The sequence below is a fragment of the Enhydra lutris genome, unplaced genomic scaffold, assembly GCF_002288905.1.
Source record: "Enhydra lutris kenyoni isolate GAN:26980312 unplaced genomic scaffold, ASM228890v2 scaffoldscaffold60, whole genome shotgun sequence".
NCBI classification, from domain to species: domain Eukaryota; kingdom Metazoa; phylum Chordata; class Mammalia; order Carnivora; family Mustelidae; genus Enhydra; species Enhydra lutris.
Genome location: NW_019154144.1, coordinates 5,205,204 through 5,277,292, shown reverse-complemented (window position 1 = coordinate 5,277,292; position 72,089 = coordinate 5,205,204). Strand labels below are relative to the sequence as shown.

The 72,089-nt window shown below is 41.4% G+C and overlaps 1 protein-coding gene across 1 annotated transcript; it reads right to left on the bottom strand.

Moving 5' to 3' along the window:
• Window positions 1–19,225: 19,225 nt before the first annotated feature.
• LOC111158578 (klotho) lies at window positions 19,226–60,305 on the bottom strand. The gene is given in 6 exon segments (XM_022520700.1): window positions 19,226–19,765; window positions 20,306–21,407; window positions 26,514–26,782; window positions 27,735–28,245; window positions 59,489–60,019; window positions 60,021–60,305. Coding segments are annotated over 6 exon segments (3,036 nt in total). The 3' UTR covers window positions 19,226–19,427.
• Between the last annotated feature and the right edge of the window lie 11,784 nt (window positions 60,306–72,089).

Genomic DNA, 72,089 nt, shown 5'->3' with positions numbered 1-72,089 from the left:
GATCATGCTGGCTTTTTAAATAGTTCAGGTCCCTCCTTCCCTTTCTCCCTCCCTCCCTGCCTCCCTCTCTCCTCCCTCCTGCCTCCCTAAACCACACTAATTGTTATGTGTTAACAAGCTAGCATTGCAAACAAATACACACATTCACTAACATATACTTAGAAATGACATACTCTGGTCATTGCTTATTAGTATTATTTACAGAAATGCAGTGTTATACATTTCTGCAGCTAGATTTTCTCACACGATAATTATTCATAGAAATCTTAACCAAGTCAGCTGATTTTGCTACAATGCATTCTTTTTAATGGCTGCATAATGTTTTACGACATTTAAAATCTTTTTATTTTAAAGATTTATTCAGCCATTCCTCTGCTTATGGGGATGCACGTTGTTTCAGGATATTAACTGTATGAATAATGCTATAATAAACATGATACATCTATTCTTATAAAATCATATTATTGTAGTAATGTATTTTTATTTCTTTGGAATAGTTTCCCAGGAATGAGACTGGTGGATCAAAGTATATGTGAATTTTTGTTTTTAGAAGATAGTGCCATACTGCAGTTAAAAAGGACTGCGACAATTCATATTTCACTTGCAAAGTAGAATAGAACCTTTTCCTCTAAAGAGAATAAGGGCGTTGTCATTCTATTGTTTTTGTTAATTACATGGTTATAAAGGGATATTGCATTGTTATTTGAATTTGCATTTCTTTGTTTACAGATGACTTTAAATATCTATATTTTATGGCCATTATGCCATATTGGGGTAAATGCCAATTGGGGTAAATTATCATGGGGTAAATTATTGGGGTAAATTATCCATTTCATACCTATTTTTATTTTCTCTTGCCCATTAGTGAGGACTCTTGGTATTTTAAAGATACTGACTGTGTATCTATTGTCTGTGATGCAAATGTATTTTTACCTCTGTAATTCCTCAGTGACCCTGTTTAAATCTTCTGTTGCTGTTGGTTTCTTGTCTTGGGTGAGAACGGTCTCTGCAAATCCTAAATTGTATGTAAAGGCTCTTAGATTTTCTCATATTATATAGATAATTCATTTATCTACTCATTGATTATCTTTATAACTAATTCTTTAGTTTGGAGTCTTCAGTTATCTGAAATTTATTTATATAAATGCTGAAAGAAAATGTACATTTCTATTTTCTTCTAGACAGATAGCCAATTGAGCCTGCACCTTCCTTCTCGCACTGAATTGAAATGTCAACTTCACAATTTAGATTAAAATAGCATGTATTTTGGAGTCTAGATTTCCATTCAATTCCTCTACCATATTTATTTATTTATTTATTTATTTATTTATTTTAAAAAACAATGTCCTATTTATTTAATTATAGTGGCTACATACTATGTTTTAAGATCCGAACTCACTAGTTTTTGTTTTATACATTTTATTCTTGGGCTTTTTTTTTTCCCCCCAAATAAGCTTTAGGAACATTTTGTATTATTTTTAAGTGTTATAATTCTAATTGGAATTGTAACATGTATCATTATTGATGTATGTGTAAATATTATATATACATGTGTATAGTGAATTTGGGGAGAGCTAGCATTTTAATTACCTTCAGTTTATACATCTAAGAACTCAGTATATATATAGGAACTTAGTATGATTTTCCATTTGTCTGAGTCTTGTTTTTAGGATTTTATACTTTTCTTCACATAGTATTGCTTGGCATTTTATTGTAACCACAAATTAAATTTTCCCATTTTCATATTTAGGTGATGTGTGATATTCATTGTTATATGTATTTTCCTATCTCTCTTATCAATTCAAGTGCTTTTTTCTTAAGTCTCTTGGGTTTTCCAAGAATATAATATTATTGACAAGAAGAGAAAGTTTTATCCTTTCTTTTCTAACGATGATGCAAATTATTTTACTGTCGTTTCTTACTACATTGGTTAGAACCTCTAAGACAATGTTGAATAATAATAACAAAAGCAAGCAGTCTTATCTAGTCCCTGATCATAACTAAAGTGCTCTTAGTGTTTTGCTAGTTAGGATAATGTTTACTAATGTTTTGTAGTCTCTATCATACTTAAAAACTTTCCTCACATACATATATTCTTAAACTTACTATTAAGGATAGCTGCTGAATGTTTATCAAAATGGCTTTTCAGCATCTATTAGCATGTTCACTTTTTTCTCAACTTTAATACGTTGATGTCATGAATTACATTGCTTGATCTCCTGATACCTACACAACTTTGTATTCTTGTAATACACTCTACTTGGCCATAGTTTCTTAGTCTATTGACACATTGTTGGATTATTGTAGCTACTATCACATTTAAAATGTTTTGAGTCCAATATGACATCATTCTTTTTGCAGTATCTTTATCAGGTTACAGTAACAGGATTTCTTTCATAAAGACAATGATGATTTGTTCTCAGCTATAGTCTTAATATACATCAGAAGTGCTTGCCCTTTACAGTTAGTGTTCAGCTATGAAATCATCAAATTCTGTTAGCTTTTTCAATAACACGTTTTTAATCACTTTTATCATTTCTTCTATGTTGCTCAGTCTAGTCCAGGTTTCTACTTCTTCGTTCAATTTTAATAATTTACATTTTCCTAGGGTATCATCAGCGGTTTTTAGGTTTCCGAATTTACTTCCTGAGATTAAGGTTTTCTGTGTGGTCAAGTACATGATCAACTATGTTTGTAAATATTGCATGGATGTTACAAAAACCGCATGCCCTTTAGGAGTCAGTGAATAAATAGATTTATATTGAATAAAAAGAAAAATTTTGAATGCACCTCATAGTAGACCCTAGCAATAGGCTTAGGATAAATAGGTCCACTTTCCACCTTTCTCCCCTTGCCCATCTCCAGACATTTCTGTAGTGGTTTTCACCACACCCGTCCCCAGTGGCTAGGGAACTCTTATCTACACTTAGGTCTCAGCCTCATGTCACTTCCCCCAGGAAGCCCTCCTTCATACCTTAAACTAAGTTGGGGAAACAGTCAACAATACACAGAACTTTTTCTCCTTTGCACTTGCCTCATCTGTAAGTATAGGGTGATTTGTATAAATAATAGAATAATGTCTTTCTCTCCTACTATCTATCAAGCTCCATGAGGATGAAATAACATCTGCTTTATCTGATCCTCAAAGCATAGTTGAACATGCTAGAGCACTGGGCACAGAGTAGGCAGGTAAGGTAGTATTTCTTAGACGAATGAATGAATGAAAGATCTATCCCTCAGAGGAGGTATGAATTCTGGAAGTGTCACAGGCACTTCCATTACGTGGTTGGAAACCCAGGCTGCCGCGTCAAAGGATGATGAAGCAGAATGCAAGACAAACAGCTGAGTTGAAAGACTGAGGGAAAAAGAAGTGTCCTGGCTCCCAAGAGCCAATGAGTCTGTGTGCAAAGTTACAGTCAGATGCCCAACTGCAATCCCAGTCTGTGGCTTTGCCAGATGTGTGGTGGCCTGGAATTCCTCTTTTTCCTGACGCTAAAAAAGGCGATTTTCTTGGTTTTTACAGAATGTCTCTTTTCTGTTCAGGATATCATGTTTCATGTAGTTGTCCTGTCCCTCAGGCTTCTCCTGCTGTGAGTGTTTCTCTTGTTTTGTATGACCTCGAGGTGCTTTTTGTGGTTCTTTTATTCCTTCCATTTTATGCTTTCTCTGTATTCCATTTGGTTTACTTTGTTGTGTCTTTTTCCTTTTGTTATTTTTTTTTTTTTTTTTGCTGGTTTGCATAAGTTTCTTCTCATTGTCTTTTTCATTTTGTTGTTAAATTGTTGTCCTTCTGTAACTTTTTATTTCATAAGTGTTTGCTTCCCCTCTCTAGGAGCTCATAACAAAACACATTTCTGTCATTTTCTTTATTAAAAAAAAATACAAGCTATAATTTATCCTTTCACCATGATAGTCTATTGAATAGGATTAGTCTTCTCAAACGTGATCACTAGATCTCAACTCTGCCCTCATGCAGACCAAGATAAAATCTTCCTAATGCTCTGCCTCATTGCTTTTCTCTTCTTTCACCCCTACCTCCTAGATTTCCCTGAAATAGTTCAGCACTTTTAGTTCCAGATTATTCTTAGAATTACCCTTACATAATTCCTTTCTATTTTAAGACTTCTTATCTGGGGTTGCTAGTATACAGCCCTGGTCTCTTTTTGTCCATTTGGATCACATTATGTGTGCATTGCTGATGGTGGCTTCTCTTCCCCCTCATGTTCTTGTACCTGCAGGGGTGGCAAGGGTAGTGGGTGGAGGTTTGCCTGCTATGTCCCTCTCTAGTGGTTCCTTCTAGAGTCCCAAGTACACAAGTGATACACTTTCTGGATCACAGGACACCTGCCTGTGCCTCCATCCTAAAAGGTGATTGACACATTCAGTGAGGAAGGTGGCAGTTCTCTCTCTCACTGGGCAGAGATGGCCCACTATTTTCTAGTTAAGGTGTTGCAGATGAAATATCGAATGGCATTGATTCTTTAAGCAACCAGTTATTTCTGTCTGGAAGTTTGTAATGGTTTCTCTCCATTCTTGGAGTTTAAGAATTTTCCAGACTAGCTTTGGTGACCTTTTTTTTTTCCCCCCTCATCCCTTCTGCTTGGAACTCTGAATAATTTCAGTCTGCACATTCAGGTCTCTCTTAATCTTGAGGACATTTTCTTCTTTCATTAGTTTAATTATTGCCTCTTCTCCATCTGTTCCTTTTCTCCTTTCTAAATCTTCTTTTACTCACATGTTAGTTCTTCCAGATACATTCGCCAAATATCTATTTTTTTTCCCTCTTGTGATTATCTTGTCCCTGTTCTTTTGCTCTGTCTTTTAAGATTTTACTTCCCAGTTGAATTTCCAGGTCAGTAAGGGTCTCAACAGTGACCACTACTCTCCTCCAATTCATTTGCTAGCATTTTTAGTTCAAAAGTCTTTACAAAGCATAATTGACTATTCTGACTTATTTCTATATTTTGGTTCAAGGCTTAATCTTTCATTTTAGGACTTGTCCTGTGTGTTTTTCTTGTTTTTCCTCTCTTGGGCTCCTGGGTCCTCTCTGAACACAGGAGCCTGGGTCCAACTATTGGTGTTTTCAAATGATTCCACATAACAGTGGTTCTCAAAGTGTGGTCTGCAGACCTCTGCAGGTCCCCAAGACTCGTTCAGGGCATCTACATGATCAAAACATTTTTGTAATAATCCTACCATATTATTTGCCCTTTTCCCTATGTTGACATTTGCTCTCATGACACTAAAGCAATGAATCAAAACAGTATCACCAAAATGCAACAGTTGTCATTGTATCCTTCACCACCATGTACAAGAAAATGAAGAATTAAAGACTTGAATCGTTTCTAAAGGTCTCACTGCAACAAAAGGCAAAGCTGGGCCCGCATCCAGCTCTCTGGCCCAGCGTCATGGACACCAGACTGCTCTGCAATCTCTCTCTCTCCTTGGAACCAGCTCAGATTGTGGGGAGAGGAAAATTAAGATGAGAATAAAAATAGATATAAAACATACAGTGCTTTTAACAAGAGTAGTGACTAAGGAAAGAAAACAATCCATTCTCCTCCGGTTGTCTTTGTCTGTAATGCTGTCCAACACCTAACGTGCAGCTTTGGCAACCAGAAGCCTGAGGGCTCCTAAGGTGGCGGGGGTTGGGGGTAGGGGGCTGAGTCAACACTCACTCAACCCCAACCCTGAACCAACCACTCCCTCTGCATCAGGGTTATATTTTTCATCAGGATAAAAATGAAACTTGAACTCTTGGTTAAAGCGCCTTATCCTCCTTGTTTCTTCTATAGTATCATTTCCTTCTTCTGGGAGCAGGGCTGGATACCTAACTTAAAGGACCCAATGCCAAATGAAAATGAAAGCCCCTGTTGAAAGAGCAGGGAAAAGTGCTATTAAAGGTGCTAAAATAGGGGCACCTGGGTGACTCAGTGGGTTAAAGCCACTGCCTTCGGCTCAGGTCATGATCCCAGGGTGCTGGGATCAAGCCCCGCATCGGGCTCTCTGCTCAGTGGGGAGCCTGCTTCCTCTTCTCTCTCTCTTCCTACTTGTGGTCTGTCAAATAAATAAATAAAAATCTTAAAAAAAAGGGGGGGGCTAAAATATAAACATTTTTCCCCTGAAAACTTTTTGTTACTTATGAAAGAACAAAAGAAATAATGGCAATAGAAGAACAACATAAACTTGCATAATTTGCAAAATTTGTTTTGGTGTCATCATTTTATATAACATGATAATGATTGTACTTTATTAGTGTGATACCTTGATTGACCCTATGATTTTTTCTGGCTTTTCTGCAAATTTACTGGATCATCAAAATCTATAATTCTAGCAACTTTATTTTTAATAACTATTGATTTAAAGCAATATTGGTCGCTCTTGCAAGGTTACAAAATATTCTTGATCATATTTAATTTTGAGAAGGCTCTTTCTGCATATGCATCTATTATTAGAGCTTTTGAGAGTATTTTACAGGCTGTGACAACATTGTTGGGATTATTTAGGAATATTATATTGGCATAAATTTCTAATAAGTGATATCAAAATATAAATTTCATTACATCTGGAGCTGATAATTGTCACAGAATAATTTTTTCCTAAAAGATTTAGCTCTTGGGATGCCTGGGTGGCTCAGTCAGTTAATCGTCTGCTTTTGGCTCAGGTCATGATCCCAGAGTCCTGGGAACTGGTCCTACATTGGTCTCCCTGCTCAGTGGGAAGCCTGCTTCTCCCTCTGCCTGCAGCTTCCCCCTGCTTGTGCTCTCTCTCTCTCTGACAAATAAAGAAATAAAATCTTTAATTAAAAAAAGAAAGAAAAAGAGAAAGAAAGAAAGAGTTCGTTCTTTGCACAAACAGCTTTCATGTAAGTCTGAAGTTAACTTCACAAGCAAATGTATACAATGCTATTTCAATGCTTCCTCTGACATTTCCTTGAACTTGAGGAGTTGCACTTGTCACTTCCCCTGCCACTGTTGCTATCACAACATCTGGACCCAGGTATTGTCCTGGCCACCCCCTCAGGAATCTCCAACTGCCCAGAGGCAGGCACGGGAGGTCTGGGCCAACTGCTGTGTGCCCCTGGGTTGCGCTGGACCACAGCCCTCCAGGTGCATGGGCTCCTCTAACCAACATGCAGACCACATTGACCCATCAGCATCATCACAAAATGCAGATTCAAAGATAAACATAGATTAAGAAACTCAAGGTGATGGGGCGCCTGGGTGGCTCAGTGGGTTAAAGCCTCTGCCTTCGGCTCAGGTCATGATCCCAAGGTCCTTGGATCAAGCCCCGCATCGGGCTCTCTGCTCAGCAGGGAGCCTGCTCCCTCTTCTCTCTCTGTTTGCCTCTCTGGATACTTGAGATCTCTCTCTCTCTCTCTCTCTCTCTCTCTCTCTTTCTCTGTCAAATAAATAAATAAAATCTTAAAAAAAAAAAAGAAACTCAAGACGATCACAGAAGAATGTTAAACTAAGCATGGGGTCCTTCTCAACATGGGCCCTGTGTAACTGCAGGCGCACATAGCAACTGAATTTCTGGTTTTCCACCCACTAGTGGTTTAGACCTGGGTGTTTAATGCACTTTTTATTGCCCATCTAGTAAGTAATTTGTCTTATAAATCTGCCATTTACAATCTCTCCTTCTAGAGGCTTTCTGCAGCTCCCCTGGCCAACAATTGTCTCTCTCCTCCTTGTAAATCAGTTGGCTACCTTTTTGAGGAAACCAATGTGAACCTAACTTCAAATAGTCACTAATGACTTAAATTAGTTGCTCGGTCTTTCTGAGCCTCTAATTTCCCCAGGACTGATTAGCTCAGGCATAGAGAAGCTTTGCATTTATCCAACCACTTAAAACATGATGGACATAAATTCAGAGTGCAAGTTCTGGAGCAACCCTGCCTGCTCTGATCCCACTCTTAACCTCTACCTTCCTGCTCTGAGCCGCTAGCAAGTTATTAACCTCCATAAGCCTCAGTTTACTCATCTGTGAAATGGGGATAGTAGCACATATTTAAAGAAGGGGCTTGACAAATGTTTGTTGTTACTATTCATTTCTAGGTCAGTGAGATTCAGTCTCATAGCTTATAGCAATGATGTCCCTAAGAAAACAAAAATGCTAGTTTTGCCTAACAATTATTTGATATAAAATGTAGTTGTTCACTACTTACTGCTTTCTCAAGGCATCTATAAAGGAGCAGAAAAAAAGTCCAATTCAGTAAGTCCATTCGGAAATCACAGTTGGGTGAGAGCTGCTGCAGGATCATCTGGGGGTGTGGGGGTTATGTGTGAGTGTGTACAAGTGTGTATGTGTGTGTATGTGTGTGTGTGTGTGAAGAAAAGGCTCTGGGTCTGCATATGATCAGCCTTGAACCTCCTTCAAAGTAAGCCTTGAATGTTCATGTTTACAACCAAGAGACACAAGTGGTTTTCATTTGATCACTGGAATTGCTTCCTCTTGTTTCCATGGCCGCCATCAGCAGAGCTCAAATGGGACAAGATGGTTAAGTAAGATAGAACAGAGCATCTCCTCCTACTTACATAAAACAAAGAACAGGCATTTTTTGAGGTTGATTTTTTTTTTTTTTTAACTGGGATGAGGTTTTCCAAACCTACCATATGGTTGGTCATGAATTTGAAGCAAAAGCCAATCCCAGGGTTTTGTAAAAGTGTATCACAAATTTAAAAAGAAATTCGCATTTAGGTTTCTTCAGCTTTACTAGTATGGACTTAAAGGTTAGAGTTAATTAACCATACATACCAATAGATAGGTACCATGTAAAAAATGCATGTCTTCCCTATAGACTTTACAAATAAAAGTGTGACCCATGACAAGAACACTGTATCAACAAAAAATGATGAAATTAGAACATTTTATGAAATTCTCCCATGAGATTTGTGTTATAGAATATGTGCAAGGTGTCTGTGCTGCTAAATGAATGACCTCTGGAAATGGTCACCAAACTTCTGTCCTTCCCACTCCCCCATCGCCACTTGCCTGAGCCTCTTCTGCTCCCTAGGCAGGATTAGAGTTGGCTGCCCATGGTTGCTCCAGTCTATGCTTAATTAGCTTTTTACTATCTTAACTGCCAGCTGTCTTGGCCAAGTTCCAATGAGAACCAGAACAAGGAAAAGAAGAACTACTTTGAGATTTTACAACAGAGAGAATGTTATGCAGACAGTTGGTTACAGGCATGATGGAAGAGCTGAGAAGCCAACATGGATGGAGAGGAAGTCAGGGAGTAGCAACAGCAGGAAGATGCTACCTCACCTGAGCTACACCGTGAAGGAAGAGGTGGTCCTGGGGTCTAGGGCTAGGGTCACCTGGGAGACTTGACAAGCCTGTCCAGTGGGCCCTGGAGCCATTAAAGAGACACAGAGCCACAGCTCAGACCAATTAAGCTAAAATCCCTGCAACTGGGACCAGGCATCAGTGGTTTTAAAACTCCCAAGGTGTTCCAGCATGCAACCAGGCTTGAGAACCACTGCTTAAAGCACCCAATCCCAACCTGCATCCCTAGTATTGCATCTACTCCAGACAAGGCAGACACAGGGAGAGGAGCTACCGACACAGCATGGCTCAAAGTCCAGAATCGTGACCAGTTAGAAAGGCAGCCAACCTGCTCTAAGGTACCTTTGAAGATCTATCAAAGAACTGGATTTGATTTATAGAATTTTGCTTCATAGGTAACCTTTTAGTAGTTGCTCTACAAAATACACTATTTTAAAGAGCCATATTTTGCTTAATGTCTACTGAAAAAATTGATTAAATATTGTACTGTATGCCAATTACAATAAAGTGTTGACTGGCACAATTGATGCACAAGGCATTTCAAATATACATAAATTGACAAGAGTAGAATATTCCTGCATAGTAACGCTATTAACTTGCATATATTAAGTGTATGCTAATTATTCGTTGAATGAACTGATCATCAAAGGAAAAGTAATGTTGAGTGTGATGTTACCAAATTTTTTATTGTATTTTAATTCTTTTAAAATGGGTAATCCACGATGATATAAATAATGAATCTGTTAACTAGAAGCAACCATCTGAATATCATCTTCTCTTAAATGACTGAGAAGACAGTTCAAGATTTTGTACAGCCCTGGGGTAATCACTATGAACACCAATTAGCATCATAAATATTGTTGACTGGAAGTCTAACTATCAGAACTCAATTGAGCCTCAGTAACTGGAAAAAAAACAGTTAACTCCTCTTGAAGAACCACATGTAATACGTTTCAGCCCCTACCCCTTTTCATTAAGCATTTATTCATATAAGAAATGTTTATCCAGCAATTCATATTCATTCCAGAGAATAACAAGACAAATAAGCTAAGGTGCCTGCCCCAGAGGAACTTTATAATCCAATGGCAGAGATTAGACAGTCACACAAGTCCTGGAAGGAGGTAGTCGGTGCTGATCTTGATGTTCAGCCCATTTGAGGATGACCAGTCCAGAGCACATGCAGAGGGAGATTGATTGAGTGATTGATTTTAAAGATTTTATTTATTTATTTGACAGAGAGAGAGCACAAGCAGGGGGAGCAGGAGGCAGAGGGAGACCGAGAAGCAGGATCCCGCTGAGCAGGGTCCAATGTGGGGCTCGACCCCAGGACCCTGGGATCACGACCTGAGCTGAAGGCAGATGCTTAACTGACAGAGCCACTGGGTGTCCGGAGAGAGAGATTTAGAGCAAATATCAGCTGATAGTGAGGAGTAAGGACATGTACTGTAAACACTTGCAGGGAGAAGTGAGTGGAATCAAAATGGCATTTATTGCTCAGAACAGACACAACCACAAAACCATTTAGGGAGCATGGGAAACATCTAAGCAAGGAGTTTAAAGGAGACACCCTCAGCAGGCTCCCAAATGCTGGGTGGATACTACACACATCAGAGTGAAAACAATCCACAGAATTTCCTTCTGAATATCTCCCAGGGATGACTGGGGGTAAATGAAGGAAACAGAGAGAAGATCTAGTTTGAAGGGGGAAAAAAATGAGTATTCATTCCTCTTTAGATATATCTGGTTGAAGGCTAGAGAGACATCCAAGAGGAGACACCCACCCTGACTGTACTGAACACACTCACTGTTTGCCAAATTGTGTTCCTTATGAGATTGTCCTTGTGCAACTGTAGCCAGGAGAGAAAACACTCATCATTTGTTTTCCAAAATATTGTGAATAAAAATACAAATTCCTGTGTTAGCAAAATAGTCTTAAAGGCATTCAAAAATAGCTGTGCCAGTCATCTTCCCATGCATCACACATGATGTGCCTCCACTTTTCTCCAGCAAAGTCATGGTGGTGATAACCAAGTCATCCAGGCTTTTAGGCTGTTGTTGGAGAACACTAGATTCAAATCTTTCCATGTCCATCATAGGACCAGCAGTGATCCTTGGTGCCTTTGTTTGTGTCTTACTGGCCAAGGCTAGAGAGCCACTGAGACAATAGAGACTATATTTTCCAATTACATCACAATTGGTTTAACAATAACCTCCCCTCACCCTGCCCCCCCACCCACAGTTTGCTTTGTAAACATGGCAGACCTTCCTTGACTCTTCCTTTTTTTCCCCTCTATCTCTTTAGAGGTTATGGGAGGGAAATCACCACTCTATCCTAGCAAGTGAAAATCGAAAGAGACTGAAAAATCAGCAACTCTTCTTGGACCTGTCAGAGAAGCGGAGACACACAGCAAATTCCTGCCCCCCAAACTGGAGAGACAGACAAATACAGGAAGTATGTGGGGTATCCAAGTGGAGATTGGCAAGTGGAAACCACCTCAGGAGCCAGTGCTGGGGTAGGAAAACCTGAACTGTAATTCATGAATTGCCAGAGGCTCAGTGTTGTCAATTCCAAGAGTTACAAACTCTAAGGAGATCCAGTCATGGCAGAGGTGGGGCGGGGCGGGGTAGGGGGGACACAATCTGTGGGATTTACTCCAGGAGCTCTACCAGGTTCTCACAGTATGTTGGAGATTGTATTTTGCATTGTGTAATATCAGAGAAAAGTCTCCTTGTGTTTCTGATGGGGCCAGAGGAGAAGGGGCCATCTTGGAATATGCCAGTACACTCTGTTTGCTTTAAATAAATTTAGTGTGGGGCTGGAACCCACAACCCAGAGATCAAGAGTCACATGTTCTACCAACTGAGCCAGCTAGAACCCCAGAGCACTTTGTTCTTAATGAGGCCTCCCCTTAGGAGAAACTAGCTAACCAGAGCTTAGCCTGTGGTCTTGTCAGAGCCTAAGTGACATGGGAGAAGGGAAGTACCCAACCCTAGTCCACTCTAGTCTTCCATGTGGAAAAATTCTGTCATTGTTGCAGACATTTCTTTCATGGGCTCTCCCCAGTCCTGCAAGCCTTCTCCACACCCTACCCCCTCAAGTATTCTGGCTTCCCTTGTCTCCTTCCTTCCTGCCTAGATGAGCACTGCTGGAATCTTCCTGCTCTGCTATTGTCAGGCTGATGGACGAGCAACCCCCACTGCGTTTGTTTTGGTGGGTAATTAGGGCCATGACAGGTACAGATAGAATAAGGACATTTTAGAACGGTACCAGTTTGGAATAAAATCATGTTCATTTTTCATCTGTCATCTTTCACTAATGGAATATTTTCACCTGACCCGTCAATCTTTTTCTAATTTTATCTGTTTTTGCTGCTCTGTGGCTTACCACTCCTGCCCCTGTGGATTGAAATGTTTTATTTTGAAGCCTTTGGGCTACTTACTGGAGATTCATAATAACCATAATTTAAGATGAAAAAAATAGTTATAAAACCTTCATGTCTTAACTGTAACAGCATGGCCTTGAAACACTGTTGAAAACTTGAAACACTCACAGTCTGATAACCTGGAGCTAAATTAGCCAAAGCTTTGAGTCACATGATCGAAACTGGCTGAAAAGTCTTAGGCAACATTTATGCTTAAGGCCATAATTAGACAGTAACTGCTATAATAGTGAAAGAAAACCAAATTTTACAAATTAATCAATTGAGATTTTAAACAGGAAAAAAAACACAAAACCATTCAGCCTATTCTAGCAATTTATTAAGGGCAGGGTTTCAGTTGCCAATAATTGATAAAAAATAAACAAGCTCATTAAAAGTTAATTCGTTTATACCATAAAAGAAGCATATGGAAAGATTACTACCAAAATTAGAAACTCAACCCAAGAGTTTTGAATCACACAAAAATTTAGTTAATGAGTCTGCAATTATTTACCAATTCAGCAACAAATATATAAATTTCAGTGTTTTGTCTGTGTCATTAGATTGTTTCAAAAGAACAGATGGTGCAAACATACCACTATAGGAACGTCTTCTGCCAAATGATCTTCAGGATGCTCTCCATTCAACATTCACAAAATTCGGATCCAAGAAAATAATCCGGTATTACTAAATCACTGTGGGGATCGATTTTTTTAGTTTGGTTTTACCAAGGGCATTCCGTGACGATGTATATTCAAAGTCACAAATAAAATAACAAGTGCTTCTGGAGGAGTCGTATTGACTGCCGCAGTCCCCGGTTTTATGTTACTGAGCTCTGAATGTCTGATAAACAATAAATCCTATACATATTAAAAGAAAGTGGAATGAGTCCAGGAAAAAATGGGTCTAGGGGAGGTGCTTTATTTACTGGATACTTAGTATGTTCAGCACTGTGCTCTGGTTGACATTACTCCCATTTCAAAGATAAGGAAAATGAGACCCAGTGGCATTTACAAGGTGGGCCCACCAACTCCCATTCCTCTGCCTTTCTGACTCAGTGAATAGGTAGGTTGAAATTGTTTTCTTCTCTAACCTATTGGGTTAAAACAAAGGCTGGTCTATCAGTTACTAAGCTTTTTCTGTTGTGTAATAATTATGTCACAGTACAGATTTCACCTTCTTGTGTCCTGTCATAGACATAATGGTATTTCCACCCTTTACTCAAGGTTCCTTGTTTTGCTTGACCCCTTTCTCCTTGATATCAAACAACGGGTGTTTACCACAAAGGTATGAAACAAAGATGGCCCAGGAAATGTACTGGAACAAACAAAACTCTAACAATATTTAATGGTTATAAAAAATGGAAAAGCAAAATGGATCTGAGAAGAAAAAAGCTACATATTCTTAGAAACTGTAAGCATTTTAAGATAACATAAAGGAATTCCTTCTAGAAGATGAGTCCCCTGGTTTTTATTTGCACAGAAAGAACTTAACCCGATATAGAACAATTCTTGCAAATAGTATGAATACTGACTGGTTGAGGACAGTGTGAATAGGAAGAAAGAAGTTACAATCCTCTCCCTTTGTGATTGTTCTGGGGGTGATGATTTAGGACAGCAGTGCTACTGCATTGTTACTCAGGAAGACAGGTTATCAAAGGTGATCACATGGAAGCTCGTGTTCCTTCCTCTGAATACATAGAATCGAGCCATTGTAGCATCTAACACACAGTAGTATCTGATTCTTGACCGTCAGTCTTTATTAAAATGCTCTCTGGACAGAGGTGATGTCAGGGAGCTAATTCTGTTAATTCATGTATTCCGTCATTCAGCCATAATTTATTCAACTCATCAACATTTGTTGAAGAGTATTTTGTATAAGACAGCGGGCTAAATACTGAAAATCAAAACAAAACAAAAAGACATAGCCTCTGCTTTCCTTCTAGAACCCAGGCTCTCTGTCAAGGTTGGTCCATGTCATCTAAATTAACGTTCTCCTTCCCAGACAGAAATTTTGAGCAACATTGTTCAATATTAAATATTAAATGGAGATGCTATAGGACAATATAATTGCTCTATTCACTCAGAAGAAAGGCATTTTGAGAGAAAAAATGGGATAGATTATGTAAAAACAAAAACAGTTTAATTTTACCACTTGAATTTGATATTCAAAACTAGTTCCAGAATTCTCCATTCCACATAGAATTATTTTTTGCATTTAAATTCAAGTTAGTTAACATATAGTTTATTAGTTTTGGGGTAAAGTTTGCGATTCATCAGTTGTATATAACACTCAGTGCTCATTACCTCAAGTGCCTGTCTTAATGCCCATCACCCAGTTAGCCAATTCCCTACCCACCTCCCTTCCGGCAACCCTTCATTTGTTCCCTAGAGTTAAGAGTCTCTGTTTTTATCTTATTTTATTTTCCCTCTCTTCCCCTATGTTCTCTGTCTTGTTTCTTAAATTCCATATATCAATGAAATCATCTGGCTTACTTATTTCACTTAGTATAATTCCCTCTAGTTCCATGTCATTGCTAATGGCAAGATTTCATTCTTTTGATGGCTGTGTAATATTCCATATATATATAGATATATATGGAATATTACACACATATATGTATATATGACCTCTTTATCCATTCATCTGTCAATGGACATCTGGGCTCTTTCCATAGTTTGGCTATTGTGGACATTGCTGCTATAAACACTGTGGTACATGTGCGCCTTCGAATCTCTACTTTTGTGTCCTTTGCATTAATACCTAGTAGTGCAATTGCTGGGTCTACAGTAGTTCTATTTTTAATTTCTTGAGAAACCTCCATACTGTTTAACAGAGTGGCTGCACCAGCTTGCATTTCCACCAACAGGGTAGGAGGATTCCCCTTTCTGAGCATCCTTGCCAACATCTCTTGTTTCCTGACTTGTTAATTTTAGCCATTCTGACTGGTGTGAGGTGGTATCTCATTATGATTTTGATTTGTGTTTCCCTTATGATAAGTGATGTTGAGCATTTTTGCATGTGTCTATTAGCCATCTGTATGTCTTCGTTAGAGAAATGTCTTCTAGTGTCTTCTGCCCATTTCTTGACTGCATTTTTTGTTTTTTGGTTGCTGAGTTTGAGAAGTTCTTTATAGATTTGGATACTAGTCCTTTATGTTTTGTCATTGCAAATATGTTCTCCCATTCCATAGGTTGCCTTTTAATTTTATTGTTTCCTTTGCTGTGCAAAAACTTTTTATACTGATGAAGTCCCAATAGTTCACTTTTGCTTTTATTTCCCTTGCCTCTGGAGATGTGTCTAACTAGCAAGGAATTGATATGGCCAAGGTCCAAGAGGTTGCTGCCTGTGTTCTCCTCTAGGATTTTCACCCATTTTGAATTTATTTTTATTATCCTACATAGATGTTTTAAAATATTTGTTTTAAGCAATGGTTTAGCTTAATTATAAATTTCCTTGTCAGTTATTTCCATGGACTATAGAGCTCTTTTAAGAAGTTCATTTTTCTAACTTATTAAATATTTTGGGTATCTTATTATGCTATTAATTAACTTAGCAGAGCAAGGCTTTCTTTATAGACCTGCCCTGTTCAATGGAGCAGCCATTAAGCCACATGTGACTATTGAGCCCTTACAATCTGGCTAATCCAAATTGAGCACCAGATGTACCACACAGGTAAAACACACACCAGACTCCTAAGACTTAGTATAAAAAAAAAGTATGTAAAAATCTTAATCATTTTTATATTGATTACATTGAAGTTATGGTATTTTGATTATGTTGGGAAAATAATATATAGCATTAAACTTTATTTCTCCTGCGCTTTTTAATTTTTTTAATGGGACCACAGAAAATTTAAAATATGCAGCTTGCACTCCCTTTCTATTGGACAGCATTGTTATAAATAGTATAAAGATAAAGCTTCCAAGGCATTAATAGATTCTAATTACTGTCTGTGGAAGACCAAAAATAAAATGAAAAATGTCTTTAATGAATCTGAAAAACCATCCTTCCAAACCCAGGCAAAAGGAACAAGACATAAGCACAAGGGGTACACCTGGATCCAAAGCAGGGGCTGTGAAGGTAGGGCAAATACAAGTGTGGCAGAAATTAAGCCAAGAGGCCTCAGGAAACCACAGTTTACCACCTAATGTCCCTTTACACTTGACCGCACAACCTAATAAGAGATGCAGGAGTTCCAGGGGAACAGTCTCTATATTAAAAAAAAAAAAAAAAAAGAAAGAAAGAAAGAAAAGAAAAGAAAAGAAAAAAGTAAAGTGGTGAAATACCCAGGACTCGTGAGGGGAATATTACAAGGACTGATATGGAAGGAGGGCGGTGTTCTGACAGGAAGTCCCGCCTCCTGCCCCACCTCCCTCCTCCTTCCAGGGGTCTGGACAGACCCAAGGGGTGCCACCCCTCCTTTCCTGCGGTGGGAGCCACCGACCTCCTCCTAAAGTCCAAGAGTGCTCTACGTTAGCATACTGCTTGCACTATAACTGGGTTGGATGGTTTTAAGATGTCATTTCTCTTTGACGCTTTGGTGTCTGTTTTGTCTTTTTCAGCTCTTCCTCTATTTTGCTTTCTCTGTGTCTGAAAGTCTCAGCTCAACCACAGGGATGGGCCTGGGGCACCCTCCATCCCTCCCATTTTCCAGCCTCGCTGTCAGACCCACCACTCATATTCTGTATAGTTAAGTCAACTCAAAAAAATTGTTTTTAAGGAAACGTATCTGGAAGCCAGTTATATGATTATGAAAGAGGCAAAGTTGCAGGCAGATTTATTACAATACTTCATCAAAAGACCGAATTACTTCTGTCCACACTCAAGGAAATGAAAATGATGTAGCAAGAAAAATTTTAAACATTTACAGTAATTAACAATAAATTAATCCAACCAATAGGAATGGTTAAATAAGTTGCAATAAATTCATAGAGTGGGATCACTTTATAACTAGAAATCATGCTTTTGAAGACTAATGACAAAAGAAACATACATGATAAAAATTAATAAAGATACATGATTATTTACAATATGATCCAACTCCATGCAAAATAAGATACATAGGCTATACTATTGGTGGTGAGACTACAGGTCATTTTTTCTCTTTACATATACTTTCTATGCTTTTAAATTTTTTACAATGAACATATATTACTCTTAGAATTAGAAAAATATATATACATAGAAGAATCTATTATTCTCTAGTTTCTATTTGTAATAAGTCTAATTTTTAAAAGAATACCAACAAAAGCTTATCTTTCATGGAAAAAAGATCATACCACCTCTGAAGATGATACATAACACAGTACAGCATTTTATTATACACCATAACTCTGTGTCAGCAAGATTAGTTATGCTTGATATGATACTGGTTTACCTTGCCTGATATGATACTGGCTTATCTATAAAACAAACACTGGGATCATGCACAGCACTAGTGAAACAGAAAGACCCTTGTCTGAAAATCAGCAAAACTTGTTTAAGGGGCATTAAAGGATAAGACCTCATTAGCCCTTTCTAGAAATCAGTAGCATGTTTCAGTGTGAAAGGTCAAAGAAAACTAGTTCAGAGTTAGTTCCACAGAAGTTGCAGCGAAAATATTAAATAAACCTCAGCAATCATAGAGACAAATCTTCCAGTGTTATCAGACCAAATGCTTTGGAGCCTATGAAGAACTACAAAAAAAAAAAAAAAAAAATCCAATTCAAAGAAATCTTGCCACATTCTAAAGAACAGCAAGTGAAGTCACTCTTCACAGGATGAGTTATTATTTCATTCTTATTTGCTCAGGAAAGGTCACATCATTCATTGCAAGGAGTGCTCTAAAATCAAAGGGTTATAATCAAATTAATCATAATGTTGCTCATAAGTACTTTTTTCTCCTTTCCTCTTCCTAGAGCCATACAGTATAATGCATTTCACGATCGGTTTATGCTTCCTGAAGAGCCCAACATCTCATGATTCATGTTTATTTTTCTACAAACATTCAAAGTCCTCTATGCGCAGGCCCTTGACAAGGCTCCAGTAACCCAAAGCCCGCATGGACCAAAGGGCCTGGAGTGGGCCTTGAACGTCACATAAAATAAAGTTCTATCATTTGCTCTGCTAAACATATCATTAACCAGATACGTAAATTAATATTAGCAGCATTTGCTAGAAACACTGCTTTTAAAAGGAATGTTGCAGCGTAGGGCCTTTGTCATCTCACCTCTATTCTGCCATTTCTTTTTCAAGGGAAACTTGGTTCAACAGAGACCATTAAGCGTATCATGGTAGTTGGTTACTTGAGTATGGTTACTTGGGACTTAACTTTTATTCCAAAGTCTGCAATTATTACTTCAAGATAAACACTACATTAAGGAATGGGCACTGATAAGGTCATTCAATTCCTATTAAAAAAAAAATTACAGAATGGTTCCCACTTCACATACATTCGTTAGAGGATGCTGCAGAAATCATGGCCCCTGACACTCACTGATCATCCTCCAAACCAAAAAAAAAAAAAAACAACAACCAAATCCAGGCACTATTCACATTATTCAATATTTTACAATCACTTACGCTCATTTCCAAACGTCTGTCCTATGCCATATAAAATTTTCCTGAAAGTCGGATAAATGAAATCTATAGTTTTACAACACTGAGAAGTACAAATGGTTAAAAGCTGATGTATGTGCATAATTATTTCAAAATAAAAGAATAGGAAAATGTCCAGGACTATTTATAACTTCTTCTGCCTTTCTTAGAGTAGTAGAAAATCAGAGAAAGAGAAATAATAAAAGCAAAAAGTAGGAAAGTGATGAAAGCCAGTAAAGACTTTCGGGTATGAAAAAAGCTGCATTCGGAGCACAGGGTGAATTCCTCTGGACAAAATCTTGCCAGAGTCTCGGGACCTGGGAAGCCATTGTTGTCAATAATTTTCCTGTAATGTTTCACGGACGGTTTGGGCTCAAACTGATTTGCTGCATAATGATAGAGGCCAAACTTCGGAGCTGAGCGATCATGAAATGAATAAGCAAAGTATCCACAAAGATTGATACCATCCAGTATGTAGGCTAGAAACACAAAAGGACAGAATGGTTGTTAAAATATTTTTGCACACAACACTTCACTCTTACACAGCATTAGGGAGTGCATCATGGAAACTTTCAATACCATTTAATAAAACTAAATTAGGTTTAACCATAAAAGGCTTCTTTCATGAGAGGACAAATATTGAGCTACAGTCAGCATAGTAGGTTTTATATAATTCAACCTCCTATGATGAACTTGGGTTCAATCTTTATGCACACGAAGGAGGCAAGAGTGTTGTAAACCCATCTGAGATGGGGGACAAAGGACTCCACGCTTTTACAGGCCCAGAACAGGTGTTAGGGAATTTTCCACTCTTTTTCTAGGGTCTCCCACTTTTAGCTAAACTCCATTACCCCTGGGGGAGAATATAGGTCTATCTTGGACTTGTTCAGCATGGCGGGGAACGGACAACACTTTTCCTCCGAGAGCGACAGTAGGCGTATATGGTTGAGCGCCTATCGGGCATCACACCCTCGGGGGGCCATAGGCTTCAAGGGGCGGCTGTTTCTAGGACCCCTTACCTTTCAGAGCTTCGTTGACATAATTCTGCATGTAATACACCCTCAGCCTGTCTTGGGCTGCGAGCGGATCGTCGTCTATGCCGTTGGCTATTATATACATGGGGAGGTCTCCGTACTTCAGCTTCAGCCAGTTGAGAACTTTGCGCAAGCCCCAGGGCACCACGGCCACCTGACCTGGAGAGTTGAGCCAGGTGATGTCGGTCATTTCCTGCACTTCCAGGTAATCGTTGTATTTCACTGGGTCTTCTTTTTCCCAGTCGACAAGGATGGTGGTGTAATGGCTTACAGCCAGAAAGTCAAAGGAGCCCCGGATTAGCCTTTTTTCTTCCTCCGTGAAATACGGGAGAAGGAAATTGTTTCTTCGGTCGAGCCAGTCCCTCATCACACGTGGGTAGTCCCCAGAGCCGAAAATGGGCTCGGCCAGCCAGCCGATGTCAAATTCCAAAACTCTCTCGGCCACTTCTTTGTCCTTTGGGGAGAAAGGGCAGGCGGGTTCGATCCAATCGGCCTGCAGGGCTATGGATATTTTCCCCTTCTGAGAGGCCCTGAACTTCTCATCGTACACGCGCCAAGCCAACGCGTGCGCCTTCAGCAGGTTGTGCCCGGCGCTGTAGGTCATGTTGCGCGTGTAAGGCTCGCCCATCGTGATCCAGAACTTGACGTGGCGGCCGAGATCCCGAAAGCACAGGCGGGCGTACTCGGCGAATGCCAGGGCGGTGCGCGGGTTCTCCCAGGCGCCGTGCCTGGCCAGGGGCGGCGGCAGGCCGTGGTGCGGGGCAGTGGGCCGCCAGAGCGCCACCACCGGGGTGATGTTGGCGCGCACCAGCTCGCTGACCACGCAGCGGTAGTAGTGCAGCGCCGTGTGGTTCACCTGCGACTCGTTGCCCAGCGGCTGGATCAGGGCCCAGTCCAGCGAGAAGTGAAAATGCGAGACGTGCATCTCCTGGAGTAAGGCTATCTGCGGCCGGATGGCGGCGAAGTCCACGCAGTAGGACTTCCGCCTCTTGGTCACCACCCCGTCCACCTTAATCAGCCGCTTACTGTGGTGGACATCCCACAGGTAAACGTTCGGGTCGGTGAACTGAGACAGGGTGGTGTCCACCTGCCGGGAGAGGAGGAGGCGTTAGCTTCACCCGACCGCCCCGGAAGAGGAGTTCCGCGCGGTCCCTTCCGCGAAGCTAGCCAAGCAGGAGGAGCAGAAAGGGAGCCTCTCCAGCAGGAGGTTTAAACCATTTTTCCTCAATTGTTCAGCTCGTGAAGAAAAAAAAAAAAAAAAAAAATTCCACTTTTTAATGCGTATTTGCTTTACCTATAGTTCTAATTCTTGCACTGCTGCTTTAATGTTTCTTTTTATTAAATCTGGGGGGTGATGGGTAAGGAGGGCACCTGGGGTGAGGATCACTGCACGTTATAAGCAACTTATCAGTCCTCGAACACTACATCAAAAACTACTGATGTTCTGTATGCTGGCTAATTGAACGTAATAATGATAATAAATAAAATAATTAAATAATTTTGAAAAGGAAAAATACAAAAAAAAAAACCAAAATCTGATTTTTTTAAAAAACCATTTCATATGACAAACCTTAATGATTCTCACACACCTCTGGTCTGTGTTAAGCAAGCAAAGTGCTTTTGAACGTTTGTATTTTAATATAAGAAATCACCAATAATATGAGATTCCTAAATTTTTAAAAAATGGATAAAAAGATGAAGCATAGAATCTGAGCGAGTTAGAGTCAGAAAACGCAATGATATTTAAAATTAAATCACGCATCTTAAAATCACGTTCTAAATTGAAGTTTGCTTTAGGCAAAGAACATGCTAGATATGTGGAACTGTTACTTTTTATCGGCGTTAGTGTCAAAAACAGAACTTAAATTCGATCTGATGGAAAAAGTGTTAGAGAATGTGGAAATGAGGAACAATATTGTCATTTACACATACTGGGCTATTTGAGCATAATTTTAAAATGTTATTTTCCTGTGATGCTCATGAGGCCAGTGGTTTTCAATCATCTGATGAATTAGCCTCCAAAATGAAAATGGGTATTTAGGAAAAGCAGATAGATTGTAAAACTGAACCACAAAATGCTCCCTCCACGTGTTAACCGTGGAGGAAAAGGCACACTCTAAGTTCATTCTAAGGACCCACTGACCAAACCAGTGCTCTCCTCTGAAACAGTCCTGTTAGAATAGGTGCCTGGGTTTGCCTGACCCTCGGAATACAAGCAGGGGTCAAACTCTGGTTTGGAATCTCTAGCAGAGGTTTCTTTGCAAGTTGTGGCCTGAGCTGCTTTGCTGCTTCTCTGGAGGGCTCAGTGCTGTGTTTATAAAGGAAAGTAATAAAACACCAGCATGTCACAGGGAAATTGCTTTCTCTGGAGAACTGTCCCTTGTAGATCACCCACACGTGCATTTCCCCTAGTACTGTGGGAATGCTGTGAGAAGTACTTTTCCACTGTGATGCACCCACAAATCTTGTTTCCTCAGCTTTGCAAGAGAAAATATTTGCATGCTCTTTTGAAGTGAAAGTGTTCATAGCTTGAAGGAATTGTTTGGATTATTCTCACAGAGCTCTGAGTTAACTAAATTTGTAACTTTTCTACCACAATTTTCCCAAAACAGCAGCTTTTATTCAGCTCATCTGCAAACAAATATGAGAGACTAAGGTATAATATCTGGGGGCAGGAGGCATTTATTTTTTGAAAATACAGGACACTTAGAAATGAGCACTTGGGCATAATTCTATCTAGCCATCATTAATTGGTTGACTTTTCTTAATAAAAAAAATGAAAAATCAAGTGGAGTCTTTCAGAAGAAATGGGCATAAAGTATGTATTTAGCATATTATGGAAGAAATCTTTTCCTGATGGTGGCCAAGGTTAAAGAAGCTCTACGTCCCCAATGCGTAGCAGTTAAGTACCTGTGTTTTCTATGAGCATTAGTGGTTATGGGAAAACAAACCTGTCATCCGGGAAATTAGGTCCAGTGACAGTGACAGTCCACATGAACAAGCCGGAGGTCAGACTTCAGACAGGTGGTCCCTTACTGGGATATTCTTTTTAAAGTTTTTTTTTTATTATTAATATTAGGAATTTATTTGTATTAGGAGTTTGAGATGCTAGCCAGGAGGGAAGAAATTAATTTCCAAATTTTTCCAATTGAAAAATTACTTCTCAGGGCTTTAATATAATGTGTTAAGAGTATAGAGAAAAGCTTGTAAATTAAAATATATGCACACCCTCCTTGGGCCCGCCCTACAACAACCTTGGTTTTACTTTGCCAGGTAGGAAGTTCACTTAGGAAGGGCACTGCCAAAATAAAGCAAGGCTCAAGGGGAAAAGCAAAGAGAACAAAAGAGCAGTTGCAAGTTTTTCCCACTAGAGAGCTTCTGGAGAAGTTCATCCACCGTGGGTTTGAGAGGGAATTAGTTTGTGTGTGGTTGGTTGTGTGCAGGAGAGACTGGGGAGTAGGGGGAGGGGGGAGGCTTCGCTACATGAAGAAGTAGGAACCCACACAACTGATGAGATAAAAGGGCAGAGCAACCTCAGAGGAAGGGTCCAGAGCTGATGCACGGCTGGCATCAGATCAAATTCTAACACAACCGCCCTTAAGGAGAAGAAGAAGCAATCCTCTCCCCTTCCTCCTCACTGCCAGACTTGTTGCTTCTGACCAGAGTTTCTCTGCTCTCTCTCAAGGAAACAGGTCGCACCCTTAAAACTTTCTCACTACTTACCAGTTCCCAAGGCAAACACAGTCCAGGGATGGGGAACAGAGCAGGAATGAAGGGGCCCCCCACAATATCCCACAACGACCACTGTCTGTACAGAGATGTTGGCAGAAAATTCCCTCCATGTAAAACTGAACTGCGAATTACCTGCCCAGGCTCAGGCTGCTGTCAGAAAACAGGACAGAGCATGAATCCTCAGGGACAAGGGATACAGAGCCCGGCTGGGAGTGGCACCTGGCAGGTCAGGAGAGAGAACGAAGACCAGGGACCAACCAACCCCCAGCAGGGGAGTAAAGAGGGATGGGGAGCTCATCTCCCTCCCTTTGTCCCCTTCCCCCGACCAGCACCCTATTTGAACCCCACCGTGGATCCCACTTCTAGGAGAGAAATTAGGAAAGGCAGGTTCTGGGAACAGAGGCTGAGGAAGAAGAGAGAAGAGGAGGGAGGAAACCCCCAAACCCAACAAACAGGGCAGAGCTAGACTTCTTCCTCCTGTGCTCAGACAACTTTGCTAACAGTGTCCCAAAGTTGTCTTTTAAATTTAAGAAGGGACTTAAGTCTGACACTGCCCTTTAAACCAACTGAGGTCTGCAAAAGACCTAAGAATAATATAACCCAGCAAAAAAAAACATGTTAAGGATAGTATTGATTTATTTCCTTATAGGTAAAGGATTTCCTTTTGATACTTAGAAGAAAACAGCAACCCATTTCAACCAAAAGACCTCTCCTCAGATCCAAGCATTCTTCTAAATACTTCTTTTGACGTGAAGGGTCACAGAATATGCCACCCCAAAATGTGACTGTAGGAGTTCAGGGCCTGCTACCCCAAAGTATGTTCTGCTGGTGTACTGATAATTTTAAGCTTCAAGCACTCCAAAAATAACAAACGCAGGGAAAGGCTTTCTCAGAACTTCCCTTACCTGTCTAAAGACAGGTGCTCCAAAAGGAACTTCGCTGTCATCAGTTCCCTCCCGGGAGTTTCATCCCCCCAGGGAAGATGGAGTCTTGTCTCAAAAGAGGAGACCAGAGGTCACCACCACACCCAGACACTTTGTCGAAAGCTATTGTGGTTCTCTTCTACTCTTCTAAGGGCCCATTCGTCTTTCCTAAAAATTGTTTGTTCTTCCCTAAGAGACCTATGTCCCACCCTCACTTCTAGCTTTTTCTATTGAGATGGTATTTAAGCCTGAATTCTAAGTCACCTCAAGGAGTTACACATTTTTCTCTGAGTATCTCTCATGTATATGGAAGCTATACATGTTAATAAACTTCTATTTGTTTTTCTGTTGTTAATCTGTCTTTAATTATAGGGGATCTCAGCTAAGAACTCAGAAGGGTAGAGGGAAGCACCCAGCATGCTAAATGCCATTGCTTGTTTATGAATACCAACCTTTGTCTCTGTCTTGATCTTTTTTTTTTCTTTTCAGCATAACAGAATTCATTGTTTTTGCACCACACCCAGTGCTCCATGCACTACGTGCCCTCCTTAATACCCACCACCTGGCTCCCCCAACCTCCCACCCCCCGCCCCTTCAAAATCCTCAGATTGTTTTTCAGAGTCCATAGTCTCATGGTTCACCTCTCCTTCCAATTTCCCTCAACTCCCATCTTTGTTCTCACACTGTTTAGCAGGACCCAACCATCACCCTGCTCACTTAGCACCCTACTCTGTGCACTCTGTTCTATTATTTGTGTATCCAGCATTTTCCCTCAGTAGACCTCTTTGAAAGCAGGAGTCAACCTTACTCATCTCAGTGTGTACTCCCCTCAACCAAACACCCCCAGCGATTAACAGAGGGCTTTGTACACTAAGCATCCAATAAGTGCCTACTAAAATATTCCATCAAACTCTAGAAAACAAATCCCTTTAAGATTGGAAAGTTAAAAATAATATTGAGGATTGCCTAAATTGTAAGTGTTCAATAAATATTGGTTGACCATTTTGAAGAACTTTCTTACCATTTTGATGACTAGTTCTAGAAATGAAATTTGGGACAGTGAATCTTTGGAGCAAGGGTTTTCATTGCGGAGGGGCTTCTGCAACAGCATGCAGCTCTGCCTCGGGAGAGCTCTGCCTGGTGTTCCTGCCTCTGGCTCAGCTGCTCCGCTGAGATCTCAGAAAATTTGAAGTTCTGTGTTACTTCTTATTTATGGAAGAACTCAACTGCTTTAAAAAGCATTGAAAACCACCAAATTAAAAGGGAGTATTTTATCTTTTTAACTATCTTTTCAGATCTTAAATATTCATGTATTTTTAATTTGTTCCTCTTTGGGGGCTGATTTAAAGTGCAAGATGAAGCTAGGAAGATTTTTGGAGAGAAGTGTGCCATGTTCCAAAATGCCTTTAATGTGCTCACTCAGGAACCACGTCTGGCCTGAAGAATGGACAATGAGCCATGACAACCTAATAAGGAAGCACTACTTACTAGTGATAGGGCTTGGTGACACTGCTGATTGGTTTTGTCAGCTGACTTACTTGAATGTAGTTGTCAACAATTCCCCAAGCAAAGTCACAGGGAAATGTCCCTTCTAGGGGTTGATTTTCAGGTAAAGGAGGGAAGCCATTTTTCTCTATCAGCTTTTGGTAGAACAAGGCTGATGATTTTGGCAACAGTTTCTTATCCTGGCTTAGAAAGTCGACATAGAAGAGCCCACGTCTGATGCTGTAGCCTCTGTGCCACTCGAAGCCATCCATAAGGGACCACGCTGTGTAGCCAATGACGTCTACCCCATCCAGCTTGATGGCTGCAAAGAGAAGAGAGGATGAGAACAACTTGACCAACCCTTACCTGGGTACTGGCCTCATGACTCAAGAATACTTAAAGGGTTTACTACTTAGGGAAATAAGTTACATATAATGCTTATTGTTTGGTAAACCAATGACCTTTCTTACTAATAGAAGGCTATCACACCTGGACAATTCTACAAATAAAAGTCTTCACAAATAAGATGATCTCCAATACGTTTTTACTTGGAATATTTTTATTTCCAGTAGGCGGTCTTAGGGCCTGAGAAGTTGTTTTGTTCCATTTTCTATCCTAGCATTGTGGCTGCTGCAATAAATGAATTAAAATCTTTAAAAGCATGAACAATGCAATTTATTCTTCAGGCAGTGTTAGTATTCTTTAAAAATTGTTCTATTCAGGGGTGCCTGGGTGGCTCAGTGAGTTAAAGCCTCTGCCTTCGGCTCAGGTCATGATCCCAGGGTCCTGGGCTCGAGCCCCGAATTGGGCTCTCTGCTCAGCGGGGAGCCTGCTTCCCTTCCTCTCTCTCTCTGCCTGCCTCTCTGCCTACTTGTGATCTCTGCCTGTCAAATAAATAAATAAAATCTTTTAAAAAATTATTCTATTCAATACGAATAATAAGAACTCAAAACATGTACAGAGATCTAGATACCCTGAGATTTACTTAACTCTTAATATAATCTAAAAATTTAGAGAAGCATCTCTGAAAATCAAATTATTTCACACATTATAACCCAGTTTCTCATTTCCAAAATGAGTTTTAAAAAATGAATTTAAGTTCCTCAAAGCCCCAAATGAGAAAGGTGTTACATAAATGCCTTCCTGCTGTTGCCAAAATGATTTTCTGCATTACTATTAAAACTATAAATTCACACAGTTTATTACAGATCATTTGAAAGATTGTTTTTCCTGTGGATTTTGGCAAGAAATTAGAATTTTATCCCCAATCCTACCTTTTAAGGTTTCCATTATGAATTTTTTGAGGTAATACATATATTTAGCATCATCTCTCTTGGTGGTCCCTGAGACAAACCAGCCATTTTCCACAATAAATATTTGAGGGTGGTTATATTCAAGGTCAATCCAAGAAAGGAGTTGCCTCAGGCTGGGAGATTCCAATTGGCGGAACTTCATGTGTGGGTCCAATAATTGAAAACTCAAGGTTGGTCCAAAAGAAAGAGCAAAAAAGTCAGCTGTTCCCTTGATGAACTTTTTCTCGGATTCAGTAAAATCAGGCAAAAGAGATGAAATATTATTCTTCATGCTGTCAGGATAGTCACCATCAATGAATATGGGTTTGGCAAACCAGCCTAGGACAAAGTCAAGAGATTTTTGACATTCTTTGATGCTATGGTCGGTCATTCTTCGAGGATTGATCCAGTGGGAGCTTAGTGCAATGGATACCTGGCCTCCCTGAGTTGGACGGAAAGAAGTATTGTAGAGATGCCAGATTTTGGCATGAGCCTATAAAAGAGAAAAACCATGGTGAATCTATCTCTGATTGGGAGAAGAAATACAAAACATTTTTGAATCTGTAGCTCTGTTGGTATCTGTTTCTCATCAAGTCTAACCTAATGAATAACCCCACAGTGTAAAAGTCACCTGGAAACAATAAATTATTGTCGAGGTGGGTCAGCCCACAGAGAGCTGCTACCATGATGGAATTGTTTCTATTATTTTTCAGTAGCCAATGGAAAATATGAATTTCTTATCTGGAATGCAAAGTGATTATTCATCCTTCAAAAAGTTAACGAAATAAGAATTTGTTATATCCTACCCTACTATTTAATCGACTTTAGATTATGTAATTTTCCATTAATAGGCTTCATGAGAAGAACCAGTCCTGCATTATGATCATACCAGGAATTTCTAAATAGGATTATATTTTTTTTTTATCCTAAGAGACTGGGAGTTTTCAAGTTGACTCAAGTTGTTGGAGTCAATTTAATATTTTGTGTTCATGCCTCACAGCTAAAATTCTAACACATGTTCCCACAATCTTTATTCTTCCCTAAGAAGAATTAGCACAATAAATTAAGGACCAACTCCAACATCTAACCTTGGCCCACCCTCTGGAACTCTGGGACAGTGCTGGTTTCCCATAGGACCTAGAGTGCAAGGTACAAGCCAAGAACAAGAATCACCAAATGCAGCTTCAAGGAGATCAGATGTCCATTGTTAGTCAGTGTTCATCTGGAGTTTCTTACATCAACGAAATGGGCTTTGCTTGCTTAAGATTAGCTTCATACTCCCATAATATCTTACTGACTTCTGATAGCTTATTTTCACTTGTTTTCCTTCTATTTAGAAAGACTAATGAGGACTACAGGGTTTTTCCTCTCTTACTTGAATTAAGTTTCTCTTCACTTTCGCATTCCTTGATTTACTCCCCCTATTTTTCTACAAATGCAAATGCTATTTATCAGCCTTTTACTCCCCTAATATATCCTCCCTGAAAAACCCATTCCAGTTCTCTGTTTGACTCATATTCTCCAAAATGATCATGCCAATTTCTTCCCACTCCCTGGGCCTGAAGAAGCTCGTTCGCTCAGAATGCCAAATATCCTCTTCATCTTTCCTAAATATTCTTCTCGTGGTTCATTTCGGTGCAGGTGTCCAAGAATGATCTCATCACTGTTCTTATGAGTTCAGCCAAATAGTTCAATGGAATAAAACAGTTTATGTCTAACTTTCATTTTTAGTTTCTTGGTAAATATCTACGATGTTTCATTCCACTGAATAAATTTTTTCATGACCTGAGGCAGCTACCCATATGCTACAAAGGAAATGGAGAATAAAAACCGAATCAGAAGAATAGTGGCCTTTGCCCAAGGGGTTCAAGAAACTGAGGCTCAGTCGTGCTGGGCTGCTGGCTTTGTGACATCTCCCACCTTTATCTTCCTCATCTCAGCCACTTGACCTCTGTCTTCCCCATTGTCAGGAAATCTCATCAGGTCATTTAACAGTTAATCAGAAAAGAAAGGGAGGAGCTCAGGCTAGTCCTCAGGATGGAAGACCAGGGCACTTTCCTAACTTGGCCCAGTTGAGGCCCACAGACCCTCATGTCCTAAATCTAGCAGACATACCTTTATAGAACAAACACTGCAGTGGACAGCATAAGGGTCCAGGTAAGAGTGAAAGCAACCCAAGAACTTTCTGATCTGGGTCAGTTTTGCAGGTGGCCAAAGGAAGAGTCATACAACAGAAAAGCCTACGCTAATGGGCCACTCCTCTAAACCTGGCTACTTTGACACAGCACAGAGGTTTGGTGAGGCAATGAATGCCCTGGGCCACATGGAGGTATACACATGGTCTTTAATGTCAGATACAATTCCTGCTCCATTACTTTTTTTGCGTGCCTTTAACCATGTTACCTAATGCGGGCAGGTGAAACTAACTTTCTTGTGTCTCTCATAGGGTAGTTATGAGGATTAAATAATCTACATAGAACATCTAACGCAGAGTTCACATATGGTAAAATCTCCATGAATGCTTACTCCTTCTCTACCTAAAGGATGAGCAGCCAAAAAAGATAAGTCCAGCCCATAAAGCCTGAACACCACCTGCTAAGGAACTCCGTCAAAGAACAGCCAAGTGACGTAGTGATACCACCTGGGCTTTGGATGAGAAAAGACTTGGGTTTGGATCCCAACTCCCCCATCCATTACCAGGGTGAGCCTCAGTTACTCTGAATAGATAGGAATAGAGGGTATTCTCCTGCAGGGACACGATGAGGATGAAAGGATAGGAGGTAAGTAAAACTGTCTAGTAAGTAGTTGATGATTTTAGAGAAATATAAATTTGCAGCATTGGGAAGTTGATGATTAATTTTATGTGTCCACTTGCCTGGACTAAGGGACACCCTGCCCCCCCGATAGCTGGTAAAACATTTGTCAAGGGTTTAGCTAAGCTGTGCCATGGTATTGCTGCCTCAGCATCTGGTTTTTTTGGCCAAGTGGCCTTCAGGGACCTTAAGTAACACCAGGTTCTCCTGCAAGTGTGTGCCCCAGTCAGCAGCTTGCAGGGTCACAAGCAAATGTAATTTCGTGACGTGACCTCCTGATCCGCCCTTGTGATCACCAGGCTCTCCTTCCTCCCAGCACCTGGATGGCTTAGGGGCCCTTTAGATAGAAATACCCCCTCCCGGGGCTTACCAAAATCCTTTTTTTGTTGTTTGCATTGACCCGTCTGGTTTTAGCCTAGGAACCTTAATAAAGGCATGACTTTAGGTCCTGACTCTCTCTTTGTCTACGCTCTCCTGACGGGGCCCCTTAAGGCCCTGTACTTCCTCTAGGACCTATGAGTCACAAACTCTCTATTTCAAGTTCTCTTGTGGTCAGTTGTTGAATCCAGGCTCACCATACAGAGGAGATTCCACTTGTGTTCCACTTAACAAATGTTAATTTAACAAACCATTACAGCATTATTTCTGGGTGTGTCTACGCGGGTATTTCTGGATGAGATTAGCATTTGAATTGGGAGGCTGAGCAAATAAGATCAGCCTTATCAATGTGGTCTGGCATCATCCAATGCACTAAGGAGCTGAAGAGAACAAAAAGGGAAGGACAAATGAATGGTTTCTCTGGAGAAGGCAAACTAATAGAGAAAGCATCTTGGATGTCACTTGTCTTAACCACTCACCCCACCCCCCAAACCCTTCTTCATCTCTTATTTGACTGCTCTCCACAGCAGCCCAACTTGGAGGTCATCATGCATGGCAACTTCTCCAGGAAGTCCCCCACCCCCACCAACCTGCCACACCCGGCTGCATGTCTCTCCTCTGGGTGCCCTCCTAGTCTTAGGCATACCTCTCTTGCATCACCTATCACAGGTGATGATGCCTTCCTGCCCAGACTCCCTGGGTGTTCCCTCATCCCCTCCTGACACGTGGAGGTCCCAGTGTCTGTTGAACTGAACTGAAGCTTGCTTTATTCACCTCCAATCCATGTTCAGATGGTGGGTTTGAGTAATCGACTACTGTAAGGCAAAGTGTAGGAAGGTCACTGCTTAAGGTGTGGCAACAGTGAGGGATGATTAAGAGGGACATGGCTGTGTTTGTTTTTGCATTGCTTCCTAATTATTCCATGTATGTTCACCTTACAAGTTTGTTATTTCAAGATTGAGATTTAATAAAGCTATTTGACAAGGACTCAAGGAAGTAATTAAGGGTATGCCTAAGAATGTTCACCTACACACTATTTCTAAGAGCCAAATATTGAAAACAATTGAAATGTCTAATATTCAAAAATATTCATACCATATATGCATGTTTTAACACATTATGGTATGACTAAAGATATACTACTATTCAGACATTATAAATAATACAAAAGAACGTCCATTAACATGTCAAAACTGTATCCAAAATACTAACTGAACAGAAAAGCAGGTTACAAAACAGTAAGGAGAGTTTAACAATATTTTTTTTATCAAAGAAAAACACGTACATAAAAACCTGGAATGATTTATAAATTGTCAAATGAGGTTTTGTAGCAGGATTGCGGGTGGTATAATTCTCAATTTGCTTATCTGTATTTTTACATTTCCTACCATACGCATGTATTGCTTTAGAAGTATGAAAAAAATCTTAAAATTTAAGGAAGGAAAATAGCTCAGAGAAGCCGGATGGCCAGTCCTGCTGAAATGTCCATGATGGTTATTTGAAAGCCATGATCTAAATAACCCTTGCCTAATTGTTCTCTGTTCTGCCCTACAGTCTCTGCCTCTCAGCTCCTGAGTCCCAGACACAATGCATGCTGTGCGAAGGTCTGAAGTCACCTGGGTTTTTACGCCTTCATAGGTGCATCTCTCCCAAGTTTTCCAATCCCCAGTCCCTCCAGCTTCACCCCACTTCAAAACCCAGCTCAGCCATCACCCCTCCGGGAAGTTTTCCCTGACATCTTCCTTCTCTCTGCCCTTAAGTGTCCACTCCATGTGTCTCCACAGCTGACCTCTCTCAAAGACCTTCACCCTATTGTGTTGGATTCATTGAAGTGTCTAGATTATAGGGGTTTCCAAGACATTGACTGGGTCTTTCAGTTCTCTCTTCTCAGATTATAGCAAAGTGTCTGGGGCAGAATATGTATAATGAACAGATATGGAGGAATGAAGGCTGGCAGTAAGAACCAGATCAAAGACTTTGGGACAGAAGCAAACATTTTTCTGATCCAGAATGGGAAAACTTTCTCCTAAGATAACCTGGGTTGTATTTTATTTCTGAGACCTTGAAAGACAGAGAGCTTTCAGGCACACCCCATTAAGAAAATAAATTAGAAGGAATTTGGCTTGGTAGGCCACTGAGAATAATACAGCATTGTCTCAAAATGCACTAATGACCCAATGTGGGGCATAAGACTCTGGTGTGTAATATCCTCTTCACTTCCTTCCCAGCCTCAGTGTTGATTTTGAAATCTACATTTTGAAAAATCTATATTTCCTGGAATATATATGCAGAAATCCTTGAAATGACTGGAGATCAAACACAACAATATTATTTAAATACACCAAAAAAGAGACCAGGTGGCAATACTAATAGAAGACAAATATACTTTTAGGTCAAAAATTGTTGCAAGAAACAAAGAAGAACATCACTTATGGATAAGGGGGTCAATCTATCAAGAATATATGACAATTATAAACACATGCACATCAACAAGAGAACCAAGTTAATGAAGCAAAAATTGATACAACTGAAGGGAGAAATACAAACTTGATAATAATCATTGGAGACTTTAATACTCCACTTTCAATAATGGATGGAGAATCTAGACAGCAGGGTGCCTGGGTGGCTCAGTCAGTTAAGTGTCTGCCTTCAGCTCAGGTCATGATCCCAGGGTCCTGGGATCCAGTCCCACATCTGTCTCCCTGCTTAGCTGGAAGTCTGCTTCTCCCTCTGCCTCTGCCTGCTGTTCCCTCTGCTTGTGCTCTCTCTCTGTCAAATAAATAAATAAAATCTTAAAAAAAAAAAGGAAAGAAAGAAAACTAGACAGCAGATCAACAAGAAAACAGAGGCCTTGGACATTATTATAAATCAACCAAAGCTAACAGACATATAAAACAACCTGCCCAACAAGATCAGATACACATTTTTCTCAAGTGCACATGAGACATTCCCCAGAATTGACCATATGTGAGGACACAGAACAATTCTTAATAAGTTTTAAAAGATTGAGATCATACAAAATATCTTCTCTAACCACCATGAAGGGAAATGAGAAATCAACAGCATTCACAAATATGTGGAAATTAATGAACACATTCTTACAAATCAATGGGTCAAAGAAGGAATCACAAGGAACGTTAGAAAATATTTGGAGATGAATAAAAATCAAAACACAACATGCCAAGACTCATGGGATGCAGCAAAAGTGGTGCTCTGAGGAGATTTTACACCTGTAAGCAACCACATTAAAGAAAGAACTTAATCTTCAAATCAAGAACTTAACCTTCCACCTAAAGGAAACAGAAAAAGAAGAGCAAACTAAACCTACAGTTGGCAGAAAAAAGGAAATAATAAAGATTAGAGTGGATTTAAACAAGGTAAAGTATCCAGACAACCATCTGACAAATTATCTAGACTAAGAAAAAGAGAGAAGACTCAAATATTAGAATCAGAAACAAATGTGGGGACATTACTACTGATCTTTTCTGTATATCTACCTCCATAATAAAATGATTATAAGGGAATACAATGAACAATTGTATGCCAACAAATAAGATAACCTAGGTGAAATGAACAAATTCCTAGAAATACACAAGTTACTAAAAGTAGCTCAAGAAGAAATAGAAAAAGGAGAAAGATACCACTTTTTAATTTTTAATTCTGCCTTTCATTGTATGATTTCCTTATTGTTTAAGCTAAGACCTCTGGTGCGAGGTTGGATGGGAGAGATAACATGTTTATGGATTGGAAAATTCAACACTGGAAGTTACCCAACCTCCCCAGTTGATCTCTAGATTCCATACTATCCCATACAAAACCCCAACACATTTTTTTATAGACATTGATGAGTTGTTTCTAAAATGTATATGATTATTCAAAGGACACGGATCAGTGCAAATAAATTGCAAAAGGAAGAACAAAGTCGAAGCCCTCACTCATTCATTTGTCTAACAAATGTTGTCCTGGGCACCATTCTAAGTTTCTAGAAATCAAAAGGATTCAAAATAAGATTCTGATCTCATGGAGCTTACATTCCAGGGAGCAAGAGAGATCTTCAAAATACAGCTGAGGAAGACACTAGGAGGTGGCAGGGATTGGAATGGAGAGGCACAATACAAAAGGTTTCTTTGGGCAGGGATGTTTGAGGAAGGATCTATCAATAACAGCATAAATGAAGGATGTTAAATAAGACCTGGAGAGAAAAAGCATTCTGGGTAGAGGACTGGGCAAGTGTAAAGAAAGATCTGAGGGTCTGGTGAGAATGTGGCAGTTTGGAGGAAAACCATGTAGAAAGTAAACAGGGCACCTCCTAAAAAAATCAGACATAGATATTTAGCCCCCACTCCCACCTCCGAACCCAGAGGGGCCATTGCCAATGACTGTGTGGGAGTTCAGAAGTCCAGCTGGAAGGCAACTCTGGGATATACCTTACAGTCCAGAGGTCCCGCAGGGGATCAAGCTGAAATGGCAGCGTCCCTTGCTTTTACTCCTTCCCTAGCTCTGCTCTCATGCCCTCACTGACTTCTCTTCAAGCACTTCTTCCCCCAAGATCTGCTTCTTGGGGAGCTGAGCCTGCATCAGGCTGGGACCAGGTTGGCCCAGCCTTGTGGAGCTCAATGAAGAGTTTGGATTTCAGTCCAAATAAGGCAAAATTCACTAGATGGTTAAGCATAATGTTTAAGAACATGGGCTAAGTCAGACTGTTCTAATTCTGTGCCCTTATTAGCTGTGTGACCTTGGACACCTCATCTAACTCTTGGTGCCTCTGTTTCCCCAACTGTAAAATAAGGACAAGAACAGCACCTTATGTTCTTATTCTTACAGGAATTAAGTAAGTTAGTATATAAAAAACACTTATAATTGTGACTGGTCGGGTCAGTTTATTATTCAAGTGTGGTAGTAATGTGATTTATGATTATTAAAAGATCACTGGCTTCAACGTGGTACACAGTCTCTGGGAGGGCAAGATAGGAGCAAGGAAACCAGTTAGGTAGCTGTTGCCATGGACCAGACAAGAGATGATGCTGTTTTGAACCAAAGGAGATAATGAAAAGTGGCCAGATTTAGGCCATTACTGAACTTGCGGATGAATCATACATGACTTGCAAGGCAGGGAAAGAATCAAGGACAACAGACAAAGCAACAAGTAAGGGACTGGGGAAGGAAAGTGATAAAGTTCTGTTTGGGTCATGGGTCTGACATCTCAGTGAAGATGCCTGCTTGTGGCTGGGTGGATAAGTCAAAAGTTGGAGAAGACATGGGTGGATGGTATTAACAATCATTCAGATACATTTCAGAGGCAATACTGAAAAGGTCACTTTTGGCTATCATTCCTTAGAATTTTTTAAAAAAATGAAATGGAATAATTCTTAAAGGATTAATTTAATCCTACAAATAATCTTAATTAAATTGAGACCAACGGTTAAAGAACTGAAATGCAGCCCATAAGCAAAAAATAACTCAAACAGCTAGTTTGTGGCTACTCTCTACCCAAGAAGAGACCTTGAGGTGTTGTCTGATTCTAAATTAGAAGTATATTCTTTTAAGAAAGGTTAAGGGATTAAACAAATTTTAAATCACCATTACATGTCCAAGGACTTTCTTCAAAGGCACTGCCACCCTTTGTTGTTACCCAAGTATGCCAACTACCCAATGTTATTATTTGTAGACCAAACCCTCTTCTATCAGCACAGCTCTGCAGATTATGAACTGCAAATCCCTCAGAAAGGATTTTTAAAAAAATCCTTCACAAAGGATTTCAAGCAGCCTTCACAAAACCATCATCTAAAAGAACACAAAAATAATTTCCAAAACAGAGCCACCTATAATTTTATACACAAAGATGCTGTAACCAATAGTCTCTGTGTGTACTTCCCCAAACGTTGCCCAGGACCTGCCTCAGTCATCTGGGCCCCAACCTATGCTCGAGGCCTCACATCCACCTTCCCTGACACACAGTCAGACAGATGTATGGAAACAGGCGGTAGCTGACCTTATGTGCCTTCGCTTTGGACTTCTTAGCAAATTAAATATGTAGAATTTTTACTCTGAGCACCAAGTCTTATCGCCTCTCACTAGAGTTAGAACTAGTACAGTTCCATACCCATGTGTGTTTCATATCTCATCACTTCCCAACCCAACTCTTTTGCCACAGGCAAGTCAATTTCTTGATACCCCTCACGCAGGGCTGTAGCTTGGATGACAACCTATCAATCCTGAAATGACTATTCTACTTTTCCTTTATTATCTAGAGCTTTCCCTGCCTTCTGTTTTAGATTCGTTTCTTCTAAGAAGTGTCCATAATTAACCCTGCTTACTCTTGGTGCTATTTTCCCCAGTTATTCACTGTAAATGTCTACTCCTTCCAAATTCGGCTCCATTCTCAACGCCTCTGTGAAGATTTGTTTGGCTTCCTGCATGCATTTAGACATTCCTTTCCCACCACATCCTGAACACATGAACTTGGAGTAGATTCCATGCCTCTTCATAGCCCTTCATAAATTAGTGGCTCTTCACCAAAACCGTACACTCCTCATCAACGAGAGTTGTATCGAAACAACCTGAACACCTCACAATGTGAGATTATTTATTTATTCTTTTAGTCAAATATTTTTTGAGTAGCTACTATGTGCCAGACATAGTTCTTAGATTAGGTTAAACAATCTAAAGGGACAAAAGAAAGGATCAGTTGAAATAATCCAGGACTAAGGGATTAAATGGAACATTATTTGTTAGTTACAAAGGATCATCAATTATTTTAATAAACTATAGTTAGCTAAAGATAACGTGTGTGCAATATTACCTAATTTATGGATTTTACGTGCATATATACAATAAATAGACATAAGACAGGAATAATTTTCAACTTTCAGTTGAATGACCCAAGGCAGACCAATGAGAGATCCTCACTGACATTTTTCGGCTATATAGAGGCAAGGGTCTCTCCTCCCTCTGGAGTAAATCTGGACTTGTTGGCATGGGAAGAGACCCTCTGTGGTGGGGTGTAAAGAAGCCAGCCAGACCCAAGCATGTGAGCATGAGAGAGAGAAAGGAAGGGAGAAAAACGGAAAGAGAGAGAGAGAGATTGTCCCCCCTCGCCATGGTAATAATTATCTCCAAGTCTAATCCCTAAGTGTCTGACGCTCTTCTCCAATTCTGTGAGTTATCCCCCCATCCTTTGAATAAAGATCCTTTTTCTTCCTTAACCTAGTTATAGTTGGGGTTGCTCATTAGCCAATATAGAATTCCTAAATACACATATAACCAAATTTGAGATTCTATAAGACCTCACTGAAGTAAGGGTATGCTTAGGGACAAACATAGGCAAGACACCTAGGCAAGACAAAGGCCAGGGTACTTTTTTTTTTTTTTTTAAAGATTTTATTTATTTCTTTGACAGATAGAGATCACAAGTAGGCAGAGAGGCAGGCAGAGAGAGAGGAGGAGGCAGGCTCCCTGCTGAGCAGAGAGCCAGATGCAGGGTTTGATCCCAGGACCCGGGGATCATGACCTGAGCTGAAGGCAGAGGCTTTAACCCACTGAGCCGCCCAGGCACCCCCAGGGTACCTTTTTTATAAATCATGGCGTGATTCTGGAGTTTTGTATAATCATTTTGTCTGGATTTTTCCAAAGTAGGTTACATAAAAGGCCTTATTCATTTGTTTTTAAGCATAAGCTTCCTTCAAATGAAGTAAAAAAAATTTCATAACTCAGTTGGAGTAAATACAACAATAAATCAGAGATTAAGTTTCTTGCCTCACTTATCTGTACAAAACTAATCAACGTCAATTAATTCATTCTGTTTAACACTAAATCATGCTGCTATAAAAATCCTTCCAAGTCACGGATGCTAGGTTGTTAACAAAATATCCAGCTTGTGACCAGAATCCACCTAGTCCATTAATCACCATGTTCTGGGAGACACAGAGGAGTTCCAATCCCTGGATTTTCTATCTCTGTTTTTCTGACAGCAACAAAATGAGAATGAGTAAGGAGCAAATAGGGACACAGCAGGCTAGATGAGAAAAAGAGACAAGAAGATAAAGAATTCAGATAAGGGATGTTTACCACAGGGTCAGCAAAAGCATCCTGTGGTTCACCCATCAGCTGGAATCTTTTCAGTAAACATCAATTACTAAAATCACCAACGTAATTCTATAATACCCTCATGAAACAGCTGCTCTCCGATTTCAACAAAATTGAGAAAAGTATTTTTCTCATAATAGTCAGCTTTACTTTTCTAAATGTTTTACCTCTGCCTCGTCACCTAATTCTCCTGCTTGGAATTATCAACAGCAAATGCTAACTGACTGACTCTTTCTGAGACTTGGAGATCATTTATCAGTTCATAGGCTCATTTATGGCTGTTTGCTTTCAAAATAACTCAATTCCCCTTGCGGTAGAGAACACTTTCCATCTAAAGAGAGAGTGACATGTAAGCATGTGAGGGTTTCTGCATCGTCAGACAGGGTAAGAGTATGGAAATATAAACTATGTCCCTTGGAGGGCAGTCTGGGTGGCTCTGTTGGTTAAGCGGCTGACTCTTGATTTCAGCTCAGGTCATGATCCAGGGTTGTGAGATTGAGCACCACGACAAGCTCTGAGCCAGACGTGGAACCTGCTTAAGATTCTCTCTCTCCACAATGTTTCTATTACCGGAGTAGCTGGTAGTAGAAAGTAACTACCCGCCCTTCTTCTCCCTCTTTCCCATTTGCCTTATGTGGTAGCAGTTTCTACACAGTCTTAAGCCATAGTTCTTCATGGCAGATTCCAGTCATGACATCAAGTTATGAGCAGCCACAGCAATTTTGTAAATCCAGGTAGACTAGAACTAATTAGAAATTATCAGAGTGTGCTGTGTAGAGTAAGGGTAGGTAAGCCCCACTTCATGAAACTTTCATTTCGGTTGCAAGTGCGTCAACTTTCTTACTGTGGAGCAAGTTCCAGCTATTGGAAAGTCACTGGTCTTAGTTAAGACTAAGTTAATACTTCCTTCCACAAGTATTTCTGGAGGATCTGCCTGCCTGGCACAGTTTTAGCACTTAGGGAGGCAACAGGGAACAAATTGGGATGCTTTTTATGGAGCTTCTATTTTAGCAAAAGAGACAATAATCAGCGAACATAATAAACATCACTATAAAGAAGGTTGGAAGGTGATAAGTGATTAGAAAATGCAGAACAGGGGCGCCTGGGTGGCTCAGTGGGTTAAGCCTCTGCCTTCAGCTCGGTCATGATCTCAGGGTCCTGGGATCAAGCCCCGCATTGGGCTCTCTGCTCAGCAGGGAGCCTGCTTCCTCCTCTTTCTCTCTCTCTGCCTGCCTCTCTGCCTACTTGTGATCTCTCTCTGTCAAATAAATAAATAAAATCTTAAAAAAAAAAAAAAAAAGAAAGAAAATGCAGAATAAAGGAAGGATGGCCTGGGTGCCAAGGAGAGGAGATGCATTTTCCTGGTGGTGCTCACAAGAATCTTTCCTTTGTTTTCCCATTACACATGCTGCAGTGTTAGTCTTCATTTTAAAGCTCTATAGGGAAAAATCCAGATATGTTCTTACCGGGCAAGAATCATGTCCATTAACATCTACCCTCACAGAACTTAAAATACCCTAATCCACAGTAAATAACAAATCAAGCAAAGGCATACTCCCCCTGGGCCCGCCCCCCCCAGAAAATCAGAATCAGAGAATGGGATTAACCCAAGTAGACCAGCTCAGGAAGACACCCAATCTTTCTGCCCCATTTCTGTTTTTAGGAATTGTTTTTTTCTTTTACCGTCTCCCTTTGTGATCCTAAATAATCCTCAAAGATTATTCTTTATCTGCCCTCCCCACCCCCCAGATACAAGAGGCTCTCCTTGGGCTTTGGGCGGGTTCATTTACAAATGTTCTTCAAGGGATGTTAATTAAGAGGTAGAAGCCCCTTGGCCTACAGTGTTGAGCAGCTACTAAATCTGTCCCTTCCGTCTGAGGATGGCCTAAGAAACCCAAGATGGCAGATTATGCCATCTTTTATGCCAGACGGATTCTGTTTGCTTGCTTGTTCTGTTTTTGTCTTTTAATTTCTCCTATAGGGTCTTCCATTCTGAGACTAAAAACCAAAACCCCCAAATTCTTCACACATTTCATTTGCAGTCCCTATAAATTTAGTGAGCTCCTCTCTCCACTAGGCCCCCAGGAAGTACTTCCTGTGCCAGGAAGTAGGTCTCCCTACTTCCTTAAAGGCCGGGTCTCTGGGAGAAGCAGTTTGGAATGGGGTCATCAGGCTGTGCTTCATTCCGGAAACTGGCTCTGAGCATAGGCTCCAAACAGGTGGGAAGCTGATTCTGTGGAATTGAGGTCAGGTGGGGTAGGGAGAACATTCCAGGCAGACAGGAGAGTCAGAAGAAAAGTTCCCAAGGCACAACAGCAAGACCTTCTGCGGGACCAGAAGACAGTGAGTGAGGGGCAGGGATCAGCGTTGAGGCCAAATATGTTATGCACTTGCAAGGATGTTTCCAGAATAAGGAACGGAGGCAGTAATACCCTCTTGATCTACCCCCCTCCAATACCATAACAAAAGGAAAAATTTAAAGGGGATTAAACATAAAAGGAAAAGAAAAGCTTTTTAATCAAATTGTAAATGACATGGTTTTTCCTCACCCTCTCCCTTGTTTCTCACAGATTAGCAGTAAACACAAGGAAGCAGCCACACGCAGTTTCTGTTATAACTCCTCCTGAGAGAGTGTTTGCTTCCTTCCATTTTTTCGGAAATTAGATTCGCAAAGGAAAATAAATAGGAGCCCTGAATCGGCGGAACACGCTTTTTCACCACTATTATTTGTGCTATCATGCGATCATTATTTCACTGAGCAAATATTTACGCCACGGGCAAGTTACGCAGGGCATGCAGGGTGGAATCAAAGCCCTGGTAGCAGAACGACTGTGACACAAGACTGAAAATGAAAGGGCCGTGAGAAGGATTTGTTTAATAAAACACAATGGGGCTCCAGAGAAAAGAAAGACACCTTTTCCTTCTTGGGGAGAGGTCTTCACCTAGGAGGTAATTTCCAAACCTTATACTGAAAGAGGTGAGGGTCCTAGGGAGATGGGAAGAGGCATTTGAGACAGATCACGGAGAGTGGAAAGCCTGTGAGGCTGCGACAGCTCGCATTTTTCAAAGACAACACCTCCCGCTGATCCCCTACAATGTGACCTTGACTCACCCCCCCCCCCCACTGGTCTGTGTTCCCTCCTCTTGACCCTGGGGGTTGTGATGCTCTGACAGAAGTAAAGCTGCAGGACACCATTTCCTTCTAGTTGGTTCTCTTGGGGTGCTTGCGGGGGAGAGGAAGGAGCTAGCGTCCACGTAAGACGTCTGACTGACTTGGGACCCCCGCGTTGCTGGGGTTCACGGACTGTGCAACTGCCAGTCATGCCAGAGCCCAGCCCCGCGGAAGCTTCAGTGACGGCAGCGAGAACTTCCGGAACCCTGGGTCTGCCTGAGGCAGCCGAGAAGTCTTGGGGTGGTACCTAGCAGTAACAAGTGGAGCAGATAAATACGGTCTAGTGGTTTATTTAAAATATGAGTAATGGTGAGTCTCTAGTTGTTAATGAAGGGAGAAGCCATTGGGGACCATTTAGGGCTCACATTGACCTCCACTTCATAGTACCAATATGTGGACGAGGGAACTGACTCTTGAGCCCAGCCCCAGATGAAACTGTGCCGGGGCGCGCACCGGCGACCTTCAGGAAAGCAGATCCCAGTCCCGGGCCCTGGCAGCCATAGGAAAGCCAGCTAGACTCTCTGAGCCCCTCTACCAATTTACTTGCCCACCCCCCCCACCAAATACACAAATGCACTTCAGAATCTATAAGCATTAGTCAGTGGTACAGTTTTTAAAAAATTATTTTAATCACATACATTCATTCATGTAGTTTAAAATCAAATAGTACCAAAGACCTGCCATGAAAAAAGTGTTTTCTCTACCCCGCTCTCAAAATCCCTCTTCTGCTCCCTGCAGATAATCGCATTTAACTTTTAGCTGGGTTTTTCTAGTAATTGCCATCATAGTCCTAAGTAACATGCTTATTCCAAAATTTAATAAGGCATCGTGATAATGAAGGGATAGCTCTTTCATACTGCCCCATTTTCCTCCCTTATCCTCCTAAATGTCTGTTCTTATTTAAATCATTAATCAGTATTTACATCAAGGTTCTTATACTAATATTTTTTGTTGCAAAGCCAAATAGGACATTAATAACATTCCCTCCCCACCCCCACCTTTTTCAGACAGCTTTTTGTTTTCCCATGAACAAATAACCACCTCATTATTAAACTTGCAAAATACTCCATGCGTTTTAATGTTTTCATGACTCTCCATCGTATTTATTGCCATTTTACCTGTTCTATTTACTTCTTCACCTGCTCTCCTGGACCTTTCCACCTTCTTGGTTCCATCTGGCTAGATGCTGTCTAGACCTGCTCTCCTCCTAGGATTTTTCTCTATTTTTCATGGATTGAAGCCATACTCTTCTGGATCCAATTTCTTCCTATTATTTGCTCTGTCATTTTGCTGGTGCATACCTTCCACTGGCGTTTTAGGACAGATTATATTGAAGGTAAGCTTTCTAAATCCCTACATAACTGTGTATTCATTGTTCTAGGAACTTAGTAGGATCTTTAGAGATGAAGGTTCATGATCAGTTCTCATCTGGGGTACATTCTTATATTATTTCTTGAAAAATTTCCTGCCCTCCACTTCCGTATTTTCTTTTTGGAACTCCTCTTTGTCTGATGTTAGACTTTTGTACTTGACCTTTTCAATCTTTTACTCTTGTCTTCAATATTTCCATTTCTTTGTCATTTTGCACTACCTTGGGGTCATTTCTTTGACTTTATCCTTCAAACTTTTTACTAAACAAGAATCACACTGTTGATGTCCAAGAATTTTTTAATATTCTCTGTTCTTTTTTGACTTTGTGTGTATTTAATTTCCTGCACAATCTGATTTTCCTGGTTTGCTTTTCTGTTTATTTATTTTGTCTTTCTCTGTTCCGTGTTGAACACTTTCTTCAAATATTCTTTTGATGCCTGGCTGTCCATTCATATTTAGGAAAAAAGTACTTAAAAACTGGTTTTAAAAAACTGTATGTATGTGCTCACTTTATAAAGAGCAAGTCATACCCTCCACGGATTGGCCGGGAGGCTAGTCATTTTCTTCCGGGACCCACCCAAAAAGTCAGTGGGTGAGATCCGTGCTTTGCGAGCCGTTCAGAGACTTTCAAAGACGGGAAAAAACAAAAAACAAAAAAACCCTTCCCTTTTGCCATCAGGGAGACAGATGTTACCTGCTTACAGAGTGACGAGGCCGCAGAGAAGTGACAGGAAGTTTGTAAATAGAATTCCACTTGAGCTGCTGTGTTCATCCCTGTGTCTCACCCTTGCCCTTTGCTCTGTGTAGCGCCCCGAACTTCCACCTCCCTCTCTTTCAAATTTTCCCAAAAGTAAACCTTCGGTCTCCGGCCTGGGAGTGGGGGCAGGGTGTGAACATTCTCTATGATTAAGTAATGATTCGACAAAAACCTATTTACATCATTGAATAAAAGCTGTTTAAATGAATACTCATTATGTATTTCATACTGCAGGATGTGACCCCCGCAACTACCTAATCCATACGTTTGGGAGCTTTATGCTCAAAAAATCCACCTGCCTGTATCACCTGGGTGACTCAGTCCATTAAGCATCCGCCTTCAGCTCAGGTTATGATTCTGGGATCAGACCCCACATGGGCTCCCTGCTCAGCAGGATGCCTGCTTCTCCCTCTCCCTCTGCCCTCCCCCCGCCACCACCACTTGTGCTCCTGCTCTCTCACGTTCTCTTTCTCATGCTTGCACTCTCTCTCTCTCAAATAAATAAATGAAATCTTAAAAAAAAAAAAATCCTTTCCTCTAGCCTCTGTAATCACTCCATGTGGGGAAATCCCACTGTTTGTGAGCAGTTCTATGGTGGGGAGCGAAACCTGGAGAAAGCCTCAGTGCTGGTGGAGGACCCTGGGCACGAAACGATGGACCAGGGGAGCTGGAGGCTTTGGAGTCAGGCCTCTCGCAGATGAGCCAGATGCTGTAGGTCAGAGGTTATGGACTTAAAAGTCATAGAGAAGATTTGTTTGGTCTTTGTCATACTTAAACAAGATTTTTGAGATAGCTTTAAAAATCAGGAAATTTCACACAAAATTCTGAATTTCTAGCTTCTTTTGAAATCACAGAGAATCTGACAAGACCATGCCTCATCCCTCCTGACGGGGATTTGGCTGCAGCAAATGCTCACCAAAGGCCCCAGGCTCTCCTACAGCTGGCCCACTCGAAGCAATTAAAACAACCTTTTTGCCCCTGTTGGACACTTTGCAGCTCCCCAGCAGATCATGAATTTACCAAGATCCCAACCCATGTATCATTCTGAGATGCCTCAGCAGAACTGAATCTATAAGGGGGCACCTGGGCGACTTGGTCAGTTAAGCATCTGTCTTTGGCTCAGATCATGATCCTAGGGTCCTGGGATGGAGCCCGGCATCACGGGGTTCCTTGCTCAGCGAGGAGCCTGCTTCTCCCTCTGTCCCACCCCCCTGCTTTTCTCTCTCTCTCTCTCTTTCTCTCTGTCAAATAAATAAAATCTTAAAAAAAAAAAAAGAACTGTATCCATATGAAATTGGTAATCCAAGATTACAAATTGTATAGTCGTATACATTAATTGTATTGTAGGTACAGGCACTCCATAAAATTTGATTGAATTTACTTGTATAAAATAGACATATTTCTAAAATCAGTTTATTACCCAACATAATAAAGTTGATATGAAAATCAACATTGCATTCTGAGGTCATAGACTCTGATCATTTCAAGTCTCTGACTTCCTTACACCTGTTGGGTCTCCTTGATTTTCCTGTCACCAGCATTTTTGGATCTTTTATTCCTTGCCCTCTATTGTTTTTATCCTCAGACTATGCTGTGTTCTTGAGCTTGAATTACTAACTATTGTGAGAGGAAAGCACATCAGGAGTCTGTAAGCCATTCCAAATTCATCATCTGCAAAAAGCCCGAGCAAAAGAATTTGCAGTTACAATCATGAAACAGTCATCAGTTACTTTGAGGGGTCATGGAAAATACAATGCGTGAACAATGAACATTTTCTTAATTTTAAAATGGAAGAAAATGTGGATTTTGGAAATAATAGACCCAGGACTGAAGTTATGTAATGGCTTAATAAAAATTACATCAGCCAGCACTGAGGAAGAGAAGAAACCGGGGAAGCAACGCCTTTTCATAACAGAAGTCTGCCCAATTAGCCTCAAATAAATTTTATGGTATTGCTTGGAATGCAATAGATGTATCTCTCTGTGTAATAATTTTCACAATTGCCAGAAATTCTTATGATATTCTTGAGGTCAAAAAAAAAAAAAAAAAGAAAAGAAAAGAAAAGAGTTCTATCTATCTATCTATCTATCTGTCTATCTATCTATCATAGTACTGTCTGCTTGAATAATCGAGGTTGGAAAGCTATATTTTAAGAGTATTCATTGATTGAACAAAAATTTACTAGTTGCTTACTGTCAAACACTGACAGATGTTTGCAACATTGATTAATAGGAGATGTCCCGCCAAAAGAAGGTGACTAACAACATCCCACAGAGTTGACTCACAGCCTTATTTCTTTTCAACATTTTTATCATCAAAAGGATGAAAATTCACAAAGCATTAATCTGAAAATTTGGAAAGGCTGCAAAAAAGCTCACTGCAACAAGGGTCCTACAGACTGAAATGCTGTAAATATGTGCTATAGCTAATACATTAAGTTTTAAAGTGATGATAAAAATATTTCCTTTTTCTTTTTATTTTTATGCAGCTTCTAACGACAATCACAGTTCTCTGCCCTATTCCTCCTCCCCAGTCTCCTCGGTCTCCCTTGTAGAGGTAAACACCATTGACTCCTCTGACTTTTGAAACTTACACATTTCCATACTTCCATACTTTCTCGACAGTATTCACTGACTTATGGGAGGTGAGGACTTTGCTCTCTGACCCAGGCAGTTCAGCTCTAGAGCAGGTTTTGGATTTGGGGTACAGCAGTCCTCCATACTGACATTCTGCCAACATGACTATTACTCACAGCTGGGCTTTATAACATGGTAATTAAGACTGTTTTCTTTCTTATTTTTGTTTTCCTTAAAGTTAATAAGGAAATTGCTTTTTCGTTTCCTTGTTTTGTTTTGTTGTTGTGTGTATGTGTATGTCTGTGCCCGTGGCTAATTCTTCCCACACTTTCCAATAGCCTGTCAACAGAAATTTCTACACATCAGTCTCCAATATTTTTCTTGGAGATACACTTCTAGAATCTTCTTCCCTTCTGGAATGGTTATTCTTAGTTTCGAGGTATAGTTGGCTTCCTGGGTTGACAATTCATCATCATGTTCCTGGGTTAGACCTACTATTTTGTTTTCTTCCTTCTTGTCTCCATTATGTTGCTCATAAAGGGTTCATGGAAGATTTATTTTTTGAGACCTTGAGTATCCTGAAATCTCATTATTTTACCTTCATAAATAGTTGGTGGTTTAAATAAATCTCAAATTCTGGTTGGAAATACATATTTTAAAAAATTTTGGTTGGAAATACTTTTCATTCCCTCCTTTGAATGGCATCCCTTGCTAGTGTTTGCGGTAGCCATGAAAACACAGTGCTCAGTTCTGCTACGAGGAGTGTTGCTCCCCTCTTTGTAGCCACCACTTCACTGGCCCTGAGGTCATGCTTGTCACAGGCTACTCTCCCTTACGAATAAACATGGTAGGAGTACTAATGCAGACCCATTCCTGCAGGATGGTGACCCCTTCCATAGGCAATGTTGGCTCAAGGGCTCCTCGCTGGCCTGGCTGGATCTTTCTTAGACCTGTACAGTCATCTGAGACCCTTTCCAGCCAAACCTATTTCTTGCCCACTGTCTTTCACAGGTGTTAGACATGTGTCACGGTCTAAAGTCTCCACGTTCTGTGGCTCCATCCTCTTTAGCCTTCACAGTTGTTTCCTTCGGTAAATGCTGTGCACATTTAATCCTGTCTTGACATTTGCATCTCAGAAGAGCTAAACAAACACCAGTGAGGTTTCACTTCTTGGAAGGCAAAGAAAATGCCATTCTGAGTGATATTTAGGGGGTAAATAACTTCCTGACACAAGATGGTATCCTGATTGCCAAGTATTTCATCAGTGGAACCTGGGGAAATGTCCTGGTGGAGGGGAATGACGTTCTAGGCGCAAGCATCCAGGAAATGGATTGGTTCCTGCTGTACTGTACTGAGACACCATAGAAAGATCATATGAAGCCAAAGGCCTTTAACAAGCAAAGACTGAATATGGAGGCGGAGGGTCTCACGGGAAGTTCACAGAGAGGCCCTTCTCTCCCTCAGTCGAAGTACAGGCACAACTTAGCCTCACACCTCAGACCTGGTAGAGATGCAGAGCTCCAGGGATGTGGAAATGCTCGACCAGGGTAGGTATGTTATACCAGGGAAAGAACCCTGATTGGGAAAACCTAACATTTCCCAGTCATGTTTCTCTGAAACATGAGAAGTAGTGACTGGGATCTTCAGACTATTTGGAATGCTTGGAGTCTCCAGAGGTGGCCTGCCCTGCCCTCATTAGACACAGCACTTTCCTGTGCTGAAGAGGCCTCACCCTTCAAAGGCAGCAATGCCTCCTTCAGGAGCTGACAGACCACTAATGAGGATTAAATCCTGGGGTTAAAACCTGGAAACAGCTGGGCCTGACAGAGGAGGAAAGACATTATATACCAAAGTAGCTTCAAGATTTAAAATGTACTGGCAAGAACCCAAAAGGTACCACTGGGATTGAATTTTGAGGACCCTTGGCTCATGGACTGGGATATAAGACAGGACAAGATAGAATACATTGACTAGGGGGCACTTTCTCCAAAAATGTGTGTTAATGCTCTGGCAAGGACTTAAGGAGGCAGGGCAAACTTTTTGCTAGAATGCTCTGAGAAGCCTTGAAAAAGTGATGGCCAACGTTGAGTGGGCAGAAATGCTTGAGCTTCCCTGACAGCTGATGGAGGAATGAATACAAGAAGCTGAGAGAAGTAGGCCTATTGGAATGAATGTATTACGTAAGGCCAAATAATCCACCAGAGTACTATGTCTCAAATAAGCACCAGAGGGAGACACGCCATTCACCAAGGCCATCAGGAATATGCTAGTGAGGGGGCACCAGCATCACTAAGAAATTTAGTGGCCTCTAGAACCGGAAATGTGCACTGAACACTTGTGGCAGCTCAAATTTTTTCTGTACATCAGATTTTAAGAGAGGTCTTGGCAAATTCTATCTTCTTTCCCTCCTTTTCCAGCTTCTTTCCCTCCCTTTCCCCTGATGTTTCAGCCACCTCGAGTCCTGACGCTGGGGGTGAATGGCCATCTCGTCTCATCTGTCTGATGGCACGCAGCTCTCCCAGATCAACACAAGCCCTCCTATGTGGGGTGCCAGCACTCCAGCCCAAGCCACGTGAGCCCACGCCTATGTTTGTAACTAAAGTTGTTCCGGAATGCAGACAAGCCCATTCAGTCCCTCATCATTTATGGCCACCCTCTCATGGCACAGACACAACTGAGTACTTGCAACCCACACTGCATGACCCACAAAGCCTAAAACCTAGCCCTCTACAGAAAACTTTGCCAGCCCCTGATCTCACCCCCAAAACTCTTAGCCATGCCTCCTTTCTTGGCACCCCCACTGCTCCTGGTACTTATTATATTAAGATACTTATACATTATTTGACAACTGTCTCTCCCCTACTAATCTGTAAGTGATAGAAGGTCAGGGTCTTACCTTATCCTTCTTTTTGGTGCCCGTGAGAGACCTAGCACACTTAAGCCACCAATCATCAGCCTCCCCCACCAACCCCATCTTCCTCTATACCTGGGGCAAAGCCCAGCCTCAGAGAGAAGCCTTTTGTCCTCTGTACCTGCAGGGAGGCTTTGAAATGGAACCCTGACCAGGAAGGGTGAAAAGGGCCAGGGGATTGGCTCACAGCCCCGTAAGGCAAATAGGAGGAAGCTGAGTCTCTCAGGCAGCCTCAAGAAGAGTGCTTTGAAAATATCCATGCTAAGGCTTCTGACTGACTTCAGATCATTTCAGGGAGGATGTACCTGAGCCCTGAGCAAAAGACCCTAACACCATTGCCCGTCTCTCCCAAGCCCCTGCAGAAAGGCCGGAGAGTGAGTAAAGAGATGCCAACACCAGGGGAGAATCAGGGTCACTGATAGGAGAAGGGGCTGGAGGGAGAAGACTACATGCTGAGGAATCCAGAGAGATGGGGGCGTCATGCAGGAAGGAGGAGAAGCAACCCCAAAAGGCTGGCAGGGCCCTGGAGGCCAAGTACATTCCCTAAGCCACCACCCCACCCCCCGTGGCTTTGGAGCCATCCCCTGGACCCTTACAAAAGGAACCTCTAAATATAGCCAGGAGTCCCTATTCTCTTCAGGACCCCGAGCCTGGACACCTCAGCCCCTTATCCTCAGTCGTCCACACCCATCTCCAGCTCCTTGTTAATGATACTGGGACAGAGACATGTCTGAAGGCTCTGCTCCTCGTTGACCATGACCCAGGCCTCACCCAGCCCCCTCCGTGGATCTTTTCCATGTCCCACTTCACCTTATCCTCCAGTGTCAGAAAATACAGAGACCTCTCCAGGGTCGCATTTGTATTCTCTGAATTCAGCAACAGGCCTGCTTACCACACAGCAGGCTCCCAAGAAATGGGCCCTGGCTACCTGTCCAGCTCCCTCTAATTCTTCTTGGGGGAGACTTTAGTATGAAGAGAAAATACTTAAGGAAGAACAGACTGGCCTTTTCAGATATTTGAAAGGCTGTCTCGTCAAAAAGTAGTTAGTTTTACTCTTTGAAATTTGGAAAGGCCAAGAGCCAACCATGGGGGAGTCCTGTCCTGAAACCCTGAAATGAGAGGTAGGCTTCCCGTTCAATATAAAAGATAAAATCGAGTGGGTTACTTGGGAGGAGCTGAGTTCCTCTTGCTGCAAAAAGTCGAGCAAAAGTTAAAGGACCCCAGTAGGGTCACTGTAAGCGGTTTGTTCTGAGGAAAAATTTGATCTGGGATTATCCTCAGTCCCTTGTATTTCCAATCCATTCTAATTATCAAATAAAGGCACACTATAGACAAGGAAATAGTATTTACTTAACCATTGTATTTAAGCTTTATGGATGTCGCTGTTTTCAGTTTCTTTTGAGTATTTCATCAAACTACAAAGATAATGGTTTGTGGATGATGTTCTGAAGACCATACTTAAAACAAGAAAAAAATCTATTTGGAGACTAGAGTTCACTAAATATTCATCTTTAGTTTAGTCATATATCAAATTATAGTAGTCATAAACTTTAGTATCCTTCTTTTAAACACCAAGTTGGGTCCAACTAAAGGTACTGGGTAATGTGTTTTATGCAAAATAGATTATTTCAAAAATAATTTGAATTGGTCAAATGCTATTGAAATAACTGCAAAGATTTCACTCCATTGGATACTACCAGTGGCAAATGAAGAAGTTAAGTGGGGCAACAATTTCTAAAGTATTTGCCTAATTCGTTTCTTCTCAATAGCTTAAGAGGACAATTTCCTAAGTACTTTCACTCTTTTTACTATTAGGATTTAAAATAAATTCATACCTCACCTTTGCAAAGTTCTTCACATTTTTCAAAACATGTTAACATTCCACAGCAAATATCATCCTCAATGGGAAAAAGCTTGCAGCCTTCCCGTTGAGATCAGGAACACGACAAGGATGCCCACTCTCACCACTCTTGTTCAACATAGTATTAGAAGTCCTAGCAACAGCAATCAGACAACAAAGAGAAATAAAAGGTATCCAAATTGGCAATGAAGAAGTCAAACTCTCTCTCTTTGCAGATGACATGATTCTTTATATGGAAAACCCAAAGACTCCACCCCAAACTACTAGAACTCATACAGCAATTCAGTAACGTGGCAGGATACAAAGTCAATGTACAGAAATCAATGGCTTTCTTATACACTAACAATGAAAATACAGAAAGGGAAATTAGAGAATCGATTCCATTTACTATAGCACCAAGAACCATAAGATACCTGGGAATAAACCTAACCAAAGACATAAAGGATCTGTACTCGAGGAACTACAGAACACTCATGAAAGAAATTGAAGAAGACACAAAAAGATGGAAGACCATTCCATGCTCTTGTATCGAAAGAATAAACATTGTTAAAATGTCTATACTGCCTAGAGCAATCTATACTTTTAATGCCATTCCGATCAAAATTCCACCGGTATTTTTCAAAGAGCTGGAGCAAATAATCCAGAAATTTGTATGGAACCAGAAGAGACCCCGCATCGCTAAGGAAATGTTGAAAAACAAAAATAAAACTGGAGGCATCACGTTACCTGATTTCAAGCTTTACTACAAAGCTGTGATCACCAAGACAGCATGGTACTGGCATAAAAACAGACACATAGACCAGTGGAACAGAGTAGAGAGCCCAGATATGAACCCTCAACTCTACGGTCAAATAATCTTCGACAAAACAGGAAAAACTATATAGTGGAAAAAAGACAGTCTCTTCAATAAATGGTGCTGGGAAAACTGGACAGCTATATGTAGAAGAATGAAATTCGACCATTCTCTTACACCGTACACAAAGATGAACTCAAAATGGATAAAAGACCTCAACATGAGACAGGAATCCATCAGAATCCTAGAGGAGAACATAGGCAGTAACCTCTTTGATATCAGCCACAGCAACTTCTTTCAAGATATGTCTCCAAAGGCAAAGGAAACAAAAGCGAAAATAAACTTTTGGGACTTCATCAAAATCAAAAGCTTCTGCACAGCAAAGGAAACAGTCAAGAAAACAAAGAGGCAACCCACAGAATGGGAGAAGATATTTGCAAATGACAGTACAGACAAAAGGTTGATATCCAGGATCTATAAAGAACTCCTCAAACTCAACACACACAAAACAGATAATCATATCAAAAAATGGGCAGAAGATATGAATAGACACTTCTCCAATGAAGACATACAAATGGCTATCAGACACATGAAAAAATGTTCATCATCACTAGCCATCAGGGAGATTCAAATTAAAACCACATTGAGATACCACCTTACACCAGTTAGAATGGCCAAAATTAGCAAGACAGGAAACAACATGTGTTGGAGGGGATGTGGAGAAAGGGGAACCCTCTTACACTGTTGGTGGGAATGCAAGTTGGTGCAGCCACTTTGGAGAACAGTGTGGAGATTCCTCAAGAAATTAAAAATAGAGCTTCCCTATGACCCTGCAATTGCACTACTGGTTATTTACCCCAAAGATACAGATGTAGTGAAAAGAAGGGCCATCTGTACCCCTATGTTTATAGCAGCAATGGCCACGGTCGCCAAACTGTGGAAAGAACCAAGATGCCCTTCAACGGACGAATGGATAAGGAAGATGTGGTCCATATACACTATGGAGTATTATGCCTCCATCAGAAAGGATGAATACCCAACTTTTGTAGCAACATGGACGGGACTGGAAGAGATTATGCTGAGTGAAATAAGTCAAGCAGAGAGAGTCAAGTAGCATATGGTTTCACTTATTTGTGGAGCATAACAAATAACATGGAGGACAAGGGGAGTTAGAGAGGAGAAGGGAGTTGGGGGAAATTGGAAGGAGAGGTGAACCATGAGAGACTATGGACTCTGAAAAACAATCTGAGGGTTTTGAAGGGGTGGGGGGTGGGAGGTTGGGGGAACCAGGTGGTGGGTATTAGAGAGGGCACGGATTGCATGGAGCACTGGGTGTGGTGCAAAAACAAGGAATACTGTTATGCTGAAAAAAAAAAAAAAGCTAATTTAAAAAAAAAACAACATGTTAACATTCATGATTTTGTTTTCCTTCTCACAATATATCTGGGAGGTAGGCTATCTGGCAGAGATCGCTGGTTGTCCTGAATGATCTGTTCCCACCCGATTTCAACATAATTAGAATTATTTGCTGAGCTTCCGGTTCCACAGGGGGACAAGAATTCCCAGGTTCCTTATACCACCTGAATGAGTCCTGCCAATGGGACGCGAGTGGGAGGGACGGAGCAGCTTCCAGGTCAGGCACTTACAAGGTCACGTTCTTCCACTTACCCCTTTCTCTGTCACTGGATGAAAGGTCTATTATTTGCCCTGGAAATGCACAAAGTTCATATACCTATCTGAGTAGTAATGTTTTCCCTGTTTTTCCTCACTGCTTTAAACTCCTCCCCCAGACACTGTGAGAGAGCAGAGTACAAGTATTCAGTTTAGAAGAAAGAGAAAAAGGGAACACATGAGTGCTCAGTTCATTAAGCTTCCAGCTCTTGACTGAGACTCCGGGTTGTGAACTCAAGCCCCACATTGGGCTCCATGCCAGGTGTGGAGCCTACTTAATAAATAAAGAGGGGAAAAAGACATGCTGAAATAAATAGAGATTATTTTACATCTGCATTTATTCCTTCATTAGAAATTACATCAATTATATTCCTCTGTGCCAAGGACTGAGAGAAGCACTAAACATATAAAAATAAATATGATACTAGAGTCTGTGACTTCAAGGAGTCACAAATGAGTGACTGATTCATACTGCCTGTTATTGCATAATGGGAATATTTGGATTGAGTCTTTCAAGGCTAAGTAACAGTTTACCCCAAGATAGAGAGGCAAAGAGATATAGTGATCCTTCAGATTAACTTTGTACCCAGAATACATAAAGTAGAATATATAAAAAGTAGATTATCTGTTTAAGTATTTTATAAGCTAAACAGACATCTTACTTCTCTTGTAAGTATATTTATCTGTTTAAGTATGGATTACAAGCATAATTTAGCAGTTTCCTGAGAAGATGTGAATCCTGGAAGACAGTAATTATGTATTTTTACTCACCCACTCTTTATTTCTTGTCTTCCCGATAGGCATGTATTCTATTCTCCTCCTACACCTAAACTTTCCTTCATGCCTTAAAAAGATGACATTCATTGAAAGAAAGGCACATTTTGTACAAATTAATTTTAATAAAATTCTGGCTTAGAACAATCATGTTGTTTGAAAAATTAATATAACTCAGAAGCATTCTATACGCCAAAGGCATGACTAACTATGTAGTCAGATACACAGTTGTGCATTCATTCATTTTGTACTTAAGAAGTGCACATTGACATTATTTGAATGCTGAGTAGTTTGTATTTTACCTCTTTTCTATTGACATTGTTAAATATTGCTATGATTTTGAAATTAGTTCTTTTCCTACTCTTAAAATGTTTCTTGGACTTAACTGTAACCTTTAAAAAACACTATGTTCAATCAGATATTCAAAGAGGAGTGTCAAGCCCTTTGGAAGATACTCTATTTCTGATGAAACACACTCAGGAATTCAGTACTATTCTACAAAATAACTAACTTTCAACCCAGTGGATTCCTCCTTCTATGTATCAAATATATTTTAATGAGGGGAAAGTTGGTAAAGCGCTTCCCAAAAGCATGTGGTATATATAATTGGAGCATGTATCTGGCAGATAAATTGCCTTCACTCTTACTTGGGAAATGAAAAAATCAGGCTGTTAAATGGCCAGGAGCCACATACTGAGTGCGTACTGACCACCTACCTAGGACAAGATGGCACTTTAGGATAGATGAAGCGAACATAGTTTCCTTACTTAAGGAATCACCCAGCTAGTGGAAGAGTAGAAGAAAGCTAATGGTTATATGAAGGAGGCATCAGAAATGAAGCACAGAGGGACTCCAGAGAAGAAAGAGATGGCATTCAGGTGTGGAGCCAAATGGAATAGGTGAGATGGTTCTTGGAGAAAAGGTGGGATTTTAATAAACAGGGACTTTGTCTTGTTCGCACATGATGGTATCCTTGAGAATGTCCATCGTGGCACCCTGCAGGGTGCAAGGGCAGAAACAAGGACACCAGCAAGGAAGTTATTCCAATTACCTAGGCAGAATCTGACAGGGGCATGGATCTGTGGGCTGGAGGAAAAGGGAGAAGTGGTTGGATTCTGGATATATTTGGAAAGTAGGTAGGACTGTAGGATTTGTTGATGGATTGAAAGTAAGATGTGAGACAAAGGGAGGAGTTAAGATGTGGGGCTCAACCAACTGAAAGAACAGAGTTGCCATAGTGGAGATGGGAAGAAGAGAGTTTGCTTCTGGATGTGTTCAATGTGGCATGCCCATTGGGCATCTAAGTGGAGAAGGTGGTTGTCCATCCAAGCCTGGAGCTCAGAGCACAAGTTCTGGTTGGAGAATCAAAACTTGAGTCATTAGGATCTAGAGTATTCAAAGAATTCACCTGGAGTCAATCTAGAGAAGAGGACCCCCAAAGGAGCCCTGGGCCCTCCAATATCTAGAGGTGAGCTATGGAGGACACAGGAATCATCAGTGAGCTGAGAGGGGAAGCAAGAGAGCCATGCTGAGGAAGTGTGTCAAGAAAAGAGAATAGTGCTGCAGACAGATCAGCTAAGCCAGGAGCCTTGATTTTAATGCATAGCCTGCTCAATACCAACCTTGTCTGTAATGGACACCATCAGTGTCCAAAGTATTCTCTCCTCATCCCACCTCAAATGAAAGATGGTGTCTTTTTCCACAGGTTCCCAGTACAAACATTTGCTAGACTCCCGCTTGGGAGGCCACATGTATCTTCAACTGAGTCCTGGTCCTCTCAGAAACCCATGGGCAGAACAAAAACTCAGAGGCACTGCTGGGGCTGGAGTACCAACTATAGGCCTCAGTATGAGTATTTTGGGGGACATCAAGAACCATCTTCAAAGCTGTGAAGGCATAGCAGTCTCTCTTCAAGACACAGAGGAAACCTGTGTCCTCTTTCTGGGTTTTGCTCAGATGAGCAAAACAACCTGGGCTCCTAGAGCTCTGTGGGGAAACCCTTCTTTTAGTTCTGTTTCTCCTTCTGTCTCTGTCCCTCTTTATCTATTTTACATACACACACACACACACACACACACACACACACACACTTGGACTGCTTTTCAAGGTTTACCTCAGAACCAGGACCCCAAAAGAACAGGGAGACCTCCAATTTGAGCAGAGCCCACCGCCACCATTATTCATTCCGCAGTTTGTTTGGCCTGCCTCCTGCTGTCCAGGCCATCAGACACTGATTATTGAATGGGGGGATGTAACAGGGGGAGGAAGCTTGGTTCAAATTCTCAGTCTCCTTAGGGGGTCTCCTTAGTCCACCTGTAAATTAGTGGCACAGAATAGGGCAGGGAAGAGGTGCTGGCTAGCTTCATCCTTCACCAGCATCAGATCTTCAAATGCAAAAATAAATAAATACAAATATACATATTCATATTTATGTAAATATGTTTATATAAATATTTATATATAATTATATATTAAGGGGCTTAGTGGCCTTGACAGCAATATCTAAGCCCTGGCTGAAATGTTCTATTACCAAAGTCTGCAGCATATGTTTTATCTTTTCAAATAAGATAAAAACTTCCCTACCTCCCTCTCCCTAACACATCCATCAAGAAAGAGCATTGAAAACAGAACGAAAATATCTCATATGAAAAACTTAAGATACTGTCCTTGATGATGACGAGTTCCTTCTTCATAGCATACAAGAATGATTGAATTCCAAACCAAAGAAATTTGACAGCGAAATTAATATTTTACAGCAACTAGCGTTTTGTTTGCAGCATCGGCAAAACCAAGGGGCCACCTGTTACTAATTTCTTATGGATGCAAAGTCCACCGTGCTTCTGGGAAGGATGGTTAGTGTTTGTCAAGTTTTTTGTGTGAAGATACAAAAATATAACTGAAAATCTCATCAGAGGGCCAAAAGTGGGAACAAGAGTCAAAAGCATGTTGACTATTTCAAGTATCAGAGTACCAGAAAGCTCCTACAGTCCCAATTCCTGATCTTATAAATGCAATGCTCATGTAAGTCACTATAATAAAAATTAATGACTTTTATATACACACAGAGTTTATTACACACCCTAAAAACAGAACTTGTGTGATTTAAATCTTAAAGAGTGATTTTGCAGGAATGTTTTATTAGGTCCTCCAGCTGGCCCACAAATCTCTTATTTGTTTCTGCTATGCACTAAAATTTGCTTATGATTTCTTCAGAAGAGAGGCCGGTTCTTCCCATAACTTTTCTATCACCAACCGTGAACAGGTGATGTTTAGGGTCTTTTGAGCCCTTAAAAAAAATGACTGAAAAAGATTCCTTCTATGGCTCTAAGGTATCTTAATGAAAAATATATACCCATCTGAAATCAGCGTTTTCTGGCCCAACAAAGCCAGCATTCTTCTGTGATCTGTGGTAGCAAACAGGAGCTGACATACAGCCTAATTTAGCCATTATCACAACACTAGGGGCGGCTCAAGCACTGAGTCACCTCAATAACCCGGTGCTGTTCTGCCTGATTATCTATGGCTTCCATTAAAAGTGTGTAGAAGTGGTTTTCATCTTGAATTTGCTCAAAATATGTGGCCTAATTCTCAATTTCAACTAGGTCTTCAGTAGGCTCACAACCAGAAGTTCGACATTTCAACACTTTTATTAAAATGTTTGCACATAAAAAATGCTTTCTCTCATGATATGAAACTCTGTACAAAATGTACCAACAACTGACATCATTATAAAGGAAACTTCAAATCCATGGGACCCAATCTTGAGCACTAAGTGAAGGAGAAACAGGAGGAATTATGATTTGAGAGACGCCTTTATTGCGGCATATCAATAATCCAGCTATCAAAAGGTATTAAGCCTTTGCACAAGGGTATCAGAATCAATTGTGTCAGGGTAATAATCTCATCCCCACGGAATCCCTGGAACGGGAGAAAGGATCATGGAAATACAGGTATAGGACACAATCTATAGCATTCTGTAGCTGACTCTCTATTTTTATGGTTGGCTCTGTTTAAGATTGTATAAGGGGTCTTCACATCCCTGATGGTTAGTATGGTTGATGGATGCCGTTCTACCTGCCACAGAAAGAACTTCCAAAGAGTTGAAGGCTGGCTCGCCAGGAGATGTGATTTTGACACCTTCCCGTTTGCTGCAGTGTGTACATGGGCCACACACACGGGACAGATCTTATTGGATTAACACTGAACTCATGACATCTCCACAGACTGCAGCAGAGAGTAATGCAATCTGCAAGGCTCCCTAACAAGCCTGTTTCTTTCAGCCACTCTCCTCACTCTCCGGGTAGGTGCTATGAGGAAAGCGTCCCCTCCTTACCTCTAGGGATTCCTCTGCCCGCCAGAGAAAGTTGCTCCCCTTTCTCTCTCCCCACTCCCAACTGCTTGGCTTCCCAGGGAAGCCCCAGCTACTCAGCTCGCCCCCCTGGAATGCGAATCCTAGGAGACCTCCTGTATGAGTTCAAAGGGCTCTAGGCTGGAAGCTCAGGACCCCCACTCGCCCCTGGCGTCTCCAGAGGCCGTCTCCCCGCGTAGCCCTCTGGCTGGCCCCTCGAACTCACCAGGAGGAGGTTGTGCGCCACCAGGTACCCAAGCCGCGGGCTGCCCCGGACGCCAGGGGCCAGGCGCCCGGTGGCATAGCCGTGCCAGGCCACCACGTAGGGGTTGTCGATGGTGATCCAGTACTTGACCTGGCCGCCGAAGTGGCGGAAGCAGAGCTCGGCGTAATCCCTGAAGTGGTCGGCCAGGGCGCGGTTGGCCCAGCCGCCGTAAGCGTCCTGCAGGCGCTGGGGCAGGTCCCAGTGGTACAGGGTGACCACAGGCTGCACGCCCAGCTCCCGCAGCCGCTCTAGCAGGCGCCGATAGTAGCGCAGCCCCTCGCGGTTGGGGGCGCCCGCGCTGCCATTGGGGAGCACCCGCGCCCACGAGATGGAGAATCGGTAGTGGGTGACCCCGAGCTCACGCAGCCCCTCGGTGTCGCGGAAGACGTTGTTGTAGCCGTCGCTGGCCACGTCCCCGGTAGCGGGCGGGGACGGAGGCCGGGCGCCCGACGGCAGGCCGGCTACCGGGGGGTCTCCCGGGGGCGCCGGGGGGGTGGTGGGTGAACGTGTCCCAGATGGATGCGCCCTTGCCGTGCTGCCGCCAGCCGCCCTCTGTCTGGTAGGCGGCGCTGCCCACGGCCCAGCGGAAGCCGTCGGGGAAGGTGTCGGGGAGGAGGCCGGCAGCCTCGGGGGCGGGAGGCTGAGCGAAGCGGGCCCAGGTCTGCGCCCCGTCGCCCGGGTCGGCGTTCAGGCGGCGGCCTCCCAGGGCCAGCAGCAGCAGCAGCGACAGCAACGGTGGCGGCGGCCGCAGGCGGCGCGGTGGGGCGCGGGCTGGCATGCTGCGAGGGAGCAGGGTGCTGGGGCGCCGTACCGCACCCCCTTTATGCCCGCGCCCCGCCGCGCCGCCCGCCCCCGCCGGCGCGCCCACCCCCGCTTCCCGCCGGGCCCCGCTGGCAATAATTACCTGCGAGGCGGCGCCTCCTCCGGCCCTGGAGTGGGGGTGGGCGGGGGCGCAAAGGGCTAGCGAGTGCCGGGGAAGGGGCGCGGCAAGCCCGCAAGGTGCAGCGGGCGCCACTCTCTGACGTCGGAGAAGAGGCACCTGTTCCTCGCTGCTCCCCGGAGGCGCGGCGGATGTCAGGGGACCCAGGTTCTGTCCGCGCCGCCTTCTCGTTCCCCTCCGCACGCACCCCTGGGAGAAGCCATCGAGCCGGTGTTCCTCGAGGAGGGAAGGCGGCCCACCAACTTTCCCCGAGTTTGCGCGGGTTCTTTGCGGGCTCTCTCGGAGTCCGCCAGCGGAGAAGCACCTGTTTTCTCCTTGCTCCCGCTGGGAGGCCGAAAACAGTTTCAGAATGACATTGCTAGAACCGATTAGGAATTGGCTGAAATCTTAGGGCGAGGGCAAGGTAGGGAAAGCCAGGTGGGAACTTTGAATGCTGTGAGAGAACGACTCGTGGCAGACTTTCCCTTAGAGTTTTTAGGTAAGATGCTCTCCTGGAGAGCCGCCCCAGTAGCGCAGGGATGGATGGTCCCTCCCCAGGCCCCAGTCTAGAAACCCCTCAGGGAAGACAAAGGAGATGCTTGGGTCACCTTGACACTTTGCTTTACTGTCCCTCATAGAGTTACCTTTTAACCATTTCAAGCCAGTACTTGTTATTAAGTTAGATCCTGCAGAATTACTTGGAAGAATAATTCTTCCCAGAGGATGGAAGGTGGCGCCCAGAGGAAGGAGAAAGTGGCCTGTTCGTGTCATGACAGTTCTGATCGTTCTTATTAAAAGGAAAAAAAAAAAAAAAAAAAAAGAAAAGAAACAAAAAACAAAGTACCAAGGTTTAGACTCTGAATAACTGTTGTTCACTTTTTTTATCCTTTTGCATCTGTTTTATGAATAATCACGTGGTAGCTTTCAGCTCTGAACTTAGCAAGCAACTTCTCTGTGGCAAGTTGTGCCCACAGCTGTGCTGGAGGCGGACGTCCCTGGGTCCCACAAATGCCACTTGAGCCTAGAAGGGAAAGGGCTGGAGGGATTTAGCCAAGCAGCCACTCCCACCCACTACAACAAAAGATTTTTCCAGTTGCCAGGGAACCTTTTGAGAGATGCTGTGGAGGCACCATCTCCATTTGAAGGTGTAATTAGACGGTCTATGAGTAACTAATGTCCATTTGGGGGCAGGGGGCATGGGCAGCCTGGACCTCACCTTTGTAATCCTGGATGGAACAGCCTTTTCTCCAAGCCTTAGGAATCTCATCTGTAAAATACAGGTTTTGGAGCGCCTGGGTGGCTCAGTCCTTAGATGTCTGCCTTTGGCTCTGTTCATGATCCCAGGGTCCTGGGATAGAGCTCAACATGGGGTTCCCTGTTTAGCAGGAAGCCTCCTTCTCCCTCTCCCACTACCTCTGCTTGTGTTCCTTCTTTTGCTTTCTCTTAAAAAAAAAAAAATATATATATATATATATATGTGTATATATATATATATATAATAAAAAATAAAAGCAAAATGCACATCTGCCCTGTCTCCTTAGAGGGCTGTGAAATGCAAATGTGAAAATGTATACACAGATGACTCAGTCATGGAAAACACAGACAAACGTAAGATCCTGCTAATATCCTTCCCTCCCTCTCCAGTCCTCACTCTGGGCACATCTGCACCTGTGCTCAATGACTAAGATCTTCACTGAGGTGCATACATTCTTGTCAAATGATCATCCTTGTGCTGTTTCTTACAAATGTAAAAGCAAGAAAGTTGTAAGTGTTGCTGACGCAGATGCTTTTATTAATTTCCTTTAAATGTAAGCACAACAAATTTAATCCAGTGGCTTATTAAATGGTCCCAACTCCAGCTAGCATATATCATCATGATTAGTAAGATTAAGCCATCAGACTGGCACAAGACCTATCATGAGCATTTACATTTTTAATAAATGTGAAATAACAAACAGTGACACCTCGACAATTAAAAATATTATGCCACATAATGACACAGGCACATTCACTTCCAGTTAAATGAAAAAGCTATGTCTGCCTGTGGGATCACATTTCCCTTCTGCAGCCCACGACTAGAGCATTTGCTGCATTGTAGCTTGTTAAGTTTCAATTAGAAGTGCTTCATGGGGCTCATGGAAAATAGCTTAGACTTAAGCGTTGGCTTATTGATGTATGGTCTGTTTGCTCAGGGCAGATTGTATCTACTGCAACTTTTATTTAACCAACAGTTAAAAAAATGAGAGACGGTTTTTATTTTTTTTTTTTTGTTTTGCTTTGTTTTTTGCAGTGGTAACTAAAAAGAAAAGACCTACTTGATTAAATGCTCACATTTGAAGTTCATCTCTCCTAAGGTAGACATCAGAACTTTGGCATTCGCAGAGATATTCCCAGATGATAGTTTATCAAAGAAGGAGATTCATGATAAAGTTCTGGAACTTGTTGTTTTTTCAAGATTCTGCTCGTGGTTATTAAATTCTGGATTCCTGAACTGTGAATATGTGCAGGTGCTTCTCCTCATTTGTTCAGTTTTATTTTGGTTCTCGTGTCTCACAACCACCATCAAATTCTAAAATGTGGGTTTTGTTCAATGCTTTGTTCTCTGGCAAATAAGAGATTAATTCCTTGCTGTGCTTTGAATGTGAAGGTGGAGTTATTGGTGCATGAAAGGAAGGGAAATTTTAAAATTTACTTACTGACTTCTGCCATGGTGATGATTTTCAACAACCTAGATAAAGGTGGTCTTCAAGCTACCCATCATCATCCACATTCCTTCTCCAGTACCTTCTCATCAGAGCTTCTCCTGTGGGCTTGGGGGACCACTGGAGCCCTCCCTGGCCAAGGGAACAGAAGGAAGTCCATTGACTGACAGGGGCCCAAATACAACACCAACCTCACAAGCTCTCAGCTCACCAGCCATGACATTCAGCCTCTATGGGGAGGTACTGATAGCCTCAGCAACAACCTCTCTGAGCAGCACCCATGGGCAAAGCAACTGTGAGGAACTTAAGACTTCACATCACAGGGGACACTACCTGCCTTCAAAGGCAACACTGGACTGGAGAAAAAAGGTAAAGAATGTTGATAACAAATACATTGTTGAGCATTCACAAATGACCCACATGATGGATGTTATAGGAATTCAGAGGAAAGAGAAGTTAACCTATTTTGAGTTGGATGGAAAAGTTTCACAAAGAAATGGGACAATATCTGGGGTTTAAAGAGTAAAATTGGCAAGGAGATCTGGAGGCAAAGATCATAGAGAAGCAAAACCTGGAAGAAAAAAGTGTTCACCATATATTTGTATTAAAACACCTACTTATGCAGGGCAATAGTGGACTGGAAAGGCAGTTATGGATTGGAAATTTGGGCCAGAAATTTTGATGCCAAGGGATGGGGGATAAAATGAGGGTATTCAAAAAGAGACAACTAAAAGCCAAGGCTGGGGTGCTGGTTTGGGTCTCCATCTGGGGGGATAAGGGGTGGAGTAAGAAAGGGGATAAAAAGGAAACAAGACCTACAGGGGAGTGCCTCAAGTCACAGGATCATGAGTTTTTCAAGCTAAGGAAAGGACTTCAAAAAGGAGAGGTGATCAAACTTGTTGAGAAAAGACAACCGATCTAGAAATGAGATCATTTGCTGACTTTGAAGATACATTTTTATTTAAGTTGTAAAGAGAGCTCAAGCCAGGTTTTGGTATGAGACATCAGTGAAAGTGTGTGGGACCTGAGGATATCGAGGCCCTCAGTACAGACTCATCTGAAACATTGGCCAGGGGAAGGAAAGAGAGAAGATGGTCACTTGAGGGGTTTGCATGGTAGAGAGAATTTTTCAAGGTGAGGAATTCTGCACTCTGCACCTGTTTGTGCACAGAGGAGGAAAGGTCAAGGACATGAGAATCGGGAGTCCAGAGTTCATCTTTTTGAGGAAGTAAAATACTGTACAGCAGCAGCTGTGATCCCAAGTAGATGGCTGGAGACTTTTGAAGTCCCCGCATATTAAACAGGGAGACAGTAAAAAGACCACAAAAACTCCTAGGAGTGTGTAGCTGGAATGCTGAAATGATGGAGAAGACAGCATGAGCAAATGCCTCACAGAAGTGGACCAAAAGCTACTAAGGAAGCGACAAAGGGAGCTCCGTGAAGCCTTCAAAACATCAGGAAGTGGGCTCCTGGGCAGCTGCTGCTCTCCTGAGCCCTGTGGAGCTAACATGGGTGATGGAGGCACTAGCCTGGGCTCTGGCTGCTTCTGCAGACCATGGGAAGTGTGCATGCCTGGATGACTCCCTCTCTTGTGAGCAGAGCAGGGAGCCTGAGGGCTTAGAACCTGCACCCCTTCTCCTCCCTCCTTCTAAGTGACACCGCTGCCTCCATAGTCTAGAACTAATAATACCCCAATTATACCCCAATAAACATGTCCTGATACAAGGTCATGTCTAGAGGCAGGGAGAGTGGTACCAGGGGCCATCAAGTTGCTGCAATCAAGATGTTTCTACTCCCTTTCTCAGAACTACCATCAGTATGAGAATGAGACATATCTATTTGCAGTGAAATTGAGAGAGTTAGTATATGGGTAGGAAATGAAGATGAAGGACTGGTATGTGAGTTCGCTGAGAGAGATATGTATGAGAAGTGAAATGATTTACCTGGCACTGCTCCAGAATGGTTCAAAGTCAGAGACACTGTGGAAGAAACAGGCAGTTGGGGGCCTGAAAACAGGAATGATGAGATCCCAATTTTCTGGTCTTAGCACAGTCTGGCATTACCCTCTCCCTAGCTTCATGGGGAACTTACTCTCTTTGAAGAAATGGATCCAAAGAAGCTACAGCCTTGGGGACAGCACATATGAAAAAGAGCATGGGTGAGGTGTTAGGAGAGTAGATCAGATTCTGCAGAGCAAGAGTGGGACCCCCCAACCCTCCCCAGGCTAGCTGCAGGACTCCAGCAGAACTTCTGACAATAAAGCTCCATCTGCCACAAGTCTTGCCTATGCACATAAAGCTTGCAGACAGCTTTTTGGTGACTCATCCTTGGATAGAAAAGAACAGCCAAGAAACACCAGCTATATGAAGGAAAACTCCCCATGCAGCAGTACAAAACTGTCATTAATATTTTCAAGTAAAAGAAGGTAGTACATCAACGGTGCAAGTACAGGATAAGAATAAAAATAGGAAAAACAGAGATCCAAAACAGAACTCATGGAAATTAAGAATACCGTACCAAATAAAGATAAGATTTTTTTGAATTTGGTAAAAGTATTGGAAAATAAGAAAATACCTTAAAAACTATACAAAAAATAAAGCATTCAAAAACAGGAAATAAAGATTCAGAAAAATTTAGATCAAACATCCAACTTGAAGGAGTTCAAAACAGAGAACGAACAGGAAATTCAGAATTGAATTTCATGAGGTTCCAGGGAAATGGGTCTAAGCTGCCCAATTATAATAAAAGACCCAAAGTAAGGCACATTATTGTGGAATTTCAGAATACCAGACATAAAGATAAATTCCTAAAGTTTCAGCATTTAAACAAAAGCAAACAAAACAAAACAAAAAAAACCCCACAAGATCCGAAGTGGCACTAGACTTCTCAAGGGTAACATGGAAAATCAGAGAACAATAATACCATGCTTTCAATTTCCTAAAGGAAAATTATTTTCAACCTAGAATCCTGCGTCCCACCAAACCAGTTATCAAGTGTGATAGTAAAGTAGGCATTTTCAGATATCAAGGATGTTTTAAAAGGTGCTTTCAAATGCATCTTTTTTCTGAAGCTATAAAAATACGTACTCTGCTAATACAAGGAAGTAAACCAAAAAAAGAGAAAATATGAGTTGCATGAACAGAGGGTAGAAGGCAGATGAAACATGAAGGGAATTTATAGGATTATAGCAAAAGGAAGCCTCAAGATGTAGCCAATTAGAGTATAAGCATTCTAGGCAGAAACAGAACAGAGGGCTTTAAGAGGATGTCTTCAGGAAATACACAAACACACAAAAGAAACAGATATCTGATAAACTTCATCAAGAGATTTTACAGGGTTTTAGGAGTGAAGGAGAAAACTCAGCCAGAAATTCAAAGTAATGGATTTCAAGTTTCCGGTCTGACGTGCAAACAGCTCAGAAGTCATCATTCCCATCCTCACATCAAGAAAAAAAAAAACTTGAACAAACTGAAAAGCAACAACTCTTCTTAGATGCATCAAAGACATGGGTCACAGGGCAAACAGTTGCCCCCAAAACTGGAAAGACAGATGGGGTAATGTAATCACAGCTTACCAGAAACAGACACCCACAGCTGGAGCCACTCGGTAGGAAAACTTCAAGCTGTAATTGATAGATAGCTGGAGATCCAGTGTGAGCAAGTTTGAGAGTTAAAACCTCTGAGGGGGGCCCCATTTTTCTATGACATTTACCTCCATGTACTCTACCAGAGTCTCTCTGTTAAGATGGGAGAAGAAGCCTCTTGTGCTTCTGGCAGAAGGAGGGAAAGTAACTACTCTGATATCACTCGTGCCTCTCTGTTCTCCTTAACAGGACCTGGTCTCAAAGGAAACTGCTGTACCAGAGCTAACCAACTGGGATATACCCAATGCCTGGCCTTCCTGGGAGACAGGAAATACCCAACTCCTGCTCCCACTAACCTTCATCCTGGAGGAAAAGAGATCTCCAAGTCAGGACCAGTAATAGACTGAGCCCCACTCGTGGGACTACAGAATGATTCCCCTTCCCCACACCTTAACTGCTACATCAAAGAACTCCTATATAATTACTGGGGATCATAACCAACAGAACTGTAAGCCTCAGACTCGATTTAAGATGTGTATAGAAAAATCCAAAGATGATAAAAAAGAAAAAAAAAAAAAAAAAACAAGGACACTGGAAGGAATATCGGTTTCTGATAACCACAGTAAACACAGACTAACTCCTAACCAGATAAACATAAAACCTCCCAATAAAACCTCTCAGTTCCTTTGACTATATATATATATTATGTCCAGCCTTCAACAAAAAACTACAAAACTGCAAATTAAAAGGCAAAAACAAACACAGTCTAAAAAGACAAAGCAAGGGGCACCTGGGTGGCTCAGTGGGTTAAGCCTCAGCCTTCGGCTCAGGTCATGATCTCAGGGTCCTGGGATCGAATCCCACGTCGGGCTCTCTGCTCTGTAGGGAGCCTGCTTCCTCCGCTCTCTCTCTCTCTGCTTGCCTCTCTGCCCACTTGTGATCTCTCTCTGTCAAATAAATAAAATCTTTAAAAAAAAAAAAAGACAAAGCAAGTATCAGGACTAGACTCAAAGAGAGAAAAAAAATGAGGCAATCCCTTCCTCAGGAAAAAAAAAAAAGTTATATGATAAAGGAAATGTTACATATAGTATACTACCTGGCTCAGCTGTGAATTAATTTTACTCATTTACACTTTATATGAATATAATAGAGAAGTATGATTATAACTGTATTGGGCAATGGTATGAATGTTCAAGAGCAAGTGGCACAGGGCTCCTGGTGGCTCAGTCGGTTAAGTGTTCGACTCTTGACTTCAGCTTGGGTCATAATGTCGGGGTTGTGAAATTGAGCCTCGTGCTGGGATCACATGCTGGGCATGAAGCCTGCTTAAGATTCTCTCTCCCTCTGCCCTTCCCGCACCTAAAAAAAAAAAAATGATTAATTTTTAAAAAGGGAGAGAAAGTGGTACATACACATTATTTTTAAACATGGAGGTGAAATAACCAAGGGGGGATAAAAAAACAGCCGAAAGAGTTGAAAGGGGCAAACTTACGGGATTGGTGATTTTTTTCAATAAAACCTTTCAACAGCGTATCATTTTAATTTGTATGCAAATTGAAGTATCCTGTCAACAAATTTTGGTCCAAAGTGAGGAAGGATTATATCTTTTTTTTTTTTTTTTTTTTTTTTTTTTGGAGAAAAGTGATAGAAGTTTTATTAAGTGAAGATACAGGAAAAGCTCTCAAGAATGAGAGGGGTCCTGACAGGGTTGCCAATGAGGGTCTTTTATAGAAAGTTAACCAAAGAACTTAAATCCTTTCAACCTTTCTATTGATAACACCTTCAATGGCTTACTTCCTTTTTAGGGTCTGGTTATTCTTTGTTGGTCACAGATGATTATCATAAAAGACAATCCCCTGCCTCACACCCTAGCCGCCCCCCCCCACAGGACCCACCCCACACCCCTAGAACAGGGTGGTCCAATTTGTCCCCTTATCTCTGGTTTCCCCACACCTCCACATTTTTGGGATTTCTGTGAGCCTGATCACAATGCCCCCTATCCACCTCTCCCTAACTAGCCCCACTCATTCCTCCCCCTGGAATAATAATCCTAACTGCCCTTAGGGAATGAGGCAATGACCACTCTGGCTGCTTCCTGCTGAAAGAGTTGAAAGGGGTGAAATTAGGGGATTGGTGATTTTTCAGGAAAATCTTTCAACATTATCTGTCATTTTAATTTGTATGCAAATTAAAGGAAGTATCATGTCAATAAATTTTGGTACAAAGTGAAGAGGACTATCTATATCTTCTTGAGAGAAGAAAGGAAGAAAGGAAGAAAGGTGGGTGATGCTACAAGAGAGATTTGGAGGCAGAGATGAAGGTGTAGATGTACATTTTGAGGTGAGAGGCTGATGGGGGGCAGTCAGGGGAATGACATGAAGCTTAAAACTAACGGTTTCTATCTTCTAGTAGAACAGAAGGCTAGTTCAGCAGCTGAGAGCCAGCAAGCTGGATGAGTGTGATAAAAGTAAAAGCCACAATAGTGAACTTCTTGAAGAGTCAACAAAAGATGACTGACTGAGACATCATTGAACAGCAGGATTAAAGCTACACAGCATGCATTTGTAAAGTAACTATCTATACAAACCACATTTATCTCAAATACTTGATGCAGTATTTCTGATTATCTAACTGCCTGTGTTTAAATTCACGATTTTATGACCTGTATTTCACTGAGAAAAGAACACAGCTATACTTTTCATACAATACAAAACTGAATTTGCTCCTTCTTTGCATATGTTCTGTCTCTGTTGTTGATTAGGACCAAGGGCAATGGTTCAGACCTTGGACGGTCCAATTAGCATCCTTCTGGTCCACTCAAAAGATTGCCACTCTGCCCCTGGCCATGGGCTTGAAATTGATGTCCTGAGTCATCAGGGGCATTAGTTAAAGCAGAAAATGAATTAATTAGTCGGGATTTATTACCAGCATAGAAAAATGGCACATAATGCATTACTTTCAGTGTAACTAATAAAATTTGGATATAGGGTCTGTCCCCTTGAGCAAGTGACAGCTGAGTTGCTTATTCATCCTTGGCCAATAGTACTGATGTTGTACCCACACTATGTTGGTGATCTCTTTCTAAACAGAGAACCTGAAATTCTTATTTTTTCAGTAAGAGCCTCTATGTACCCTGGGCATTTTGATCTTTAAAGTTTGTTTTCTGTAGTATGAATTTTATGATCCTGGCTTGCTCATCCCCCTCTTGTTGACCATCCTCATTGGTTAGTCCTTGGCCCTCCATCCATCTCTCTCCCAACACCCGTCTTCTGAAAGTTCATCTATTCCTTGGTTTCAGTTGTAAGGGTGAGTCACAAACTAGAATCTCTCTGCCATGATCTGATCCCTGCCCTTCTGCACCACACCTATAGAGCCTGTCCTGTGCTTCAACTGGGAAATTTCAAGCTCCCATCTCAAAGTCACAGCGCTTAAATAGGCAGAGCACACAGAGAACTCACAGGAGAACAAATCAGATAGAGTATAAACATGAGATATATTCAGTGTCAGAGAAGAAATGTTAACTGTGCAAAAGTAATATGGAAGAATTTTTACTAATATAAACAAAGCAATGTATTACTAGAATAGAAATAGCGAAAAAATAGTAAAAAATACTGGAATGTACAAAACAGCTCTGGAAGGTTGGATAGATGGAGAGATACAATAACTTAACAATGATTTCACATAAGCTTAAATGGAGGGAATGATTTTTTTTTTTAAAGACTGGTAAAAATGGTCATTTGCTTGAAAAAATAATAATAAAACTATATTCCAAATTCACACTATTATAACAAAATAATCCTAATGGATTAGATTTAGCAAAGTGAAAAATTATATAAAAATAATAAAAAAATGTAAGAGAATATGTTTAGAATCTTGTGAAGAAAGCCTTTTCCAGCATGAAGCAAAACCCAGACAACATAAAAGAAAAGACTGACAACCTTGACTGGGTAATCACAGTCACTATTTAGAATTAGAAACAAATGACAGATCTGGAAGAAAATATTAGCAAAGAGTTAATAGCTGCCATCTGTACAGTTCCTGTAAATAAACAAACACATAAATAAATAGATAAATAAATAAAGCAAGCAAGCAAGCAATGAACTCAGTTGCAAAAATCATCAAAAAATAAGACTAGGTAGGATATTTGGGTGGCTCAGTCAGTTAAGCGTGGGACTCTTGGATTTGGCTCATGTCATGATCTCAGGGTTGTCAGGCTCTGCTCTTGTGGGGAATCTGCTTCTCTCTTCCTTCTCCTTCTACCCCTCTTCCCCTCTTCCCCTCCTTTCTAAAATAAGTAAATAAATTAATCTTTTTAAAAATATGAATAGGCATGTCACAAAGGAAAAAATTAAAATGTCAAATAAACATAAGCAAATAAGCACTACCAAAATAATGGAGAGCAAAAGAACATTGTTAAAAGAGAGAGATACCATCTTTCACCTAAAAACAGAAACAAGAAATCACATTTAGTGTTAGAGTGCAGGAAAGACGCATTCACATACTACCGATAAACATGTAGATCTCACAACTTTGGAGAAGGTTAATTTGCCATTATCTATAAAAACTACACATGCCCACACCTTATAATTCAGAAATGCCACTTCAAGGACTTTATCCTACAGCGATAGCAGCAACAAATGCATAAAGACATAAGTGAACAAATGTCATATGGCATTGCTTATGATAGAAGACAATAGGAAAGTCCCTAATGCCCTTCAACAGGGGAAATTTACATAAATTATGTTACAAATTTAGATTTCTTTTTTTTTAATCTCCCGGTTGAAGATTTGCCAAATGCATAACTTTGGGCCACGGAATTGGAGATGGGGATTTTTTTTTCCTTTTATTTTTTACTTTATAAATACTTTCTGCCCATCCCTTACCACTGAGGACAGGAAAAAAAAAAAAAAAGGAAGAGATCAAACAAAGGAAAAGGTGGGCTAAATAATCATGTAAGGATTATCTCAGTCACAGACAGAGTGATGCTGTATGAATGGAAAGAATCACTAATCTCCCTACCTCTGCTTTTTCAATCTATTTGTGTCCCAGAGAAAAGATAGGGAATATAAAGAGAAATAATAACATGGAGCTCATGTTCCTATGAAGGCAATATCAAAAAAAGAAAGAACAGAGAGTTGAGGAGTGGACAAGTGGGCAGGAGTGCAGAGAAAGGAAGGAAGGAAGGGGAGCGGGGGCCAGGTCTCGGTCATCATTTCCAGCCGTATCCCCTCCTTCTCGGTGACCTGGAGCCCAGCCCTTGATGGCAACAGGAGTGGGAGTGGTTTCCCGTTCCTGTAAGCTCTCCCACCTTGTGTCCCATTGTGTGAGTGACTTAATGTCCTTTAATAAACAAATCCC